This window comes from Somniosus microcephalus, chromosome 29, assembly GCF_052327205.1.
Source record: "Somniosus microcephalus isolate GS21.2 chromosome 29, FLI_Smic_1.0, whole genome shotgun sequence".
NCBI lineage: Eukaryota > Metazoa > Chordata > Chondrichthyes > Squaliformes > Somniosidae > Somniosus > Somniosus microcephalus.
The window spans coordinates 36,770,412-36,842,500 of record NC_141015.1 but is presented as its reverse complement, the minus strand read 5'-3'; the positions used below and the strand labels follow the sequence as shown (position 1 = coordinate 36,842,500).

At 48.2% G+C, this 72,089-nt stretch overlaps 1 long non-coding RNA gene across 1 annotated transcript; it reads left to right on the top strand.

Annotated features, from left to right (window-relative positions):
- Nucleotides 1-18,678: 18,678 nt before the first annotated feature.
- LOC147098646 (uncharacterized) lies at nt 18,679-33,723 on the top strand. Its single transcript, XR_015074209.1, has 3 exons — nt 18,679-18,765; nt 28,719-28,974; nt 31,404-33,723. It is a non-coding gene; the product is annotated as an uncharacterized LOC147098646 (long non-coding RNA).
- The last annotated feature ends 38,366 nt before the right edge of the window (nt 33,724-72,089 follow it).

The following is a 72,089-nucleotide window of genomic DNA, read 5'->3' as shown; positions in this document are numbered from 1 at the left end:
GAACAGGTAGTCTGACGAGCATCTTGGTTGTAGGCGGTGCAGGGAAATAAAGAGAAAAATACAGTTTCATACACACAAAGAAATTAGTGCTGAGGAACAATCGGAAAAGCGTGTTCAAATCTAAAGGATATCTCTCACTGTGGTACTTTTAACAAACACACTGATGTAATAGACTACTGAGTGCTTGGTTTGAGTATAAAACAAGGCTTTAATCAACTATTTCACAACCATGAGATTCTAGTTACATCACTAGTTCCTGGTTACAGAAACATCCTGAGCAAGCTGGGCCCACGCCCGAGTATTTATACTCCTTGGACAGCGCCACCAGCTGGCCACCCAGTGTTACTTCATGAGTCATGATAAGATTCATGACACACACCATGAAAGATACAGTGCCAGTTGATAGCACTTTCTCACCTCTGAGTCAGAAGGTTGTGGGTTCAAGTCTCACCCCAGAGATGTGAGCACAAATATCTAATCTGACGCTCCCAGTGCAGTGCTGAGGGAGTGCTGCACTGTCAGAGGGGCCGTATTTCAGATGAGACGTTATACCGAGGCCCCGTCTGCTCTCTCAGGTGGACGTAAAAGATCCCATGGCACTATTTCGAAGAAGAGCTGGGGAATTCTCCCCGGTGTCCTGGCTTATATTTATCCCTCAATCATCATCACTAAAACAGATTAGATTATCCGGTCATTATCACATTGCTGTTTGTGGGACCTTGCTGTGCGTAAATTGGCTGCCGTGTTTCCCACATTACAACAGTGACTACACTTCAAAAAGTACTTCATTGGCTGTAAAGCGCTTTGGGACATCTGGTGGTCGTGAAAGGCGCTATAGAAATGCAAGTCTTTCTTTTCTTTATAAAAAGAAAGACTCCATGTTGTGTTAGGTTATGGTATTTGAGACTGTACAATAGGAGCTGTGGAGAGGGAAGAGTCTTCAGCTCTTAGCTAAGTTGGGACTTTTAATAAGAAAAATTATTATTTTAAGACAATTGCTTTGGTCAATTGACCAACAAAACAATCTGCACTTTTATGGCACCTTCAACATCATAAAACATCCCAAGGGGAGACTAGACATTGGGGAGGACTTGTGAGAAGAACCAGGGGAGGTGACAAAAGGCGTGGACAAAAATGTAGGTTTTGAGGATGCTTCGGCAGGTGGGAAGAGACGGAGTGATGGGGGGAAAGGAATTAGGGAAAGAGTTCCAGAGTGCAAGGGGCAAGGTGGCTGAAGACTATGCCACCAACGGGGGAGTGTAGAGTCGGAGGATTCACAGCGGGCAGGAGATGTGAGCGGGGATGCCGGGCTGGAGCAGGCTGCAGAGACAGAGAAGGTTGAGGCCATGGAGGGACTTGAAAGTGAGATGAGGATTTTGATATGGCAGGGGAGCAAGTCATAATCATAATCATAATCATAATCAACTTTATTGTCATTGTTAGTGCACAAGTGCAGTACAACGAAATGTAGGCTTGCGGCTCCCGAGAGTGTACACTTAGATTAAGACATTTAAACATTCAACATTCATTTGGCTTGTAATACATTAACATAACCATAATAAAGTGCATTGGCAGATGTGCAGGCTTTAGAGTTTATTTGTGGAGTTCAGTAGGATGACAGCCCTGGGAAAGAAGCTGTTCCTAAATCTGGTCGTTTGGGTGCGAATGCATCTGTAGCGTCTCCCAGATGGCAGGGGGTCGAACAGACTATGGCTGGGGTGGGTAGGGTCTTTGATGATGGTCCGTGACCTCTGTAAACAGCGTTTCTGGTATATGTGCTCTATGGTCGGTAGCCGGGTGCCGGTAATGCGTTGGGCAGTTTTGACTACCCGCTGCAGGGCTTTCCGGTCATAGTAGCTACAGCTGCCATACCATACTGTGATACAGTTCGTCAGGATGCTCTCTATTGTGCAGCAGTAAAAGTTAGAGAGGATCAGGGGTGACAGGTTACATCCCTTCAGCCTCCTTAAGAAATATAGGCGCTGCTGGGCCTTCTTCACCAGAGAGGAGGTATTGAGGGACCAGGAGAGGTCTTCCGTGATGTGGACTCCGAGGAACTTAAAGCTGTCCACCCTTTCCACCACAGCCCCATGGATGTGGATGGGGGTGTGACTTCTGCCTTTAGACTTCCTGAAGTCCACAATGATTTCTTTGGTTTTCTTGATGTTAAGGACCAGGTTGTTATCGGCATGAGTGTTGGCGAGGACAGGAGTGATGGGTGCGTGAGGACTGTGCGAATTTGGATGACTTTGGAGATTGTTAAGGGGCTGGGGTGCAATGAGGAAAGCATTGGAGGAATAGAACCTAGAGGTAACGAGCATGGATGAGAACTAAGATGGTCAGTAATACATCCAATAGAGAATTCAGGAGAAACTTCTTTACCCAGAGAGTGGTTAGAATGTGGAACTCGCTACTACAAGGTGTAGTCGAGCCGACTAGCATAGAAGCATTTAAGGAGAAGCTAGATAAACACATGAGGGAGAAAGGAATAGAAGGATATGTTGATGGGGTGAGATGAAGAGGGGTGGGAGGAGACTGGTGTGGAGCATAAACACCAACATGGACCAGTTACTTTGCTGTACACACTGAGGCAGAATTTGCAGTTGGTATGACAGTGTGCTGCCTTTGAAATTGACTGCAAGTTTGGGATTTCCGCATGCACTTGCAGGTGCGCCAAATCCCGAAATTGCGATCTGTCAAGTTCTGTCAAGATCCGACTAGACAGAGCATCCGCTGCGACTGTCTAATGCTCATTGCTGGCAAAAAGTTGGGCTAATTGCCCGCCTACTGCGCAGCAATTATGCTGGAAAAGTTTACTGCTGGTGCAAACAGGCGCAGGAGCCTGTTTGCACAGTGTAAGAGGAGGGGGGGATGAGAAAAATGTATAAATAATTAAAAACGAATACATAAAAGTGCCGTGTATCAACCTACCAGGCAGCTGTAAAGTCTCAGTTTGAGGAATGAGATGTTTTAATCTTTTTTTTTAACCTTGCAGAGTCTTCCAGTAAATAACAAGTATTCCCAGTGCTTTTTAAAACCAAGTACCACACCTGTCAGATAAATATTCACACCGTTTAATTTAAAATTTGATTGATGTCGGGCATCGGAGATTTCTGTTTCCTGATTGGCTAGTGAAAGGAGCAGCGCCTCACGTGATCTCAGGTACACTTACGCACGACGGTGCGCCCCGGGATCCGCACGCTCACAACAGGTAACTGCGGATTTTGTTCGGAGGTCGGTGATGCATTGGTGTGTAAGCTAATGGTTTAACGATGCTTTTTTTGTTGTCGTATCTGTTTGCCCGTCATGGCAGAGGATTACTGGCACCTTGGCCATACCACCAATTAAGCCACTGCCATCAAACCACACCACTCGTTCATTGAGCTTTCTCGCAGAGTCTTTCTCGGATGTCTTACTACAGTTATACAGGGCTTGGTGAGACTACACCTGGAGTACTATGTGCAGTTTTGGTCTCCTTACCTAAGAAAGAATATACTTGCCATAGAGGGAGTGCAGTGAAGGTTCACCAGACTGATTCCTGGGATGGCAGGACTGTCGTATGAGGAGAGATTGGGTCGACTAGGCCTGTATTCACTAGAGTTTAGAAGAATGAGAGGGGATCTCAATGAAACGTATAAAATTCTGACAGGGTTAGACAGACTGGATGCAGGGAGGATGTTTCCCCTGGCTGGCGGGGTCTAGAACGAGGGGTCACAGTCTCCGGATATGGCGTAGGACATTTAGGACTGAGATGAGGAGAAATTTCTTCACTCAGTGGGTGGTGAAGCTTTGGAATTCTCTACCACAGAAGGCAGTGGAGGCCAAGTCACTGAATATATTTAAGAAGGAGATAGATAGATTTCTAGACACAAAAGGCATCAAAGGATATGGGGAGAGAGCAGGAATATAGTATTGAGATAGAGGATCAGCCATGATCGTATTGAATGGTGGAGCAGGCTCGAAGGGCCGAATGGCCGACTCCTGCTCCTATGTTTCTGTGCTTCTATGAGGTTGACCGTGACTTACCCTTCCTTCACTTGTTCGCAGAAAGAATGCCAGATGGTTTAATAAAAACTTCAGATGGTTTAGTTTAACTCAAGTGTAATAAACTTTAAGCATTGCTGAGAATGTGCTTGCATAATGAACACAACATTTACAGAATGCGAATTCAAAGTTGTTTTGACTTCCCGAAGGGAAAATAGATGCCAAAAAAATTTGAGTGAAATATGTACACAAAACTGTGCCAACTCCCGCCAGCAACTCACTGATAGATTACCCATCCCCCGCCCGAACCAACAAACCCAAATACAGACACAAGAAAACACGCCAAGGACACAAAAGCTATTTGTGTTAAACGGGAATCATGGTAATTACTGCCTAAAATATGTATTATTTTAAATCCTGGATAAGGATGTTGCGGACATGGCTGTAAGATTTCAATCGATGAAAGATTTTGTAATCCCCTTAGCCTCCCCGCCCCAAAGGCCAATGCAAAACGTAGGTGGAAAACCAACAGCTGTAAAGCTATCCACCTTCACCGATTAAGAGGGAAAGACGGGAACTTTTAGGGTGAAAATATTGCAAGGCTCTGCGCTCAGTACGGAGAATTACTGGGTGTAAAAATAGGGATTGCCGCGAATCGTGCAAGCTCATTGCCATGGCCCCATTCTCCGATCTGCACTCAAGACGAACAAAATGCCCCATTATTTACAGGGCCTTGGCTTGGATCGATTGGTAGCATGCTTGCCTCTGAGCCAGAAAGTACTGGGGGGAAAAAAAGACTTGCATGCAATGTCCCCTTTAATTTTTTTATTGGGTGCGTGGCCCCTTTAACGGGCTGCGCAGCCCATTCAAATTCCCGTTGTAAAGACGGTAAGCGGCCTGCGCGGGACCTCCAGACCACTGCAGGGCTTAATGGGAACATTGCTTGCATTTACCTAGCGCCTTTCACAACCTCAGGACGTCCCAATGCGCTTCACAGCCATGAAGTACTTTTTTTGAAGTGTAGTCATTGTGGTAACGTAGGAAACACAGCAGCCAATTTTGCGCACAGCAAGCTCCCACAAACAGCAATGTGATAATGACCAGATAATCTTTTTTTTACATAGGAACATAGAAGATAGGAGCAGGAGTAGGCCATTTGGCCCCTCGAGCCTGCTCCGCCATTTAATGAGATCATGGCTGATCATCCAAATTCAGTACCCTGTCCCTGCTTTCTCCCCATATCCCTTGATCCCTTTAGCCATAAGAAATATATCCAACTCCTTCTTGAATATATTTAATGAATTTGCCTCTACTGCCTTCTTTGGCAGAGAATTCCACAGGTTCACCACTCTCTGGGTGAAGAAATTCCTCCTCATCTCTGTCCTAAACTCCAGCGAGTACAAGCCCAATCGACCCAATCTCTCCTCATACGTCATTCCTGCCATCCCAGGTATCAGCCTGGTGAACCTTCGCTGCACTCCTTCCATGGCAAGAACATCCTTCCTCAGATAGGGCGACTAAAACTGCACACAATACTCAAGATGTGGCCTCACCAAGGCCCTGTACAACTGCAGCAAGACATCCTTGTTCCTGTACTCAAGCCCTCTCGCTACGAAGGCCAACATTCCTTCTGAAAGTCCAAATACACCACATCCACTGGTTCTCCCTTATCTATTTTACCAGTTACATCCTCAAAAAATTCCAGTAGATTAGTCAAGCACGATTTACCTTTTGTAAAGCCATGTTGACTTTGTCCGATCCGGTCACTTTTTTCCAAGTGCTCAGCTATTACATCCTTTATAATGGACTCTAGCATTTTCCCCACTACCGATGTCAGGCTTACCGGTCTGTAATTCCCCGTTTTCTCTCTACCACCCTTTTTGAACAGTGGGGTAACATTAGCTACCCGCCAATCCATGGGTACTGTTCCAGAGTCTATCGAATTTTGGAAGATGATCAGCAATGCATCTACTATTTCTAGGGCCACTTCCTTAAGTACCCTAGGATGTAGATTATCAGGCCCTGGGGATTTATCGGCCCTCAATCCCATCAATTTCCCTAACACCATTTCCCTACAAATACTGATTTCTATCAGTTCCTCCCTTTCATTAGACCCTATGTTCCCCGGCATCTTTGGGAGGTTATTTGTGTCCTCCTTTGTGAAGACAGAACCAAAGTATGTATTTAAGTGATGTTGGATGTGGGATAAATATTGGCCAGGACACCAGGGGAAACTCCCCCTGCTCTTCTTCGAAATAGTGCTGTGGGACCTTTTACGTTCCATCTGAGAGGGCGGACGGGGCCTCGGTTTAACGTCTCATCCGAAAGACGAGGCGAGTGTGCAGCACTCCCTCAGCACTGCACTGGGAGTGTCCGCCGAGATTTTGTGCTCAAGTCACTGAAGGGGTGCTGCACTATCAGGTGTGCCGCCTTTAATGAGGTGTTAAACCGAGACCCTGTTTGTTCAGGTGAATGCTATTAAAGATCCCATGGATTGAAGAAGGGTAGGGAATTCTCCTGGTGTCCTGGCAAACACTCCTCCCTCAGTCAACACCACTGGAAGCTGATTAACTGATTGTTCGTCTTATTGCTGTTTGTGGGATCTTTCTGTGTGCAAAATGAGCAGTCGGAGATGTGATAAGGCACTAAATAAATACAAGTTTTTACTTCTTTATCGCTTCTCTCAGAAATGTCTCCAAGCGGTTCATTTAGAATGAATTACTTTGAATTCTAGTGACCCTCGCGGTGACACATAAAACCAACAGGCAGATTCAGTTCACACTAAAAGGCTACCGTAGGAGGAAAAATTTGGTTGGTTAGCGCCTCCCTTTAGCGCCTCTGGGGGTCGCTAACGGGGCGCTAGGAACTTAACGCCCGAGCACGATGATTTTAGCGCCACTTGCGAAATTGACCATTCGTTTTGCGGCGGCGCTAAACACTACCGCCACGATCTCCTGCGCCGGCAGATCGTGACGTCAGTCAAGCGTGCAGCACCCTGGTAGCGCCCCGGACCGGATATTGAGTTGCGCCCCCTGCCTTAGCGCCTGCCGCTAGGGTCAACAGGTAGAGGGGAACGTTTTCAAGTCGGGAAGGGGCTGGGGGAGTGCTATTTAAAGGCGGGCGCTTCCTGCCTTTTCTTGTTGGCAAAATTTTTGGTTTTAACGCTGTCCTAAGGAGTTTTGGCTCTCAGCACCACTTTTGAGGTTCCTAAGCGCCGAGCTCTTTCCCTGGGCCTATCCATTAGTGCTTCCAACACAATTACTTTCGAGGTCTCTCCAGGCTGAGATTCAAGGCTGCAATGAGCAGGGAGTGGCTGGCCAGCAAGATGGCCCCTCCCCTTTAAGAACTGGCCGGCGCCAGTCTGTCTGGCTTCCATGGTAACGGACATCGCCTGAGCTTCACCAGTGTTCTGAGGTAGCGCCTCGCTCCCCGACATTAGCGCCTTAAGAGAGATGTGTAGCGCCTGATTTAGTGCTCAAATCACCTCCAGGGGGGGCGATAGAGACGAATTTTGCAGTCGGAGGTGATAATTAGCACCGGGCGCTAAACTTTGCGCCCGGCCGATATTAGCGCCCCAAAATGGGCGATACCGAATTCTTCCCCCTTCTACATCTCTCTCATTCCGCAAAACAAGTCGTGGCCACGAGATGCGGCAAGAAGTCAATTTTTTTCCAATTGATTAAAAAAATGTCAAACCAATTACCGAGCGGGGGACAGCACAGCCACGATGAGCCGAATGGTCTCCTGCTGGGCTGTATTTACTTTCTACATGGTAAAAGGCTGAAAACAGTGGAGGTCCAAAGAGACTTGGGTTGGGGGGGGATTTCAGGTACGTAGATCATTAAAATGTCATGAACAGGTACAGAAAATAATCAAAAAGGCTCATGGAATGCTGGCCTTTATATCTAGAGGACTAGAGTACAAGGGGGTAGAAGTTATGCTGCAGCTGTACAAACCCTGGTTAGACCACACCTGGAGCACTGGGAGCAGTTCTGGGCACCACACCTTAGGAAGGATATATTGGCCTTGGAGGGAGTGCAGCGTAGGTTTACCAGAACGATACCCGGACTTCGAGGGTTAAGTTACGAGGAGAGGTTACACAAACTAGGGTTGTATTCCCTAGAATTTAGAAGGTTAAGGGGTGATCTGATTGAAGTTTTCAAGATATTAAGGGGAACTAGATAGAGAGAAACTATTCCTGCTGGTTGGGGATTCTAGGACTAGGGGGCATCGTCTAAAAATTAGAGCCAGACCTTTCGGGAGTGAAATTAGGAAACACTCCACACACAAATTGGTAAACGTTTGGAACTCTCTTCCACAAACAGCAATTGATGCTAGATCAATTGTTAATTTTAAATTGGAGATCGATAGCTTTCTATTAACCAAAGGTATTAAGGGATATGGGCCAAAGGCGGGTATATGGAGTTAGGTCGCAGATCAGTCATGATCTCATTGAATGGCGGAACAGACTCGAGGGGCTCAATGGCCTCCTCCTGTTCCTGTGTTCCTACTGTATCATTGTATGATTCCAATAGTGACAAGATAAGAGAAGTGACTGACTGGCGCAAGAGTAAAGGGACAAAGCAAATGAACACAGAGATCCAATTATCCAGAGTGAATCGAGTAGGCCATTCAATCATTTTTCTTTCTTCTTAAAAGGAGTAGGAGCAGACAGAGGCAGGAGAGAGTGCACGGCACAGAATGGATAAAGGGCCATTTGGTGAGTGAGTCCTTTCAGTTAATGGAGTATTATTTGATGACTGCCACCATTAGGCCAGTGGGATTGTTTGATTAGTGGAATTACTCTCAATCCGATTGTCGCATGAACTTCCTTTATGTGGTTCCATGACCTGTTCAATTTACTTTGGATAATTGGATCTCTGTGTGAATTCTCTTTCTGGTGATTCTCGACTTGTGGCCGTTTGAAGGGGCTTTTTTTTTAAAAAGGTCTTTGCTGATTGCCAACATCGAAGCAGAGCGATCCCGGAGTGTTAATATGGCAGCAGCGGCCATTGGTGCACGTGTATTTCACGAATTTGAGTTTGTGTGACCCTATTCACGGTGGTGTTTACAGGAAGCAGCAACACATGTGTGCATGTTTACATAGAAATTGCAACGCGGAAGTCGGCCATTCGGCCCAGCCAGTCTGTGTTTGCCCTCCAAGTGAGAAAATAATTCTAATCGTATTTGCCCATATTGGGCCTGTTTTAGTTAATTTTATAACCCCAAACTGGGCTGTGTGAGGGTCAGCACAATAAAAAGGGGGCAAATCCCTCTTGTCGGTGATTTGGCATAAATAGCAGGAAGAATTTGCTCTTTATATGACTTCTGCTGTACGGGGCAAACTGACCACCTTCAACTGGGTTCAAACGTTCAGCACTGCCCTGAAGCACAGGAGGACTTCATCTGTTGTTTATTGATCCTGCCTTTAGCTACACGGCACTGACTGGAGCTTAAACAACAACAACCATAACTTGGGTCGATTGGGCTTGTACTCGCTGGAGTTTGGAAGGATGAGAGGGGATCTCATTGAAACTTATGAAATTCTAACAGGACTAGACAGACTAGATGCAGGAAGGGTGTTCCCGATGGCAGGGGGGTCCGGAACCAGGGGTCACAGTTTAAAGATGGGGGGTGGGCCATTTGGGACAGAGATGAGGAGGAATTTCTTCACCCAGAGAGTGGTGAACCTGTGGAATTCTCTTACCACAGAAGGCAGTTGAGGCCAATTCATTAAATATATTCAAGAAGGAGTTAGATATATTTCTTAAGGCTAAAGGGATCAAGGGATGTGGGGAGAAAGCAGGGACAGGGTACTTTGTTTGGATGATCAGCCATGATCTCATTAAATGGCGGAGCAGGCTCGAGGGGCCGAATAGCCTACTCCTGCTCCTATCTTCTATGTTTCTATGTATTTATACAGCGCCTTTAAAGTAGTAAAACGTCCCAAGGCGCTTCACAGAAGCGATTATCAAACAAGATTTGACTCCGAGCCACATAATGAGATATTAGGACAGGTGACCAAAAACTTGTTCAAAGAAGTAGGTTTTAAGGAGCGTCTTAAATGAGGAGAGGTAGAGAGGCGGAGAGGTGGAGAGGTTTAGGGAGGGAATTCCAGAGCTTAGGGCCCAGGCAGCTGAAGGCACGGCCGCCAATGGTGGAGCAATGGAATTCGGGGATGCACAAGAGGCCAGAATTGGAGGAGCGTAGCGATCTCGGGGGGGGTTGTAGGGCTGGAGGAAGTTACAGAGATAGGGAGGAGGTGAGGCCATGGAGGGATTTGAAAACAAGGATAAGAATTTTCAAATCGAGGCATTGCCGGACCGGGAGCCAATGTAGGAAGGAGCTCCCGACTGGCCAGAAGAGGCCAAGGTAAGTTTAAAAAAAAACTTTTCCGTGAAATTCTTGCGGGCTAGGAGGAGCAGGAGCACTCCCCTCCCCACAGGCCCCCACAAGGAGTCCTTGGGCCTCCCCAGCTCTTGCCTCACCTTCTCGGCACTGGCATTGGCTGACGAAGCCCTTGCCCAACACTGATGTTATGCCAAGGACCGTTCCCTTGGGTTCCCGGCACCCTGGGGTTCCAGACCCGATTTCCCTTTCCCGCCAGCCAGCCCTGATGTCACTCCTGCCGATCCTGGGTTGTTAAAATTGCCCCAGGCCTGATCGCTGCCAAACCTCCCACCTCAGTTAAAATCGACCCCAGTGTAATGCAGGGCTGCCTGCTGTTCTCCCCTTACTAAGATAAGAAACCCCTGGAGCGTTAGTGCGTACAAAGGACAGAAAGCCAAGAGTAAATGTTCTCTTCTCCTTGTCATTCTGACAGGACTAGACAGACTGAATGCAGGGAGGATGTTTCCCCTGGCTGGGGGGTCTAGAACCAGGGGTCACAGTCTCAGGATACGGGGTAGGACATTTAGGACTGAGATGAGGAGAAATTTCTTCACTCAGAGGGTGGTGAACCTGTGGAATTCTCTACCACAGAAGGCTGTGGAGGCCAAGTCACTGAATATATTTAAAAAGGAGGTAGATAGATTTCTAGACACAAAAGGCATCAAGGGGTATGGGGAGAGAGCAGGAATATGGTATTGAGATAGAGGATCAGCCATGATCATATTGAATGGCGGAGCAAGCTCGAAGGGCCGAATGGTCGACTCCTGCTCCTATTTTTCTGTCTTTATGTCCCCCTACCAACTCAGTCTTTGGCCACCAGATGGTGGAAGTGAGTAAAGGTTGGCTAGAATGCAGTTCGTATTATTAAGACGCGTTGGTTTGATATTTGTTTGTTCCTGTCCTGGGACGAGTGACCTCAATGTGCCATTCCCCGCTCCCTTTCATTTTCTCCGTGGGTGCTGGGCTCCAAGCTCTCGGGACTGACTTGCTGTAACGAGGAGCTGTCGTCTGACACGCAGGTTTGTAGAGGCACTCTCGTGTGTCTGCAATGCTGCGATTCCTGAAAGAAAGAACTTGCATTGCTATAGCGCCTTTCACGACCTCAGGATGTCCCAAAGCGCTTTACAGCCAATTAAGTACTTTTTGAAGTGTAGTCACTGTTGTAATGTAGGAAACGCGGCAGCCAATTTGCGCACAGCAAGGTCCCACAAGCAGCAATGTGATAATCTGTTTTAGTGATGTTGATTGAGGGATAAATATTGGCCCAGGGCACTGGGGAGAACTCCCGCTGCTCTTCTTCAAAATAGTGACCATTGCAAATCAGAAACTACTTCACAGTGACACAAGCAGCGGTGCCATGGGATCTTTTACGTCCAGCTGAGAGGGCAGACGGGGCCTCGGTTTAATGTCTCATCCGAAAGACGGCACCTCCGACAGTGCCAGCACTCCCTCAGTACTGCACTGGAGTGTCAGCCTGGATTGATGTGCTCAAGTCTCTGGAGTGGGACTTGAACCCACAACTTTCTAACTCAGGGGTGAGTGTGCTGCCCACTCAGCCACGGCTGACACCTGGCCAGATCACTCGTACCTCCCTGTTGACTGCGCTCCTTCTATGTAGTGACAACTTTGGCTCCTTCTGGTATCGGTCTGGTGATCGGTGATCACTGTATTGCAAAATCAGCAATGTGCCCCATAAGACATCCTCCCCGCACTTCTGTGAAAACTAGTTTTCTGCTGTTGGAGGGCCTGCATTTGTTGATCGGAACTCCATTTCACATCGTTTCATTCCATGCACAACCGTTCTTCAATTATACAGCGTTAGTGTGAAAGGAGCATCAGGGAGCGTGCACTGTGTTTGGCCATTTTACTGTCCTTCCTGCTAGACCAGTGTTACATTAGCCACAGGTGGCCAATTGGGAAACCAGATGTGGCGAATTGCATTTCTGATTAGTTAAATGGAAATGAGTAACAGACACCGTCATTGGGCACCGTGATCTCAATACTCATTCGCAGCCTGTCTGCATGTGAACTTTAACCTTTTCTACATTTGTTGGGTAAAATGGTCAAACAAAAAACATAATGTGCGAGTGTGTCTTGATCGTAGTGAGTGCTTTACTTCCTTGGTTACTGAACGGTGGTCGATGTTTGTAAATATACACGTGTGACGTACATTTACCTGTCGTGTGTGCAAGGTGTTTTCTACTCAAATGAGAGCATGTGGCTAAAACAGTGTCACCGTTTCCGCAACTGTAGCTAGCCAGCGATTTCTATTGGCCAACACTGCGCCAATGAATTTATGTTTCACAAAATCGCATCAAGCTGCCACTTTGATTGGTGCCGGTTAAAATGTACAAAGAAAACAGAGTTATTAACTTCCTGACCAGTGTACCTCAGTAGCACAGCTGGAAGTGAACTTCCTGACCAGTGTGGCTCAATAGCACATCTGGCAGTACACTTCCTGACCAGTGTGGCTCAGTAGCACACCTGGCAGTACACTTCCTGACCAGTGTGGCTCAATAGCACATCTGGCAGTGCACTTCCTGACCAGTGTGGCTCAATAGCACATCTGCCAGTGCACTTCCTGACCAGTGTGGCTCAATAGCACATCTGTCAGTACACCTCCTGACCAGTGTGGCTCAGTAGCACAACTGCCAGTACACTTCCTGACCAGTGTGGCTCAATAGCACAGCTGGAAGTGAACTTCCTGACCGGTGTGGCTCAGTAACATATTTGGCAGTGAACTTAGTAAGAACTATAAGGCGAGTCATTCTAGTTTTTGAAGGACTAAAATTAAATTGGTGAACCTCGCGCGCACGGAGAGACGGAGCCTCCATTGGACGAGTGCCACGATTGTGCTAATTAAATGTCTAGTACAGGTGGCAGGGGCTTAATTTTTTTTTAATGCATCTATTTTCCCTGTCACACCAGCAGATGGTATCTGATTCCCTTAGCAGGGCCTGTCTCCATTTTCCAGCAGACACGGCTTCACAAATAATTCAATTGAAGGATCCGAGTGCAGAAGGCGTGCGAATTACCGCCCCAGTTATACAATCTGCCATTCATCTGGACTTCAGCCCCGCGGCGGAGGAAGGAGAGTACCGTATTGTCATGCAATATAGGCCGCATCCCAAATGCGAGCTTTCTCTTCCCGGGCGACAAACCACTCTGATATAGATTGCAACCCCAACTGAAACTGGACTTTTGCTTTTAAAGAGCCTATAAATGATTCAATACAGTAAATTTCAGCTTCTTCTCCTATACAAGCAAACTCTTTCTCTTTCTCTCTCTTTCTATCTCTCTTGCTCAGAAATCCACAGTGTCTTTTCCATACTGTTTTACTGCCTTATAAACCTCTGGAAGATCCCTCTCAGGAATCTCCTTTTTAGGATGAGAATCTCCGGTCTTTATTCGTAACTCAGACCTCCCACCCACCCGACACTAAGAATCAACCCCGTGGCTCCTCTCTGTACTGCCCCTCCAGCGCTTGAATGCCTCAATGACCTAGAGCTGGACAGAGGGCTCACGGTTCCACCCATGGGTACTGTACGCCTCTAAAATCTTTCAATTCATTTTCTCTTGTCCCGCAGTACCTCTGAGTGCCTGCTGGTGACGATGTTTAACCTGGAGAGACTGCCATTCTGTGATAATGGTGTGGTGTATGTAACCGTTCCACCTTTAAGAGAACTATTTTAAGAGATGCACTACTTTATCTTGGCTGCTGTATACTGTAATACCGGTGGTGACCACACCGGTATATAAGTGCTGTGTAATGATTTATTGGGCAGTTCAGCCCTGACCTTTGACTAGTAAAGACCTGTTAAAGTTATTCTTGTGGTCTGTGTGCAGTGATTCATATTAACCATAACTGGAACACACAGACTTAACAAATGGTGTGGAGATGCCGGTGTTGGACTGGGGTGGACAAATGTAAGAAGTCACACAACACCAGGTTATAGTCCAACAGTTTTATTTGAAACGGGCAGGGCATTTCTCAACTTTCCAGAGGCATCTCTGCATCTCTCCACTTCACCTGACGAAGGAGCAGCGCTCCGAAAGCTTGAGATTTCAAATAAAACTGTTGGACTATAACCTGGTGTTGTGTGACTTCTTACATTCTGTGATAACCGTTGGGAAGTAGCTGCAGGGACCTCCAGCCTCCAATAGGGTGGCCAACACTCCAGGAATTGCCCTGGAGTCTCCAGGAACTGAAGATTAATCTCCAGGACACTGGAGCGAGCAAAAACCCGGGAGAAAAAAATCATTCAAAAATTTGTTTTTTTTTGCATTTTCATTTATTAGTTATAAAAATATAGAAGTTAGGGGGTGGGGGGTGTGGGGAAGGCTGTTTGACAGTCAAGAATCATCCAATTGTGTCTTGAAGAGTCTGTTTGCTCTGCGATTGACGTCGGGAGATGGCGTGCCGCGAGGATGGACGTGTTGGGGACCAATGGCGGGAGCATGGGGGCGGGGCGTTGGGAGGCGAGAGGTCACGTGACGAAACCTACAGGAATGCATCCAACCAGAGTGGGCGACCCCAGCCGCCAACCCATAACCTCAGCCCTTAACTTAATTCATTGCAACGACACTTAATGCAGGAGAATAATAAAAATCTTAATGCGTTTGTTTCCCACATTACAACAGTGACTACGCTCCAAAAGTGCCTCATTGGCTGTAAAGCGCTTTGAGATGTCTGGTGGTCGTGAAAGGCGCTATAGAAATGCAAGTCTTTCTTTTTATTTTGATTGATGCGAAAAACATTAAAGGGACCCTGTTTTGGTGAGAGAGTCTTTGGTGTGCCTTTTGTGTGGGAAGAGAGAACATAGTCGAGTGAAAATCAGCGGAACTCGTACCTAAACCTGCACTGCACAGTGCTCTGGTCGGACCGCACCTTTAGCAATGTTCCCTTTAATTTTATTTTGGGTGCGCAGCTCATTCAATATGCCACGCACGGCGGTTCTTCCTATTTAAATGCCGGCGAGCATTGACCTTGAGCCCTCTGTCCAGTTCTGGTCACAGAGACATTCAAGCGCTGGAGGGGCAGTGCAGAGAGGAGCCATGGGCTTGATTCCCAGTGTCGGGGGTGGTCTGTGTTCCGAATAAGGATCGGAGAGACTCGGGATTGAGATTCCCGAGAGGTGATCCTCCAGAGGTTTATAAGGCAGTGAACCGGTACGGAAAAGGTAAATCGGGAACGTGACTTCAAGCTCAACCGGTGACGTCAGGGAAACCGACTCAAACCGGGTACGGACAAAGTTAGGATTGACATCAGGAATCTTCTTCTTCTTAGGCAGTCCCTCGGAACTGAGGATGACTTGCTCCCACACTAAAAATGAGTTCTCAGGTGGCTGATGAGCCCAATACGGGACCTACAGTCTCTGTCACAGGTGGGGCAGACGGTGGTTGAAGGGCCGGGTGGGTGGGGTGCTTGGGTTGACGTGCGCTCCTTGCGCTGTTTGCGCTTGGCTTCTGCTTGCTCCCGGCGAAGAGCCTCGAGATGTTCGGCGCCTTCCCGGATGCTTCTCCTCCACTTTGAGCGGTCTTGGGCCAGGGATTCCGTCAGGAATCACAGAGCGATCGACAGGTGGAATGGAAGGCAGATTATTATCTGAATGGCAATAGATTGGGAGAAGGGGAAGTGCAACGAGATCTGGGCGTCCTTGTGCACCAGTCGCTGAAGGTAAGCATGCAGGTGCAGCAGGCGGTTAAGAAGGCAAATGGTATGTTGGCCTTTGTAGCGAGAGGATTTGAGTACAGGAACAAGGATGTCTTGCTGCAGCTGTACAGGGCCTTGGTGAGACCACATCTTGAGTATTGTGTGCAGTTTTGGTTGCCTTATCTGAGGAAGGATGTTCTTGCCATGGAGGGAGTGCAGCGAAGATTCACCAGGCTGATACCTGGGATGGCAGGAATGACGTATGAGGAGAGATTGGGTCGATTGGGCTTATACTCGCTGGAGTTTAGAAGAATGAGAGGGGATCTCATTGAAACTTATAAAATTCTAACAGGACTAGACAGACTAGATGCAGGAAGGATGTTCCCGATGGCGGGGGAGTCCAGAACCAGGGGTCACAGTCTAAAGATAAGGGGTAAGCCATTTAGGACAGAGATGAGGAGGAATTTCTTCACCCAGAGCGTGGTGAACCTGTGGAATTCTCTACCACAGAAGGCAGTTGAGGACAATTCATTAAATATATTCAAGAAGGAGTTAGATTTATTTCTTAAGGCTAAAGGGATCAAGGGGTATGGGGAGAAGGCAGGGACAGGGTACTGAGTTTGGATGATCAGCCATGATCACATTGAATGGCGGAGCAGGCTCGAGGGGCCGAATGGCCTACTCCTGCTCCTATCTTCTATGTTTCTTCTTCTATGACTCTAGGTGGGAGGGGAGTGAAGGCAAAAAAAACTGGGATTGTTTAAGTAACAGTTGGATGCATTGATGAGAAGGCTGTAAAGGCCAATCATGGGTTCGCACGAGCAGAATGGCTCATTTTTTTTTCTAATTGGTAGTGACAAAGATTAGAGGAGGCATCTGGCATTTCTACTGCAGTGATGTTTCTGTGGAAATGGGTCAGCGATTAATTTTGTATGATTTTATGTGGTTGCATTGGGCATATATAAATAAACAGTTGTCGGTTGGCCCAACACATCTTTCCATGGAGATCGTGCCTGTTTAAATCAGGAATATCATTTACAAAACACTAAATCTAGAGTTTGCACACAAACAAAGCCTCCCTGAAAGAAAAGAAAAGATTTGCCTTTCTCCAGCGCCTTTCACAAACACCGGACGACTCAAAGCGCTTTACAGCCAATGAAGTACTTTTTGAAGTGTGGTCACTGTTGTAATGTGGGAAACGCGGCAGCCAATTTGTGCACAGCAAGCTCCCACAAACAGCAATGTGATCATGACCAGATAATCGGTTTTAGTGATGTTGATTGAGGGATAAATATTGGCCACAGGACACTGGGGAGAACTCCCCTGCTCCTCTTCGAAATAGTGGCCGTGGGATCTTTTGTGTCCACCTGAGAGAGCAGACCGGGGCCTGGGTTCAACGTCTCATCCGAAAGGCGGCCAATTGAGTACTTTTGACGTGGGTAGGCTGCGGTTGTTTTCTTTGGAACAGAGGAGGCTGAGGGGAGACCTAATTGAGGTGTGTAAAATTATGAGCGGCCTAGATAGAGTGGATAGGAAGGACCTACTTCCCTTAGCAGAGAGGGTCGATAACCAGGGGGCAGAGATTTAATATAATTGGTCGGAGGTTTAGAGGGGAGTTGAGGAGAAATTTTTTCACCTAGAGGGTGGTGGGGGTCTGGAACTCACTGCCTGAAAGGATGGTAGAGGCAGAGACCCTCATCACATTTAAAAAGTACTTGGATATTCACTTGAAGTGCCGTAACCTACAGGGCTATGGACCAAGAGCTGGAAAGTGGGATTTGGCTGGATGCTCTTTCTCGGCCGGCACAGACACGACGGGCCGAATGGCCTCCTTCTGTGCTATAACTTTCTATGATTTCTACGATTTTATGTGGCCACTGTTGTAACGTAGGAAAAACCCAGCAGCCAATTTACGTGCACCAAGCTCCCACAAACAGCAAAGTTTTGAGGCCAGCTGGTAAGCGAGTATTTTCTCAGCCCCACGAGGTGCCAGTCCCTCTTCCTGTGTGGGTGCTGGATTGGACGGCAGTTCTGTAACCAGCACATGATCGGGAGCTTGCTTTCCCCAATATTCTCACACCTAGCACCTTTACGTGTGCGTGTGTGCGTGGATGCATGCATACGTACTTCACCCTCCCCCTTCTAAATAACAGCTTTTGCAATTATATTGCAGACAATTAATCACTGGAATCTTCCCTTTAAAGTCTATAAATGGCCTTGTGTGATATTACTGTAGGGACATTTAATATGTTCGTACAAAATTACTTTATTTCACATTACAACGGCAGATGTATTTCATTCATTTTAAACGAGTTAATATGTCCATTAAATTAACAATAACTTGATAGACCTGTGTTGTGTCTGTATGGTACTACAGTCCCCACCACTTATCGCGGGCCCCGTTGATGTTGATGCGATTAGCCCACTATAAGCGTTGGACGTTGTATCATCTTTTAGAGACACTGGGAGAGAACGGGACACTGGAAATGTCCAAGGCCGGGATTGAAAGGCCTGTCATTACGGAGGCGTTATCATCGTGTCCCGGGTTAATAAGGTGAGGATTTAGAGCACGAAGACCGTCCTAGCTAACAGAGCACAGAGAGCTGTGAACGGGGCGCGCGCACGCACTCACTCTCGCCGTTGGCCGTTGCTCCACGCCCACTGTGGTCTGTGCCGCCATGTTTAAGCCTTGCGCGCTAAAACGGAGAACACGTTTCGCTGGTTTCTATGTACAGCCGGTATGTTTCAAAAGCTGCAGCCAGTGGCGTACACTCGCTGTCGAGGAGCTGTCCGCAATAACTGTCCGATCTACCTTGTTCCGGTGGCAGTGGGGCTCCCTCTTTCCAGCTTGCTTCGGATTTTCCGCCCTGGTGTCTGAGGGAGAACGGCGCTGGGTGGGAATGTGAGCGGGGAGATTGGCCCTCTGTGTAACCCTCTCTTTAATCTCCCGCAGCCCTGACAGTACATGATAAGCACATGAGGGAGAAAAGAATAGAAGGATATGCTGCTGGGATTAGATGATATAAACAGTGGGAGGAGGCTCGTGTGGAACATAAACACCAGCATAGACCAGTTGGGCCGAATGGCCTGTTTCTGTGCTGTAAATATCTATGTAAATCTTGATTGGCACCCCATCCACCACCTTAAACATTCACTCCCTCCACCACCGGCGTACCGTGGCTGCAGTGTGTACCATCTACAAGAGTCACTGCAGCAACTCGCCAAGGCTTCTTCGGCAACACCTCCCAAACCCGCGACCTCTTCCACCTAGAAGGACAAGGGCAGCAGGCGCACGGGAACACCACCATCTCCAAGTTCCCCTCCAAGTCACGCACCATCCTGACTTGGAAATATATCGGCCGTTCCTTCATCGTCGCTGGGTCAAAATCCTGGAACTCCCTCCCTAACAGCACTGTGGGAGCACCTTCACCACACGGACTGCAGCGGTTCAAGAAGGCGGCTCACCACCACCTTCTCGAGGGCAATTAGGGATGGGCAATAAATGCTGGCCTTTCCAGTGACGCCCAGATCCCAGGAACTGATAAAAAAAGTCGTTTTAAATTTCATCCTTGTTTTCCAACCCTCCATGGCTTCACCCCCTCTATCTCTGTAATCTCCCCACAAACCCCTGAGATATCTGCGCTCCTCCAATTCTGGCCTCTTCGCATCCCAGGTTGAGAAAGCAGTTAAAAAAGTTTACGGGATCCTGGCCCTCATGAATAGAGGCATAGGGCTGGATTTTCATTCAGAAGTCGGGTTGGAGGCGGGTCTACAACTTTCGGGGTTGTAGTCCCGCCTCCATCGAGATGCGGCCAATCCACGCGACTTTAACTTGATTGACTTTGTTGAGCCCGCCCAGCGGGCTCAGCAGGCCAATTAAGGGCCACCCGGCAACAGGTGACATCACAGACTGAAATTTCATCTGTCAAGATGTTTCACAGCTGTTTGAAGCTGTCAAACACTGACAGTCTTACTTCTAACCTGAGTCCTTCTCCACAGACTCCGTTAGAAATCTCTCCTGCACAGAAAGCTGCAGGCTGTCACTTTTGACAGTTTGTAGCCATTCTGCTTTCTGTGCCGGTGAGATGAGGGACTCCCAAGACCAAAAGGAAGGAAGGCTGAAAAGGTAAGAAAAGGTAATTTAAACTTCTTTAATCACTTTAGACACACCGAACACACTTACCTTTGCACTCATGCACGCATCACTCACCTGAACACTGACATCTCGACCCCTCCAAGTCCTTCAACCCGACGGCCCGCCTCCTCTAACTTGGCGTGGTTTGGAGCCGTCGGGAATCCCACAATTCAAGCTTTAAAATAGGGATTAGGCTAAAAACTGCCTGTTAGCTACCTGTTAACAGGCAGTTAATTGGCACTAATCCCTTCCCGCCTCGGGTAGGCGGGTCCCAGTGCGAGGCGGGTACCCGCCTCCTTTGAAACTGGCATGGAGGCGGGTTGGGGGCGGGATGGGGTCGGGACCCCTTATTTTGGGAATTTAACCCCCTGCACGCCTCCAAACCCAACTCCACGGCACACTGAAAATCGAGCCCATAGAGTACAAAAGCGTGGAAATTATGATGAACCTGTATAAAACACTGGTTCGGCCTCAACTGGAGTATTGTGCCCAATTCTGAGCACCGCACTTTAGGAAGGATATGAAGGCCTTAGAGAGGGTGCAGAAAAGATTTACGAGACTGGTCCTAGGGATGAGGGACTTCAGTTATGCTGATAGACTGGAGAAGCTGGGGTTGTTCTCCTTGGAGCAGAGAAGATTGAGAAGAGATTTGATAGAGTTGTTCAAAATCATGAGGGGTCTAGACAGAGTAGATAGAGAGAAACTGTTCCCATTGGCGGAAGGGTCGAGAACCAAAGGACACAGATTTAAGGTGATTGGCAAAAGAGCCAAAGGCGGTGTAAGAAAAAGCTTTTTTACTCAGCGAGCGGTTCGGATCTGGAATTCACTGCCTGAAAGGGTGATGGAGGCAGACTCAATCGTGGCTTTCAAAAGGGCATTGGATAAGTACTTGAAAGAAAAACATTTGCAGGGCTACGGTGAAAGGGCGGGAGAGTGCTCTTGCAGAGAGCCGGCACGGGCTCGACGGGCCGAATGGCCTCCTTCCGTGCTGTAACCATTCTATGATTCTATGATCCCTTATTTTATTCGCTCCACCATTGGCGGCCGTGCCTTCAGCTGCCGAGGCCCTAAGCTCCGGAATTCCCTCTCTAAACCTCTCCGCCCTCTCTCTCTCTCCTCCTTTAAGACACTCCTTAAAACCTACCTCTCAGGCCAAGCTTTTGGTCACCTGTCCTAATATATCCTGTGGCTCGGTGTCAGATGTTCCTGTGAAGCGCCTTGGGACATTTTACTATGTTAAAGGCGCTCTATAAATACAAGGTGTTGTTGTTGTAGTTACCCAATCACATTAGTTCCCATTTATTTGAGCAATGCGTGGACAGATATTCAGACTGTCACTAATTTTATCTGCTAATTTCTGCCAGACAGGATATTGCAATCGAACGGTAGTGTGACCATTTTAGCAGCAGTCGCAGATTCTGATCTCTCAACTTTATCAACAGGAAAACATCCTCAAAAGGAACAAAGCATGTTTAGTATTGAGAAGCAGTTGGTGAGCAGGGTCGGTAGATCCAGCAACAAGTCATTAACGATCAGTAAGAGAATTCCCGGGTCTTGATGTCACTCAGTCTGTGTGTCCCTGGGTTCTGATGTCACTCAATCTGGGGGTTCCTGGGTGCTGATGTCACTCAGTCTGTGTGTCCCCGTCTGGTGATGTCGCTCAGTCTGTGTGTCCCTGGGTGCTGATGTCACTCAGCCTGTGGGTACCCGGGTTCTGATGTCACTCAGTCTGTGTGTCCCTGGGTTCTGATGTCACTCTGTCTGCTCCTGGGTTCTGATGTTGCTCAGTCTGTGTGTCTCCGTGTGGTGATGTTGCTCAGTCTGTGTGTCCCCGTCTGGTGATGTCGCTCAGTCTATGTGTCCCTGGGTGCTGATGTCACTCAGCCTGTGGGTACCCGGGTTCTGATGTCACTCAGTCTGTGTGTCCCTGGGCTCTGATGTCACTCTGTGTGCTCCTGGGTTCTGATGTTGCTCAGTCTGTGTGTCTCCGTGTGGTGATGTTGCTCAGTCTGTGTGTCCCTGGGTGCTGATGTCACTCAGTCTGTGGGTACCCAGGTTCTGATGTCACTCAGTCTGTGGGTACCCGGGTTCTGATGTCACTCAGTCTGTGGGTACCCGGGTTCTGATGTCACTCAGTCTGTGTGTCCCTGGGTTCTGATGTCACTCTGTGTGCTCCTGGGTTCTGATGTTGCTCAGTCTGTGTATCTCCGTGTGGTGATGTCACTCAGTCTGTGGGTACCCGGGTTCTGATGTCACTCAGTCTGTGGGTACCCGGTTTCCCTTGTCCTTATTTTGCTGGCTGTATTGGGCTGCAAAATATACTATTATATTTTGATAGACCAACAATTAAAACCCCCTGTTATTTCGCATTCCAGAATGTGATTGTTTTGGTCTTTTTGACATTACCTTCATAGTTGGATGAAGGGAGCACTGCGCAGTATTGATTTGCACTGTATGTTCAGTTCAGTGTAATACACGGAACAATAATTGCCTCTCACAAACTTACAACCCTTCTGTTGAATGGGGACTTGTCGAATCTCATTCACACCACTTCTATTTTAAAAAATTTAGCTGCAGGAGAACCTAACAGGAAGAGGGTGAACATTTCCAAGGCAAAAGCATTCCCTCCTCCAACTGTTCAATAGGAATAATCCTCCAATATCTGGTGGCAATTCAATGTGACAGGTTGAGAGGACCGTGGTGTAACACTCCAATGATGACCAACCAAAATACCAGTTGGTGAGCATCTCCGTTGACTGGCATCCTTATCATTTTTTGGATGGCAATCTGACGTTGTTGGTCATATTCTGACCCAGTACCTACCCTAAGTGAAACAATGATTGCTCTCTCCCGCAGGACAATCACCCCTTGTGGTAAACCACTGTCATACCTGTCTGTGTCTGTATGTGTATTCCACTAGGTACAGGTCTGGACATGCCTCGGCTGACTCCTCCCACTATTCCAGGTATATAAGTGACTACCTCCCAGTCCCTTAGTATTCTGGACGGGTCGACCACTCGAGACAAGACCTTCATTCTTTAGTTAATAAAAGCCTGATTGTTACTCGCTCAACTTCAGTCTTTTGAGTAATTGATGGCGCATCAATTTTATTAACTAAATTTTTTATAATGGAGAAGATCCTCACACCAGCATGCCTGGACCTGGACAGTCGGGAAGCGGACGCTTCCACCAAGTTTGCTCACTGGCTCACGTGCTTCGAGACATTCCTGACTGCCTCCACTGCGGTCGAAACGGATGCGGACAAACTGTCTGTCCTGTTCTCCAAGGTGAACCACCGAGTGTACTCAGTCATCCGGGATGCGACCTCGTACACAGCCGCCCTCCAGCTCCTCAAGACCCAGTACACGCGCCCTGTGAACGAAGTATACGCTAGGCACCTTCTGGGGAGTCGCAAGCAACAACCTGGGGAATCGACAGAGGAATACCTCCAAGCACTGTCCGTGCTTGGCCGGGCCTGTGGGTGTAAGGCGGTAACGCCCACTAAGTACACGGAGGAACTGATCCGGGATGCCTTCGTAGCGGGCCACAGGTCCAACTACACCAGACAGCGACTGCTGGAGCAGAGTGACCTCACCCTCGACAAAGCCTCCGACATCGCACTAACGCTGGACGCAGCCTTCCGGGGCATGGATGCCTACTCCTCTGCACCGTGGACGCCGCGGGGAACGACAACCTGGGACACGGTAGGACAGCCCCATAGCACCGTGCCACCCCAGCCACAGCCCAACAACGGCCCAACTACCGCAGCAGTGTCCCAAAGCCAGACAGCAGTATCCCAAGGCCAGAAATGCTACTTCTGTGGCCAGGCCAAACACCCCAGAGCGCGCTGCCCGGCGAAGAATGCAACCTGCTCGGGCTGCGGGAAAAAGGGACACTACGCCAGCGTCTGCAAGGCCAAAGCCACCCCGAACGCCAGCAGCGCCGCGTGTGGGCCGTGCGAGCCGCCATCTTGGGCCTCCCCAGCCATGTGCGAACCACCGCAGCAGCAGCCATCTTGGACGACTCCAGCCACATGGGAATCATGGGCGCCGCCATCTTGGACACCAGCCGGGATGCAGCAGACCGCCAACCCCCCCCCATCTGATACTCGCAGCGACACACCGACCCCTACGCTGGCCTCTGTGACGCTGGACCAAACGAGACCGCACCAGCTAGCTCGGTCCAAAATGGACGTTAAGGTAAACGGCCATGCAATAAACTGCCTTTTTGACTCCGGGAGCACAGAGAGCTTCATCCACCCCGACACGGTGCGGCGTTGCTCTCTCCCAGTCCTGCCTGCGCACCAGCGGATTTCTATGGCCTCCGAGTCCCAGTCAGCGGACATTGGCGGCTACTGCGTGGTGACACTAGTAGTAGACGGGACTGTGTTCAATAATTTTAAACTCCTGGTCCTGCCCGACCTCTGCGCTGCCGTTCTACTGGGGTTGGATTTCCAGTGCCACCTCAAAAGCGTTACGATGGCGTACGGTGGCCCCCTCCCCCCACTCACAGTCCGCAGCCAGCAGCCTCCAAATTGCCCGCCGCGCACTAGATGCAACCTCTCCACACTCAGAGTCCCACCCCCCCCACTGTTTGCTAACCTCACCCCCGACTGTAAGCCCATCGCCACAAAGAGCAGGCGATACAGTGCCGGGGACAGGGTTTTCATCAAAACCGAAGTGGAACGGCTCCTGAAGGAGGGGATTATTGAGGGCAGCTCCAGCCCCTGGCGAGCCCAGGTTGTGGTCGTTAAGACCGGCGAGAAACAACGCCTGGTCATCGACTACAGCCAAACAATAAACCGCTACACCCTGCTGGACGCCTACCCACTCCCCCGCATAGCTGACATGGTCAACCAGATCGCGCAGTACCGCGTCTTTTCGACCATTGACCTGAAATCAGCGTACCACCAGCTCCCCATCAGCCCTGAAGACCGCCAGTATGCTGCTTTTGAGGCAAACGGCCGCCTCTATCACTTCCTTAGGGTTCCCTTCGGCGTTACCAACGGGGTCTCCGTCTTCCAAAGGGAGATGGACCGGATGGTCGATCAAAACGAGCTGCAGGCCACTTTCCCTTACCTAGATAATGTGACCATCTGCGGCCATGACTTGCAGGACCATGACGCAAACCTCGAGAAATTCCTCCGCACCGCCCAACTCCTGAACCTGACATATAACAAGGAGAAGTGCATATTCCGCACAGACCGCCTCGCCATCCTTGGCTGTGTTGTAGAACACGGGGTCATCGGTCCCGACCCGGACCGGATGCGTCCCCTTATGGAACTCCCACTGCCCCACTGCCTAAAAGCTCTGAAGAGGTGCCTAGGGTTTTTTTCCTACTACGCTCAGTGGGTCCCCTACTATGCAGACAAAGCCCGTCCGCTGATCAAGTCCACCTCTTTTCCCGTGACGGCAGAGGCCCGCTTAGCCTTCCACCGTATCAAGGAAGACATTGCCAAAGCCACCATGCACGCAGTGGACGAATCCATCCCCTTCCAGGTGGAAAGCGATGCGTCCGACTTCGCTCTGGCCGCCACCCTTAATCAGGCGGGGAGACCTGTGGCATTCTTCTCACGAACCCTCCAGGGCCCGGAGACCAGACACTCCGCGGTCGAGAAGGAGGCCCAGGCTATCGTGGAGGCTGTGCGTCATTGGAGGCACTACCTGGCCGGAAAACGATTTACCCTGCTCACTGACCAGCGTTCAGTTGCTTTTATGTTCAACAACAAGCAGAGGGGCAAAATCAAAAATGACAAGATCTTGAGGTGGAGAATCGAACTTTCCACCTACAATTACGAGATCTTGTACCGGCCTGGGAAGCTCAATGAACCCCCAGATGCCCTATCGCGTGGCACCTGCGCCAGCGCGCAGATCGATAGGCTGAGGGCCCTCCACAATGACCTCTGCCACCCGGGGGTCACCAGGTTCTTCCACTTCATCAAGGCCCGCAACCTGCCTTACTCCATTGAGGAGGTCAGGACCATGACCAAGAACTGCCAAGTCTGCGCTGAGTGCAAACCGCACTTTTATAGACCAGACAGAGCCCACCTGATAAAAGCCACTCGCCCTTTCGAACGCCTGAGCGTCGATTTTAAAGGGCCTCTCCCCTCCTCCGACCGCAATGTGTACTTCCTCAACATCATTGACGAGTACTCCCGGTTCCCGTTCGCTATCCCCTGCCCGGACATGACCAGTGCCACGGTCATTAAATGTCTGAACAGCCTCTTCACCCTGTTCGGTTTCCCCAGCTATATCCATAGCGACCGGGGCTCATCGTTTATGAGCGACGAACTCCGCCAGTACCTGCTCGCTAGGGGTATAGCCACAAGCAGGACCACCAGTTACAACCCCCGGGGGAACGGACAGGTGGAAAGAGAGAATGCAACTGTTTGGAAGGCTGCCCTACTAGCCTTAAAGTCTAGGGGCCTTCCGACCTCCCGCTGGCAGGAGGTGCTCCCCGATGCGCTCCACTCGATTCGGTCACTTCTCTGCACTGCCACCAATGCCACCCCTCACGAGAAAATGTTTGTCTTCCCAAGGAAGTCCACATCGGGGACATCGTTACCGCCATGGCTGACGTCCCCAGGGCCGGTACTACTGAGAAGACACGTGAGGGCCAATAAAACGGACCCCCTGGTCGAGAGGGTCGACCTCCTCCACGCCAACCCCCAGTACGCTTACATTGCGTACCCGGACGGGCGGGAGGACACAGTCTCCATACGAGACCTCGCACCCTCGGGGACCGCTGTAACCCACTACCCATTACCACCCCCCCCCACGACCCGATATCCAACCCCAGCAGCCGGCTCGCCTTGGACCGTCACCCATGAGGACTACACTCCAGGGCCCCAGCCTACACGGGACGCGACGCCGGAAGCTCCACCACCCCTGCCGTCGCCACGTCGATCACAGCGGCAGACAAGACCTCCGGAGAGACTCCAATACACGAACTTTTAAATACACTTCACCCCGCCGGACTCATTTTTAAACAAGGGGTGAATGTGGTAAACCACTGTCATACCTGTCTGTGTCTGTATGTGTATTCCACTAGGTACAGGTCTGGACATGCCTCGGCTGACTCCTCCCACTATTCCAGGTATATAAGTGACTACCTCCCAGTCCCTTAGTATTCTGGACGGGTCGACCACTCGAGACAAGACCTTCATTCTTTAGTTAATAAAAGCCTGATTGTTACTCGCTCAACTTCAGTCTTTTGAGTAATTGATGGCGCATCACCCCTATTGTTGTGTTACCATCGCTTCCTCGCGCCGGCAATAATCACCTCCTTTACACCTCGATAATCAGCTCCTTTCTCACCTCTGCATAGGCACTATTTCCCTTTGCTTTCCCCACACTGACTGGTGGCATCCACTGCCAAGAAATTCTGTCACTTTAATTCTCCGACCCACTCTGACCTCTCCGTCCTCGGCCTCCTCCACTGTTCCAATGAAGCTCAACGTAAACTCGAGGAACAGCACCTCATCTTTCGATTAGGCACTTTACAGCCTTCTGGACTCAACATTGAGTTCAACAATTTCAGGTCATAACCTTTGCCCCCATTTTTACAGATGACAGCTGTTGATGATTCTGCCATTCCCATTTACACCACTTCTAGACCCATCTTTTGTTTCTTTACTTGTCCCATTAACCATCTAGAGTCATAGAGTTATACAGCACCGAAAGAGGCCCTTCGGCCCATCGTGTCCGCGCCGGCCATCAAGCCCTGTCTATTCTAATCCCATTTTCCAGCACTTGGTCCGTAGCCTTGTATGCTATGGTGTTTCAAGTGCTCATCTAAATGCTTCTTGAATGTTGTGAGGGTTCCTGCCTCTACCACCCTTTCAGGCAGTGAGTTCCAGATTCCAACCACCCTCTGGATGAAAAAGTTTTTCCTCAAATCCCCTCTAAACCTCCTGCCCCTTACCTTGAAACTATGCCCCCTGGGTATTGACCCCTCTACTAAGGGGAAAAGTTCCTTTCTATCTACCCTATCTATGCCCTTCATAATTTTATACACCTCAATCAGGTCCCCCCTCAGCCTTCTCTGCTCTAAGGAAAACAAACCCAGCCTGTCCAGTCTCTCTTCATAGCTGAAGCGCTCCAGCCCAGGTAACATCCTGGTGAATCTCCTCTGCACCCTCTCCAATGCAATCACATCCTTCCTATAGTGTGGTGACCAGAACTGCACACAGTATTCCAGCTGTGGCCTAACTAGCATTTTGTACAGCTCCATCATAACCTCCCTGCTCTTATATTCTATGCCTCGGCTTTGAAGGCAAGTATCCCATATGCCTTTTTAACCACCTTATCTACCTGTCCTACTGCCTTCAGAGATCTATGTACATGCACATCTCTTTTTTGCCTCGCTCCATCATCCCTTTTGTCATTTAATCTCTCCTGCCTTCCACCCAATCACAGCCCTTCCCTTTTGTTCTTTCCTCCCCTCCCCCCTTTCCCCGCTCCTGCACTTGCTTAAAACCTGTTACATCTCTAACTTTCTCCAGTTATGACAATAGGTCTTCGACCTGAAACGTTAACTCTGTTTCTCTCTCTACAGATGCTGCCTGACCTGCTGAGAACTTCCAGCATTTTCCAGTTTTTGTTAGCCAAGAATTTCTTCCCTCTCCTCAGCAGTGTGCTAGCCAATGCGCGCAGACAACTCCCTGCCAAAGAAAAACAGAGATAAGCAGAAAGATTTGAAAAAATATTAATAACCGTGCCATTTTAATCACACTCTATAAAAAGTCCACCATCCTACAATCCTCGTTTGTGCTGATCTAGGCTGAGACAGCAGGAGCACTGGGCTAAGAAAGGTGAGAAAGAACCAGGGTTCCTGTTCCCGATTGCTAGTCAGTCATCCTATCTGGAAGTGCGCACTATTTGAAGAGGAGCAGGGACTCCTCCCAATGTCCTGGACAACATTCCTCCCTTCAGGGGTGATGTCAGGAAGCACTTCTTCACACAAAGGGTAGAGGAAATCTGGAACACTCTCCCCCAAAAAGCTGTTGAGGCTTGGTGGGGGTGGGGGGGGGGGGTGGTGGAGGGGGGAAATCAATTGAAAATGTCAAAACTGAGATTGATAGATTTTTTGTTAGGCGAGGGTATTAAGGGTTACGGAACCAAGACGGGTAAGATGGAGTTGAGATACAGATCATCCATGATCTAATTGAATGGTGGAGCAGGCCCGAGGGGCTGAATGGGCCTCCTCCTGTTCCTATGAGAGAGGGTAGAGTTAAACAGCACCACTTAAAAAAAAAACCAGATTAGCTGGACTTTCATCTCATTGATGTTGGTGCAAAATGGCTACTGCGTTCGACTATGCAACCACATTCACTGCATCCCGAGGTAATTCAATGGCCCGGAATTTGCGGTGGGTAATAGCAGCAAATGAACAGTGGTAATACGGTAATATCGGTGATATGGATCAAGGGATGAATCCCCAGGACACCAGGGGATCTCACTGCTCTTTGAATAGTTCCATGGGATGTTTAATGGCCATCTGAACATAAGGAATAGGAGCAGGAGTCGGCCATTTAGCCCCTTGAGCCTGCTCCGCCATTCAATGAGATCATGGCTGATCTTCTACCTCAACTCCACTTTCCTGCACTATCCCCATATCCTTTGATTCCCTTAATATTCAAAAATCTATCGATCTCTGTCTTGAATATACTCAACGACTGAGCCTCCACAGCCCTCTGGGGCAGAGAATTCCAAAGATTCACTCACCACTGAGTGAAGAAATTTCTCCTCATCTCAGTCCTAAATGGCCGACCCCTTATTCTGAGACTGTGACTCCTGGTTCTAGACTCCCCAGCCAGGGGAAACATCCTCCCTGCATTTACCCTGTCGAGCCCACAGCTACCCTGAACGGGCAGACAAGATCACATTTCAGCACCTCATCCGAAAGGTGACTTCTCTGACAGCGTAGCACTAACTCGAGCCCCAGCCTGGATTAAGTGTTTCATTTCTGGTGTAGGTCTGAGCGGGACAACTTGCTCGCTCAGACAGGCAATAGTTCCACCAACTGAGCCAAGCTGTTACCGAATTGTTGTTCTTTGTTGCAGCTTAATATTTGTAAAGGATGAGTCTGATGGTGAGAAGGTTAAGAAAGCGTATGGGGTACTTGGCTTTACATAGAACTACACAGACTATACAGCACAGAAACAGGTCATTCAGCTCAACTAGTCTGTGCTGGTGTTTATGCTCCACACGAGCCTCCTTTCATTCCATCTACCTCATCTCAGCCTTTCAGCATATCTTTCTATTCCCTTTTCTCTCCTGTACTCATCTAGTTTCCTTTTGAAAGCATCTAAGCTATTTACCTCAACCACTTCCTGTGGTAGCGAGTTCCACATTCTAACCACTCTCTAGGTAAAGAAATTTCTCCTTATTTCCCTCTTGGATTTATTAGTAACTATCTTATATCTATGGTTTCTTGCTTTCAACCCTTGCGGTCCACTATGGCTTTGTAAATGGAGCCGTTGAATACAAAAACAAGGAAGTCATGGAAACATTTACAAATGTCTGGTTAGGCCTCAGCTGGAGTATTGCGCACAATTCTGGGCACTATACTTCAGGAAGGATGTCAAGGCCTTGGAGAGGTTACAGAGGAGGTTTACCAGGATGATACCAGGGATGAGGGAATTCAGTTATGTGGCGAGATTGGAGAAGCTGGGATTGTTCTCCTCAGAGCAGAGAAGGTTAAGGGGAGACCTAATAAAGGCATCCAAAATGATGAGGGGTTTTTGATTGAGCAAGTAGGGAGAAAGTACTTCCTCTGGCAAGGGGGTCGGTAACCAGAGGCCACAGATTTAAAATAATTGGTAAAAGAACTAGAGGGGAAAGTTTTTCACACAGAGGGTTAAGATCTGGAATGCACTACCTGAAAGGGTGGTGAAAGCAGATTCAAGCTTTTAAAAGGCAATTGGACATGTACTTGAAGAGGATTACTTTACAGGGCTATGGGGAAAAAGCTGGGGTGTGGGACTAAATCAGACAGCTCTTTCAAAGAGCCGGCACAGGCACGACTTCTGTGCTCTAAGGTTCTATGCTCTTCATCAATTGGTGCGTTGGTGGAGTTACTAAGGGAGTTGAATTAAGACATCCATTATCCAAGTTATTTCAGCTTTGAGTGTCTATGTTCAATCAGCTTAACTGAAAGACAGAAATTATTAAAATGGTATTAACTTTAATAGCAATACTTTATACAATGATTTTAATTGGGGACCTTTTGTGACGGCAGCTTTCTAACGCAATAAAGTGAAGATTTCCATTTCAACTCGGTGGCAACTTCAATGAAAAAGTCTTCAGGCTTTGGGGCCCAGAAGGAATCTCATGTTTAGTGTCAAGTGTGGGGTCAGTGTGTTCAATTCCCCACTGTTAATCATATGAGGGGAGTGTTGTATCAGATTATATTGCCAGTCAGAGTCCATACTTTTCACATCTGTCAAAATTGAGTCAATAAATCTCCCTGACATTCTCACTGAGCAGATCTTCAAAAGTAAATCTAATTCCTTGGCTAAAGAGTTTCTTGAACAAAGGTGACAGTTGGATTCCTGAGTTGACTTTTTCCAAGGTACTATTCCCTCACCTAGTAGGCTAGATAGCTTTTGCTTATAAATCTGGCCTTTTATTTTGCATGATCCTTCCCGTTTTTCTGTGAACAAGCTGCTACCAGAGAGCCCCACAGGTGGCCCGAGTGTATGGAGGTTCCATCTAATAAAATGGCCAGATTTGGATTGATTGTCCTTGACCATTTCTACGCTGTAAACTGTGCTGTAAATTGAGAAAGTTGACCTATGTGCTTGCTGCTAATAAAATACCACAAGAGGACATCAGTTATGGTGTTTACAGTGAATCAATCCATAATCTAAGCATAATATTCAACTCCAAGGCAGTTCCTATTTGCTGCCATTGTCTATAATTTCAATGGCCCACACACCTTTTCATTCACTCCTATTACAGGAAACTTTGTGCTATCCGGAGGTGAGCTATCCGGCAATCTGGAGCCACCGGCAAAAATCAGCAGCCATTTTTTATTCTTTTTGTTTGTTTTTTTTGCTTTGTTTGAACAGTCAAGCTGTGCAAGGTCTGTAGCTATAGCAACAGCTTCATATACAGAGCTTGCAGGCCACACCCGAGTGTTTAGAAGCTGTTGCTAAGCAACAGTGTTTGTTGTCAAATACAGAGGTAAGAATCTCCGTATCTCTCAACATTAACTCTGGAGAGTACGGCAGTTTTGAGGCAACGGCAGCAGCTCGGTCCCGTGGGTGCCGGATAGCACAAAGTTTCCTGTATATAGACTCCCAATGGATTAAACACCTTCCCTTTCATTCCCATTGTATAGATTCCCAACGGCCCAAACACTTTCCCATTCATTCCCATTGGCCAAACCACTTCCAAGTGCCCAAGCCATAGGCATCTTGATTTTTGCCATGGGAGGCAAAAATCAAGGGAAAGTAAGGTGGTTTGTACACCGGACCGATCCACATATTTGCCAGATTATCAAGACATTGGAGTATCACCATCCATGTGTGTTTTAGGGAGCTTGAAAAAACCTTTGACCAAAGTGAGTTGCCAAAATATTCTGGCAAGGAGCATGAGATGAATAGTAGATTTCTATGAGCCATCCAGTCCCTGGATAATAACTGCAGGAGCTGTATGCTTTGGGATCATTCCATTGTAAGCATGGAGTCCTTTAAATGTTATTGGTATTGTCAGGATTCCTGTTTATAATTGAATGGTTGAGGTTGGCAGGACATAGTTAGAAGTGGAAATGGGAGTTGTGAGGATCCTGGTAAACCTTGAAACACCAGAGTATTTGGACCCGATGTGACCTTCACTTCTTCCAAAGCAGATCTTTGCCACTTCCTTGACTGACTCACAGATGAATGCAAGATGGTGCGTATTTAAATGTGTGACTCTGAGCCTTAAATACTGTTCATCTCTCATAGGAACAGGAGTAGGCCATTCAGCCCCTCCAACCTGCTCCGCCATTCGATTAGATCATGGCTGATCTGCATTCCTGTATCCCTTGGAACCCATACCTAACAAAAATCGATTGATCTGTGTCTTGAGAGCTCTAATTGTCCCTCAGCACCACCAGCCTTTTGGGGGAGTGGTTTCCAAATTTCTGCTGCCCTGATATGAGAGACCGGCCTGTGGTGTGTCCACCATGACATTACCAAGACCCAATGGGGTAGGAAGGGAAGGTGAAATACAAAATCGAAGTGCTTGAGCACGTGAGCAAATCTCGCACTCGTGTATAGCTGTCTTTCCCTGCTTTTCCTCACTCGTGTGCAAGTAGTTGGCTTGCTTTGTGATTAAATGTGACCGTGGCCAAGTGGAAACCGTGTGAACTATCTTGACCTGAACATGCGAACCGCGGCTCACTAACACTGGTACCTCTGACGCAAATCTGCAGCAACATATCCTTTTGGGCTGCAATTAAAATCCGTACAAAAATAAAGCCTTTCGTTTTTTTTGTTGATTTCTATTCATTGATATGAGATTTATCTATTTGCTCAAGGGTTGTTCTCAATCGATTCAGTAACACAATGCTTCAGTTTGTCAAAATAAATTATGTTCAGTTTCTGAATTTAGTCCTTTTTGTTACTGACAGGCAATTCGGTTGCACTGAATCAATGTAATGTCACGGGTTTGACAGTAAATTACTCTGACTAACATCAAAGCTGCCAGGTCAAACTATTGAAAACTGGTACTTATTGCATGCTATGCAGTTCAAATGGATTGTAAGAATCTCTCTCCCCACTATCAAACAATGTGGAGGACTCTCACAACAGCTACTTGGCTGGGGAAAAAAAAGTGAAAATATTGCAATATTTGAGTTGCACAATTGGCATAGTCAAGAATAGAATCATAGAATCATGGGGGGAGAAATTCGGTATCGCCCCATTTGGGGCGCAATTATCGGCCGGGCGCTAAATTTAGTGCCTGGCGCTAATTATCACCTCCAACTGCAAACTTGGCTTCTATCGCCCCCGGAGGTGATTGGAGCGCTAAATCAGGCGCTGCACACCTCTCCTAAGGCGCTAACGCCGAGGAGCGAGGCGTTACCTCAGCTCGCTGGCGAAGCTCATGTGATATCAGTCAGCAATGGAACACAGACACACTGGCGCCGGCCAGTTCTTAAAGGGGCGGGTCGATCTTGCTCTCCATCCACACCCTGCTCATCGCAGCCTTGAATCTTGGCCTGGAGAGACCTGTACATCAATTCTGCTGGAAAGAACAATGGAGAGGCCCAGGGAAAGTGCTCAGAATGCAGCCCCCACAGTCTCTTCTAAATCGATGCAAGGAAGATCAAATCAAAATGAACCTGCAAAGTGCTGCTCAGTACCCAAAACTCCTTCACACAGCGTTGAATCTCTCCAGAAGTCTCTCTCTCTCTCTCTCTCTCAGAATGCATGCTGCAAAAATGTTGCCGACAAAAAAAAGCAGGAAGCGGCCACCTTTAAATAACGCTCCCCCGTCCCTTCCCGACTGCAAAACGTTCCTCTATACCTGTCATTGCTAGCGGCAGGCTGAAAGGCAGGGGGCGCCACTCAATATCCAGTCTGAGGTGTTACCTGTGAAGCTGTCAAACACTGACATTCTGTGTAGTTTGATGCATCCTTGTGTTCAGGACTCCTCAAACCTTTCAACTTTGTAGATTTCAGATGACTGTTGGTTCGGAGGATCCAACAGCCAGTCTGTGAAATCTACAAGGAAGATGTCGGGACTCCTGATCCTGAGCGGATGAAGGCTGTAGGAAGAAAATAAGGTAAGTAAACATTTTCTAACACTTTACGCTCACCTTTCATACTTACCACGCCACACTTGCACCCATCACTCACCTCTACATCACACTTTCAGACCTCTCCGACCCCTGCAGACCTCCTACTCGACTCCTCCAACCCAGCGGGGTTCTCCGAGGTTGGGAAGCCTTCACCTGAAAAGGTAAAATGGGACTAATCCTTTTTTTTCTGCCTGTTAACTACCTGTTAACAGGCAGTTAAAAGGATTTCATCCCTTTCCCGCCTCGAGGAGACGGGACCCGGAGCAGGATGGCTTCCCGCCTCCTGGCAAAAGGGCACGGAGGCGGGATGGGGACAGGTTTGCCATCCGTCTCCACTTCCTGCAACTTTACCGGCAGTCCCGCCTCCATACCTGCCTCCTCGGGGCTGAGAAAATCCAGCCCCAAAAATCTATCGACCTCAGCCTTGAATATACTCAACGACACGGCACACTGGAGGTAGAGAATTCCAGAGATTCACAACCCTCTGAGTGAAGAAATTCATCCTCATTTCAGTCTTAAATGAGAGAAAAGAGGCGGAGAGACTAGGGCACATATTCTGGGGGGATAAGGGAGAGAGCGTCTTTCCCTGGTTGCCTTTTTTTTCCTGCAACCAGCACATGAACTTGAGCGTAAGAGCAACACAAACATAAAAAGGAGAAAGGGAAATGCAGGGACTGAGCCAGAGAGGGAGCAGTATCTTGGTGTGGGTGTTACCACACAAGCTGATCATGCGTGTTTTAAATTGTTACTGTGGAGGTGAAGCTTCTTGAGTGGAGCTTGGAAGATTAGAGAGAGCCGTAACTCCCTTTCCTGATCGTGGGGTCTGCCACAATCGCAATCACACTTACTGCCACCAGCCTCCTCACCAAAGGGTACATTCCAGTTACCATGGCAGCCAATTCCCCATTCATAAACAAATGAAGATGTGCTGTGGCTATGGCAACAGTTGGTTTTGATTTTGCTTGCGTACCGTTTTGTTCCATGACGTAAGAGAACTACTAGGCACTTGGTCTAAGCGTTAAACAAAGCTTTAATCAACTGTTTTACAACATGGAGGTCTATTTGTGTCCTTCACTAGTTCCTGTTAAAAATGTCCTGCGCAAGCTGGGCCTGTGCCCGAGTATTTATACTCTCCCTGGACAGCGCCACCCGCAGGCCGCCCAGTATTATTTCATAAGCCTTTCTTTCATGAATGATTGATTCATGTCAGTTCCTGTGGATTTTTTCCCCCCCTCTTCCTCATTATCATTCCAAATGGAATAATTCCTTTATCTACAGGATGCATTACAAAGCTAATTTCTGACCGCCCTTTGCTCCGTGGACTTGGCCTTTCCGCCTGGCCGAGCAGGACAAGGGTTTTCACTTGCTCTGTACTGGTTGCATTTCCAGCACCTCCGAAAACAGATCCTCAGCTTCTCTCTTCATATTTCACAGCTCGAATGGAACAGTCCCAACTTCTGAATATTGTTAAGGATGAAACGGAGGCGCACAACTGTCAAAGCTGCTCATCAAAAAAACCCAGGCAGAACGGACCTGCGGGAAGGAGGGAGGAGGACAGTAGGAGTATGTTTGTGTTTGTGTGTGTGCTAGGCCGATGTAGCAAAGCCTGGTCTCCAATTGTCTTGGATCCTCTTGCCGTTGGACCAAGACCTTGCTCTGTCAAGCCCGTGTGGTAGCTGGTGTGCAACAGCCACCCCACGTTAAAAGAATTCATGCACAGGCATCTTCCACCCTTTAAAATGAAGCTCGGGACCTGGAACGTTAGGACCCTCACGGACAACCCCAACAGCGACAAACCGGAACGCCGTACTGCTCCGCCCCTTCAACCACCGTCTGCCCCACCTGTGACAGAGACTGTAGGTCCCGCATTGGACTCATCAGTCACCTGAGAACTCACTTTTAGTGTGGAAGCAAGTTATCCTCAACTCCGAGGGACTGCCTAAGAAGAGAAGACTTTAGTTTTAGAAAATTGCTGATGCTGCACAATATGCTAATTACAAAGACTCGTGTTTATCCAATGCCTTATCAGATCTCAGAAACATCTCGAAGCGCTTCACGTACAATTAGTTTCTTTGAAGTACTGTGACACGCTGCAGGCAAAAGCGGCAGCCATTTTGTGTATAGCAAGATTACACAAACAGCGATGAGATAAAATGGCCATATCATCTCTTTTTGGTGGCATTGGTTAAGGGAGGTATGGACATTGGCAGAACACCCTTCAAATAGTATCCGTGGATTTTTAACATCTACTGGTACAGGTGGCCAGGACCTCAGTTTAATGTCTCAGCTGAGGGGCACCATCCTCAACAATGCACCACTCACTCAGCAATGGGCTGGAGTGCCCCCCCATGGATTGTGTGCTCAAGTCTTGGAGTAGGCTCTGATCCCACAACCATCTGACTCAGAGGTGAGAGTGCTACTGACATGAATCAGTCATTCATGAAAGAAAGACTTACGAAATAATACTGAGCGGCCTGCTGGTGGCGCTGTCCAGGGAGAGTATAAATACTCGGGCACGGGCCCAGCTTGCGCAGGACATTCTTGACAGGAACTAGTGAAGGACACAACTAGTCCTCCATGTTGTAAAACAGTTGATTAAAGCTTTGTTTAACGCTTAGACCAAGTGACGAGTAGTTTTCTGACATCAGCTACCATCTGAGCTAAGCTTCCATTAAATAAATAATTCAAGTGCAGAAGCAACTATGCTCGTGCATATGGTTCCAGGGGTATATCCAATAGTTTATACACCTTCTGAGTAATGACTGGAACGACTTTAGCAATCGACGTTGACAAGCCAAATGGATGGCTGTAGTCTATCCGGCCCTGTGTGGCTGAGGCAGAAGGTTGTGGGATCTAGTGCGGTGCTGACGGAGTGCTGCACAGTCAGAGGTGCCGTCTTTCAGATGAGGCGTTAAACCGAGGCCCCGTCTGCCCTCTCAGGTGGATGTAAAAGAACCCATGGCACTATTTCGAAGAAGAGCAGGGGAGTTCTCTCTGGTGTCCTGGGCCAATATTTTTCCTTCAACCAACACCGCTAATTAATCCTCAGGATATCCCAAAGCGTTTTACAGAAGATGAAGTACTTTCCTCTGCCAACATTCAGATATTGGTTAGGTAGAGGAATCTTTGGAGTACTGTGTGAAAGGAGGTTTGTGCAGCATCAGCATTAGATGGAAATAAATAAATATGTTTACCTATTGTGGCACAATGTTGTGAATAAGGTTGGTGAGCTACAAGCACAATTAGCTGTGTGGCAATATGATCTTGTGGCAATAATGGAAATGTGGCTTAAAAACAGTGAGGACTGGGCACTTAATATTCAAGGGTACAAGGTGTTCAGAAAAGATAGGGAAGGAAAAAAGGGAGGCGGGGTGGCAGTGCTGATTAAGGAAGACATTGTAGTGTTGGAAAGGGAGGATGTTCTTGAGGGGACAAGGACAGAATCCATTTGGTTAGAGTTGAGGAGCAAAAAGGGTATGATCACGCTATTGGGGGTATTCTACAGACCTCCAAATAGTGAGAGGGAGGTAGAGGAGCAAATCTGTAGAGAAATCGCAGAGATATGCAAGAGCTAGAGTGGTGATATTGGGGGACTTTAATTACCCAAATATCGATTGGGATAATGCTAGGGTAAGGGGAAAGGAGGGGGAGGAATTTCTGATATGTGTTCAGGAGAATTTCCTTGACCAGTATGTTCTTAGCCCAACTAGGAAGGAGGCATTGCTGGATCTGGTGCTGGTGAATGAGGTGGGCCAGGTCGACCAAGTGTCTGTGGGAGAACACTTGGGTACGAATGATCATCGTATCATAAGATTTAGATTAGCAATGGAGAAGAGCAAGGAACAATCTCGAGTGGAACTTCTAAACTGGAATGGGGCTAACTTCAATGGGATGCAAAAGGGTCTAGCCGGGGTAAAATGGAACCAAAGACTGACAGGAAAAACTGTAATGGAACAATGGGCGATCTTTAAGGAGGAGATGTTCCAAGTACAGACTAGGTACATTCCAACAAGAGGGAAGGGTAAGGGAACCAAAGCCAGGGCTCCTTGGATGACGAGGGAGATAGAGAAGATGATGAAACAAAAAAAGAGGGTGTATGATGAATGTCAGGTGAATTCTTCAAGGGAGAACCAGACCAAATACATTAAGTTGAGAGGGGAAGTGAAGATGAAAATAAGATTGGCAAAGAGAGAATATGAGAGTAGAATGGCAGTTAACATAAAAGGGAACCCAAAAATCTTCTACCGGCATGTAAACAGTAAGCGGGTAGTAAGAGGCGGGGTGGGGCCCATTAGGGACAAAGAAGGTGATAAATGCTTCGAGGCGCAGGGCAAGGCTAGATTACTCAATGAGTACTTTGTATCGGTGTTTACTAAGGAGGTGGATGCTGACAAAATATCGGTAGAAGTGGAAAAGGTAGAAGCAATGGAAGGGGTGAAAATTGATAGACAGAATGTACTAGAAAGGCTAGGTACGCTTAGAGTGGAAAAGTTGCCTGGTCCAGATGGCTTGCATCCAGGTTGCTAAGGGAATTGGGGGAGGAGATAGCGGAAGGGCTTGACATAATTTTCCAATCTTCCCTAGATGCGGGGGAGGTGCCTGAGGATTGGAAAGTGGCAAATGTGACACCATTGTTCAAGAAAGGGTGTAAGGACAATCCTAGAAACTACAGGCCGGTCAGTTTAACATCAGTGTTAGGTAAAGTTTTAGAAACAATAATCAGGGAGAGGTTTAAACTAATTAAGGAGAGCCAACACAGATTTGTAAAAGGCAGATCGTGTTTGACTAATCTAACAGGGAGGATTGATGAAGGGAATGCAATGGATGTTGTCTACATGGATTTTAGGAAGGCATTTGACAAAGTACCACATAGAAGGCTGGTTAACAAAATTGAGGCTCATGGAATAGGTGGGTCAGTGGCAGCTTGGATAAGGGATTGGCTTAAGGATAGAAAACAGCGAGTTGTGGTAAATGGCTGTTTTTCAGACTGGAGGATGGTAGACAGTGGTGTTCCCCAAGGGTCAGTGCCGGGGCCACTGCTTTTTTGATATATATAAATGACCTGGATATTGGAATACAGAGTAGAATTTCTAAATTTGCCAATGACACCAAACTTGGGGGTGTGGCAAACAGTGAGGATGATACTAATCGACTGCAACAGGACATGGAAAGGCTAGCAGAATGGGCAGACAAGTGGTAGATGAAATTTAATAGAGAGAAGTGTGAGGTGATGCATTTTGGCAGAAGGAACAGGGAGAGGCAATATACACTTAATGGCACAGTTTTAAAGAGTGTGCAGGGACAGAGGGACCTGGGAGTTAATGTGAATAGGTCCCTGAAGGTGATGGGACATATTGAGAGAGTGGGGGGGAGAAATTGAGTCGCGCCCCCTTTGGGGCGCTAACTTTTAGTGCCCCGTAAAAATTAGCACCCCCCCACGGCCGAAATTGAGTGGTAGCGCCCCTAGAGGGAAGCGGGGTGATACTTAAAGCACCCCGCCTCCCTCTTGGGGCGCTGCAAGGGAATATCGCGGCGCTACGTGCCGTGGTATTGCAGGCCTTCCTCCCCTTCTTAAAGGGGAGGGGCCTTGCGCAGCGCAACCCGGGGCCCAGCTGGGCCACCGGGGATCGGAGTGCCGGCAAAAGAGCCCGGCACTCAAGAGAAGTGCCGGGCTCACAGAGTGCAGCCGGCACTCCGCAGGGGGGGGGGGGGCGGAGGTGGGTCAGGAGGCCGGGGACTGGAGCTGAGGCAGGTGCTGGCAGGCAGCCAGCAACAAAAATGGCCGCCTGGCACCTCGCGTTTAAATAGCTCCGCCCCGGCCGCAGGTAGGCCCCCCGACCCAGTTGGATATAGCGTCCGGCGGTAAGTCGGGGCGCTACCGAAGATCGCGGCCGGGGCGCGAGCGGGGCGCTGCGCACGGCGATGACGTCATCGCCGGCGGTGCAGTACTGCGGGGCGCTAACAGTTAACACCACCACTAACCTCCTGCTGAATTTGGCGTTGGCGGCGCCGCGCCCGAGCGCTAGTTGCTCTGTGCCCCGTTAACGCCCTCTTAGGGTGCTAACAGGAGGCGCAAAGCAACCGAATTTTTCCCCCATGGGATCTTGGGATTCATAAATAGAGGTATTGAGTACAAAGTAGAAAAATTATGCTGAAATTTTATAAAGCGCTGGTTAGTCCACAACTGGAGTATTGCGTCCAGTTCTGGCCACCACACTTTAGGAAGGATGTGAAGGCCCTTGAGAGGGTGCAGAGGAGATTTACCAGAATGGTTCCGGGGATGGGGGATCTTAGCTACAAGGACAGGTTGGAGAAGCTGGATTTGTTTTCACTGGAGCAAAGGAGGTTGAGGGGTGACTTGATCGAGGTGTACAGGATTATGACGGGTTTGGATAGGCTAGACGGGGAAAGGCTGTTCCCACTAATTGATGGTACAAGGACTAGGGGACACAAATTTAAGGTTTTGGGTGAGAGATACAGGGGGGGATGTGGGGAAAAACTTTTTTACGCAGCGAGTGGTGAGGACCTGGAACTCGCTGCCGACGGAAGTGGTGGAAGTGGAGACACTCAGTGTTTTCAAGGGGAGACTGGATAGGCACTGGAGGGAAATAAACTTGCAGGGCTACGGGGATAGAGCGGGGGAATGGGACTGACTGGATTGCTCTACAGAGAGCTGGCATGGACTCGATGGGCCGAATGGCCTCCTTCTGTGCCGTTATGACTCTATTGCTTCATAGGAGTGATTATCAAACCTCTCTCTCCTCCTTTAGTCGCTCCTTAAAACCGACCTCTTTGACCAAGCTTTAGGTCACCTGTCCTAATATCTCCACACATGGCTCGCTGTCAAATTTTGTTTGATTATCTGTCCATCATTAATTCCACCTGCTCTACCAGGTTCCCTCTCGTTCACTTCCTTTCAAGACTGAAGATCCGTTAGAATTTAGAGTTTTTCTAATCTAGCCCACTGTAATTACTCAGTCCTGTAACACTGGTGATCAGCTCTGCGATTGTTCGCTGCACTGTCCTCAGGATTTGGATATCTCCGTTCAAGCATTCTTCATCAAATTAAATTATACTCTGCATGAGAAAAGGCCTTTGTTTGCTCGCACTGCAGTTTCACTAGGGGTAGGAAGCAGTCCCTGAAGGTTACTAAATTAATTATCTGTGCTCCTGAATAGAATCAGCTTTGCTATTAATGCTCAGATTGGACTGCTGTGTCTTTTGTACTCGCCTCTCCATATGTGTTAGAAACTCTGATCGATGTTAACTTTCAGTGATTATGTTTGGCTATAGTTCGCAGATGTTGTTGTTGTTTTCGTACCTTCACGAGCTTCCCTTGGAGAATAGTGTGAATTAGTGGACGGATTCGCAGACTGATTAACCGCCTGACAGGCCACAACATGAATGTTCCTTCCATGGCTGTAACCATCTTTATACCAGCCGATGGGGTGGTTAGTCCTATACGGCGAGAGGGTTTTATGCGCTCCCGCAATCCATAGGACGAAGGGCTGACAGCACTCAGTATACAGCGTCTTCCATCCCGCATCTACTATACCACACCTACCATACTGCGGCAAGTGTCTCACCCCCTGACTCCCCAAAGCCTTTCCACCATCTACAAGGCACAAGTCAGGAGTGTGATGGAATACTCTCCACTTGCCTGGATGAGTGCAGCTCCAACAACACTCAAGAAGCTCGATGCCATCCAGGACAAAGCAGCCCGCTTGATTGGCACCCCATCCACCATCTTAAACATTCACTCCCTCCACCACCGGCGCACCGTGGCTGCAGTGTGTACCATCTACAAAATGCACTGCAGCAACTCGCCAAGGCTTCTTCAACAGCACCTCTCAAACCCGCGACCTCTACCACCTAGAAGGACAAGGGCAACAGGTGCATGGGAACACCACCACCTCCAAGTTCCTCTCCAAGTCACACACCATCCTGACTTGGAAATATATCGGCCGATCCTTCATCGTCGCTGGTTACAAAATCCTGGAACTCCCTCCCTAACAGCACTGTGGGAACACCTTCACCACACGGACTGCAGCGGTTCAAGAAGGCGGCTCACCACCACCTTCTCAAGGGCGATTAGGGATGGCCAATAAATGCTGGCCTTGCCAGCGACGCCCAAATCCCAGGAAATAATTTTTTAAAATACCGCACCTACTGACGTGAATCAGTCATTCATGAAAGAAAGACTTATAAAATAATACTGAGCGGCCTACGGGTGGCGCTGTCCAGGGAGAGTATAAATACTCAGGTACGGGCCCAGCTTGCGCAGGACATTCTTAACAGGAACTAATGAAGGACACAACTAGACCTCCATGTTGTAAAACAGTTGATTAAAGCTTTGTTTAATGCTTAGACCAAGTGCCTAGTGGTTTTCTTACATCACCTACCATATCATGTCTATCGGAGAGAGGCAGGAAATACGACCATGGTTGGACGGTTAACAGCTCTGAGCTTCTGTTGACATTCTTGATTGCAAAAGAAAATCTTTAAAAGGAATCCAGACATCACACCTTCATTTAGCTTGCTCCCATCGCGGTGAGCATACGACCCCCTCCCTTCAGGGCTATCCTTGTCATGTTACCTGCAAAGGCAGCTCCCCCTGTTACCAGACCGCAGCAATGCACCTGAATGCAATGTGCTAAGATCATTAGAAGTGTCTCCTGGATTGGGCCCCATGGGATCTTCATTGGAAACCTCACCAGGTGACGCTGGGCGGGGTGGGCGGGTGGTGTTAAGATAGAAATGGGCCCCAGTAATGTGCCGTATGGTCTCACTGATAGTCGCCTAGCCTGCAGAAGCCTTTGGGAGATATCAGGTTCCTTCCCACCTACAAACATAGAAACATAGAAGATAGGAGCAGGAGTAGGCCATTCAGCCCCTCGAGCCTGCTCCGCCATTCAATGAGATCATGGCTGATCATCCAAACTCAGTACCCTGTCCCTGCCTTCTCCACATATCCCTTGATCCCTTTAGCCTTAAGAAATATATCTAACTCCTTCTTGAATATATTTAATGAATTGGCCTCAACTGCCCTCTGTGGTAGAGAATTCCACAGGTTTACCACTCTCTGGGTGAAGAAATTCCTCCTCATTTCTGTCCTAAATGGCTTACCCCTTATCCTTAGACTGTGACCCCTGGTTCTGGAATCTACGACCATTGGGAACATCCTTCCTGCATCTAGTCTGTCTAGTCCTGTTAGAATTTTATAAGTTTCAATGAGATCCCCTCTCATTCTTCTAAACTCCAGCGAGTATAAGCCCAATCGACCCAATCTCTCCTCATACGTCAATCCTGCTATCCCAGGTACAAGACCTGGCAGATGTCTATAGAGCATCTTAACGTCGCCCTCCGTGCAAATGGGGACTTGGCACGACTTTAGAAGAGGCGGCAATCATTAATTGCTGGTTCTGGGAAGCCGCGAACGGTTTCTGAAGCTTTTGCTGTTGGGTCTACATTGCAGCGGTGTGCTTAAGTACCTGCGCAGTATTCCGATTCATGCAGGGGGAAGCGGGCGGCGGGAAAGCATGGTGTGGGGGTCAGGATGCTACCTTCGAATCGCAGGGCGGTTGGGTTAATTACAAGAGCCGCAGTTATGTAACGGGTGAAGCATGTTGTAGAGCAATGTGCTGTTTGTCACCTCAAAGGAGCTTTATAAGCATGATTAAAATCAGTAGAAGGTAAGCGATTGCTGGATAAATTGGTGAAATCATCCCATTTACAGCCAAACATGATAAATGTTCAGCAGAAAGTTGGTTATTGAACGTAGAGTCTGCTTTGAACTATCACACGGCTGAATCGTATTTAGTGCTATGAATTATTGCAGACATTAAACATTGCTGGCCAAGTAGAAAATCAGCAATTAAACAAACGATTAAGGGGTAGGATTAACTAAGTTAAGCCCACTAATGATTTTTTTCCAGTTATTTTCTGGGCACTGAGCATTGCACTATTAAAAACATCTGTCATAAATATGGTCAGTCACAAATGTTCTACCTCTGAAAGTGCAGTGATTTTATAGACTTGCATACAGCAATGGTTGGTCTTAGGATTTGTTAACAAGACTTGGTTTATAGAGGAGCTACAATGATTAATGTATTTTGCAATAATACTTACAGGAAACGTGGGGAGTGTTACAAGAGTGAAAATGGTACTTTATCCAACTCCATGTAAATACTGACACACTCCCGGGGACTCCCTGTAAATACTGACACACTCCCGGGGACCTCCTGTAAATACTGACACACTCCCGGGGACCCCCTGTAAGTACTGACACACTCCCGGGGACCCCCTGTAAGTACTGACACACTCCCGGGGACCTCCTGTAAATACTGACACACTCCCAGGGACTCTCTGTAAATACTGACACACTCCCAGGGACTCTCTGTAAATACTGACACACTCCCGGGACCCCCTATAAATACTGACGCACTCCCGGGGACTCCCTGTAAATACTGACACACTCCCGGGGACTCCCTGTAAATACTGACACACTCCCGGGGACCCCCTGTAAATACTGACACTCTCCTGGGGACCCCCTGTAAATACTGACACACTCTCGGGGACCCCCTGTAAATACTGACACACTCCCGGGGAACCCCTGTAAATACTGACACACTCCTGGGGACCCCCTGTAAATACTGACACACTCCCTGGGGCACCCTGTAAATACTGACACACTCCCGGGGACATGCTATAAATACTGACACACTCCCGGGGACCCCCTGTAAATACTGACACACTCCTGGGGACTCCCTATAAATTCTGACACACTCCCTGGGACCCCCTGTAAATGACAGGTAACATTCGCGCCACAGAAGTGCCAGGCAATGACCATCTCCAACAAACGAGGGTCTAAACACCGCCCCATGACATTCAATGGCATTACCATCACTGAACCCCACACCATCAACATCCTCGGAGTCACCATTGACCAGAAACTTAACTGGACCAGCCACATAAATACTATGGCAACAAGAGCAGGTCAGGGGCTGGGAATTCTGCGGCCAGTGTCTCACCTCCTAACTATCCAAAGCCTTTCTACATCTACAAGGCACAAGTCAGGAGTGTGATGGAATACTCTCCACTTGCCTGGATGAGTGCAGCTCCAACAACACTCAAGAAGCTCGACACCATCCAGGACAAAGCAGCCCGCTTGATTGGCACCCCATCCACCACCTTAAACATTCACTCCCTCCACCACCGGCGCACTGTGGCTGCAGTGTGTACCATCTACAAGATGCACTGCAGCAACTCGCCAAGGCTTCTTCGGCAGCACCTCCCAAACCCATGACTTCTTCCACCTAGAAGGACAAGGGCAGCAGGCGCATGGGAACACCACCACCTCCAAGTTCCCCTCCAAATCACACATCATCCTGACTTAGAAGTATATCGCTGATCCTTCATCGTCGCTGGGTCAAAACCCTGGAACTCCCTTCCTAACTGCACTGTGGGAGCACCTTCACCACACGGACTGAAGTGGTTCACAAGGCGGCTCACCACCACCTTCTCAAGGGCAACTAGGGATGGGCAATAAATGCTGGTCTTGCCGGCGATGCCCACATCCCATAAAAATGAATAAATGGCCAGTTTCTCTGTATTGTTGCTGGTGTTGGTCCAGGGAAGAATGTTGGCCGAGGACAGCAGGAGTTGGAAGAACTCCCTCCTCTTTCTTCAGATAGTCCCGTAGGATCTTTAACAGCCAATGAAGACTGACAGATAAAGCCTCAGTTTAACATCTCGTCCTAAAGGACGGCACCACCGACAGTGCGGTGCGCCCTCAGTACTGCGCGGGAGTGTCAGCCTAGATTATGTGCTCAAGTCCCTGGAGTGGGTCTTGAACCCACGAATAGTGTTCCCACAAAGCTGCACGGCCGCGCAGTACTGGGAAATGTCCCGCGCAGGCCGCTCTCCGGCTTTTACACTGTGAATACCCCGGGCGCGCAGAAATTTAAAGGGACCGTGCATGAAAAGAAACAGGCCGCGCCGAACAAAAGCGCAGCTTAGAGAGAACAATGCCCACGACCCTCCAGGCCGAACCACCCACTGAGCCAAATTACTAATAGGAAACTCTTGTTTAAACGGCACCTAAATATCCGGAAATCTCTATTAACCGGCAAAATTCTCACTCCGAAAACAACACCTCAATAACCGGCAATGTTACCGAGTCCGAGTCTCCCATGGTAGCCGAGTTAGTCAGTGGGGGTAGTTCTCCAAACTGCCACTACTCGGCTTCTTGGCGCTGTCGGAAGTTGGAACGCCTCAATCCCCCTGTAACAGGAGTCTGACTCTCCCGCGCTGCTGGTAGTCTCTTCTGATCTGCCATTTTACAGGGGTACTGTGTGTCTCCCACGCTGCTGGTAGTCATTGCATTGCATTACCCTCAACTGGCAGCACTGTACTTAATCAAGCATCTTCCACCATCCATTTAACACAACATTCTGTAGGTGAGTACCCAATTACTCTATACTGCACATTTCTTGATTTTTAAAAATTTTTCTTTGTTAAAAATAGCCTCGGTAGGTAACCCTCTCCGTCATCCGGAATTTTTGATCAACTGGCAACACACCGGTTCCGTCGGTGTCGGATACCAAAGAGTTTCCTGTAGTAATATTCTTGCCTTTACTTTCTTGCCACGGACAAAAACAAAAATCCGACACGTTCCCAAGTGTCAAGCAATTCATTACCTGTTTGAAAGCTCATTCATTTGCAAGATTATCGGAGCAATTCAATTCAACATCACAACTCAATGGCAGTAATAAATCAAGAAGTTAAAAACAAGTGGATAATGCGCCTAATGAAAACTTAAGGTGGCGTTGATAACTTCACCTAATTAAAGCTTTCTTGCTTCGCTCTGTCACATCACCCCATGCTCACTCAGGTAATGAGGCACCCCTGTTGGATGTAACTACGCACACACGGAGATGCCACTACAGTACAAGGTACATAATCCTTGACATGGAATTAAAGAGTGTTTGGGCTGCAAAAACAAATGATCACAAGCTAAGATGCTATTAGATATTATGCTGTGAGAGTTGAGCGCGCTAACCAGCTCTGTCACTGCCACCTGCTGTAATTGGTTTAGATTGAAACAGTTGGCCCGGAATTTGCGGATGTAATGACGGCGAAATTGTCAGCGCTCGCCGTCATTACCGCGTGAAACTGGCAGCAACTTCTGGGGCACGATCTTGAATACAAGGACTCATCAAGCAACAGAGAATGTCAATGTTTGACAGCTTCACAGAGCTGTCAAACGATAACAAATCATCTGTCAAAAACTTTTGACAGATGAAACGTCATACGCTGACATTCTCTGTAACCGGCTTTCCCCTTAATCGGCTTGCTAAGCCCGCTGGGCGAGACTAAACAAGGGAAAATAGCGTGGGTTGGCCACAAGTCGATGGAGGCGGGACTAAAACCCGACAAGCAGCAGTCCCGCCTCCAACGCGCTCACCATTGACAAAATCGCCCCCCCCCCCCGGTGTCCGCACTTGCGCAGTTAAATGCGGAAATCCTGAAGTTGCTGTCAGTGATACCCTGCTGCTCCACAGGGTGCGATCTTGCAGTCCTCGCAGCTGGAAACCAATTCGAAATCGCTGAATTGACATGAACTTCCGTTTTTTGCGCTCTCATCTCGCTGTAAAAATCCTTGAAAAAGTTCATCTTTGTTGAATGAGGTGTAACTGAGTTTTTAATGGCGTACTAAGTCATAATTACTGCTGAGCCACCTCTCTGGCTCTGAAAAACTAATTTTATATTTGTGGAATGTCATTTTCTCCATTCCATGATAAAAATCCCATAGATTCTTAAAATATAAAAAATTAATTTTTATTTTTTTAAAGGTTTCTTTATGCTATTTCAGCTTCTACCTTAATTCCCAGGTGTATGTCCCAATCTTTATTTCACTTTCTGTACAATTATTAAAAAGTGAATGATATAACCTACTTGTTACTTCCTGGTTTGCTGTCTGTAAGAATTCTTCAATGTGATTGGTTGCTTAGCCTGCTTGATGACATCACTGTTGCTGAATGCCAGAGATCCCCTCTAGGTGGCGCCTGAATGAAATTAACGTTGGGAAAGGTGAACACCATGCCACAGAGCCCGCTAAAAGTTTGTAGGTAGCTTTTTTCAAGGTCACTTCGCTGCTGACTGCAAAATCTGGGCCAATAACTCACAGATTCCTGAGTTAAACGGTTACTTCAGTGTGGTACATTTGGCTTATGTTGCTGCTCTTCTCATTGAGCACTGTGAATGGGAGACTTGGCCAGGTTCAGTTCCTTCCTTGGTTCTAGGGATATCTTTGTTTTAGATCCCTCTTTTCACCTCTCCTACTTTTCCATGGGAGTTTTTGTGGTTCCTCATCTTATCCCTTCTCCACTCGGCTTCCTGTCTAGGAGACTTTGCCTTGTTCCCAGGGCATGAGGAGCACCTGCTGGTGTTCACCGAGCAACGTGCTTCGGGAGCCACCCGCTCCCTGACTGTTGCTTCGCCAGCCTGGTTCTCTCCTGGCTCTGTGTCTCACCTTCAATACTTCCTGCTCCCCCTCAAAACAACAACCTTGCATTTACACAGAGCCTTTGTCCCAAGGAACATGACAAGAGGAGTAAAACTGTATGTTGAGCAGAGTGGAGGAGGCGAGCAAGTGTTGGGGGGGATGGGGAGGGAGGGGTTAACTGAAAGCCATGATTGAAATGAGTAGGTTTTGAGTAGGGGAGGCAGAGGGGTTCAGGGAGGTAATTCCAGAGAGTAGGAATGAGACAGCGGAACGTTCTGCCACTGATGGTGGAACATAGAAACATAGAAACATAGAAGATAGGAGCAGGAGTAGGCCATTCGGCCCCTCGAGCCTGCTCCGCCATTCAATGCAATCATGGCTGATCATCCAAATTCAGTACCCTGTCCCTGCTTTCTCCCCATATCCCTTGATCCCTTTAGCCTTAAGAAATATATCTAACTCCTTCTTGAATATATTTAATGGTCAGAGGAGAGGAACAAAATGTTTAAGAGTTGCTCAAGATCTTTTCACGTGGGAACTTTGAATGGGAAATCTGTTCTTTAGTTTTCTAAATACCAATTGTTAGCACGTCAGGAAATCGCTCTCAAGTGGACATCTGAGAGGGACAGGGACGAAGATCTGGAGACAACTGAGCCAGGAAAACAACAACAACAAATTATGTTTATATTGCACCTTTGACATAATAAAACGTCCCAAGGCGCTTCACAGGAGCGATAGCAAAAAAAACCCAGAATTTGTCACCGAGTCATATAAAAGAAAGAAAGACTTGCATTTCTATAGCGCCTTTCACGACCACCGGCCATCTCAAAGTGCTTTACAGCCAATTAAGTACTTTTGAAGTCACTGTTGTAATGTCGAAAACGCAGCAGCCAATTTGCGCACAGCAAGGTCCCACAGCAATGTGATAATGACCAAATAATCTGTTTTTGTTATGTTGGTTGAGGGATAAATATTGGCCAAGACACCTCTCCTGCTCTTCTTCGAAATAGTGCTGTGGGATCTTTTGCATCCACCTGAAAGAGCAGACAGGGCCTCAGTTTAACATCTCATCCGAAAAATGGCACCTCTGACAGTGCAGCACTCCCTCAGCACCGCACTGGAGTGCCAACCTAGCTTTATTTGCACAAGTCCCTGGAGTGGGACTTGAATCTGACTCAGAGGCAAGTGTGCTACCAACTGAGCCACAGCTGACACTATATAAGGAGATATTAGGGCAGAGGCCCAAAAGCTTGGTTGAAGAGTTAGGAATTAAGGAGTGTCTTAAAGGAGGAAAGAGAAGTGGAGAGGCAGAGTGGCTTAGGAAGGGAATTGCAGAGCTTGGGACCTAAGCAGCTGAAGGCACGGCTACCAATGGTGGAGTAATTAAAATCAGGGACGTTCAAAAGGCCAAAATATGCGGAGCGCAGAGGTCTAGGGGGATTATAGGGCTGGAGGAGATTACAGAGCTAAGGAGGGGACGAGGCCATGGGGGGATTTGAAAACAAGGATGAGAATTTTAAAATCAACAACTGACAAATGAGCCAGGAAAAGGTCACCGTTCACCACCATGCACTCTGTGGTGACTCTACCATCTTGGGTATCCAACGGACATTTCTGGGTTTGTCCATGGCTCCAACCCCTAACGCACTGGCGACCAAACTCGCAATCTCATTGGAACGGCTCCCTGGTGCAGAGAAAGGGCTGGTCTTCGCAGTGAGGAATAGACTCAACAGCACTGGTACAAAGCACTCTCTCTTTGCTCGCGGTTTCTCCTTTAACCAGCACAGGCAGCGTACACCCTGTGCTCTATCAGGCTGGACTGGACGCACCATCATTTACATTTGAGTTGGATTCCTTCCAGAAATATTAATCATTCATTTGGAATGAATGGCTGTAAATATGTGTTCAGTGTTAAGTTATCTGAATAAAACATTATCGCTGTCTAGAAAATAAATGATAATGAGCGAGTTGTTCAGAAAATATAGCCATGTTTGGACAGATTTCCTATAAGGGTTTGTTTATAAATCACTAACCAGCAGTTAACACGATCTCAAACTGTGTAAGCGCTAAACAGGATGTTAAATACAGATGGAAGCATTTATTTAAAAAAACCCGCAGTATTTCATTGCGTAAAACCATGATGATTATTTTATGTTGATTGGGCAGTGTAGGATTAACCAGTGAGTTCCAAATGGTCTCTGGGACTATGGCCCAGAGTTAACTGTTGGTGCTAGCAGCAAGTGGATGTTTAATGCCCCTTGAATGTGTATTCGCAGAATTGTAGAAATTCACGGCACAGAAGGAGGCCATTCGGCCTTGCGCGACGGCTGACTTCACGCTCTGCAGACTTTGAATGTCCAGGGCCAGCGCTGCTAACGGCAGCGCTATGGCCCTCACCAAAATGGCGGCCACCGTGTCCCGCGCCAGAGGCGGGCGGAAGTGAGGCGGCCGCCATTTTTTTTTACGCACCTGCCGCGAACGGGTGGCAGTACGTACCAGAATTTTTAGCCCTCTATGTGTAATATGTATGAATGTATAATGTTTCTATATGTTTAATGCACCCACGTGTGCGATGTTTCTATGTTTAATGTCCCTTGAATGTGTAATGTTTCAATAAGTGTCAAGTGATGCATGTTGTTAGGAACAACATGGAGAGGCAGTATAATCCAAATGGTACTATTTTGAGGGGCAGTATAATCCAAATGGTACTATTTTGAGGGGGTGCAAGAGCAGAGGGATCTGGGGGTGTATATTCACAAATATTTGAAGATGGCAGGACAAGTTGATAAGGCGGCTAAGAGAGCCAATGGGATACTTGGATCGTTGGGTACCCAAGATGGTAGAGTCACCACCATCAATATCCTGGGGGGGGGGGGTCACCATTGACCAGAAACTTAACTGGACCAGCCACATAAATACTGTGGCAACAAGAGCAGGTCAGAGGCTGGGTATTCTGCAGCGAGTGTCTCACCTCCTGACTCCCCAAAGCCTTTCCACAAGTCACAAGTCAGGAGTGTGATGGAATACTCTCTGACATGAATCAGTAATTCATGAAAGAGAGACTTATGAAATAATTCTGAGCGGCCTACGGGTGGCGCTGTCCAGGGAGAGTATAAATACTCGGGCTCGGGCCCAGCTTGCACAGGACATTCTTAACAGGAACTAGTGAAGGACACAACTAGACCTCCATGTTGTAAAACAGTTGATTAAAGCTTTGTTTAACGCTTAGACCAAGTGCCTAGTAGTTTTCTTACGTCACTCTCCACTTGCCTGGATGAGTGCAGCTCCAACAACACTCAAGAAGCTCGACACCAGCCAGGACAAAGCAGCCTGCTTGATTGGCACCCCATCTACCACCTTAAACATTCACTCCCTCCACCACCGGCGCACCGTGGCTGCAGTGTGTACCATCTACAAGATGCACTGCAGCAACTCGCCAAGGCTTCTTCGGCAGCACCTCCCAAACCCACGACCTCTACCACCTAGAAGGACAAGGGCAGCAGGTGCATGGGAACACCATCACCTCCAAGTTCCCCTCCAAGTTACACACCATCCTGACTTGGAAATATATCGGCCGTTCCTTCATCGTCGCTGGGTCAAAATCCTGGAACTCCCTCCCTAACAGCACTGTGGGAGCACCTTCACCACACGGACTGCAGTGGTTCAAGGCGGCGGCTCACCACCACCTTCTCAAGGGCAGCTAGGGATGGGCAATAAATGCTGGCCTTGCCGGCGATGCCCACATCTCATGAACGGATAAAAAAAATTGTAAATACGGGCATTGAATACAAAAATAAGGAAATCACGCTAAACCTTTACAAATCACTGGTTAGCTGGAGTATTGTGTACAATTCTGGACACCACACTTTAGGAAGGATGTCAAGGCTTTGGAGAGGGTGCAGAGGAGATTTACTAAGATGATACCAGGGTTGAGAAACTTAGTTCTGTGGAGAAGCTGAGAGCAGAGAAGGTTAAGGGGTGATTTAACAGAGGTATTCAAAGCGATGAGGGGTTTTGATTGAGCCAGTAGGGAGAAATTGTTTCCTCTGGCAAGTTGGTCGGTAACCAGAGATCATAGATTTAAAATAATTGGCAAAAGAGCTAGAGGGGAAATGAGAATATTTTTCACACACACAGGGTTGTTAAGATCTGGAACGCACTGCCTGAAAAGGGCGGTGGAATCAGATTCCATGGGAACTTGCAAAAGGCAATTCGACATGTACAGGAAACTTTCGATTTACCGGCACCTAAATAACCGGAAATCTCGGTTAACCGGCAAAATTCAGGAGTAGGTTTTACTTCATATTTTTTTGCCTTCTTCCATCTGTGCTATGCAAGGGTGTGGCTGCAGCTGTTGCTAAGCTACAGAGACGCTTGAAACTTGTGTTCATTGTTCTACAGTTGTTGCTAAGCAACAGGGTTTGTTGCTTTATACGGAGCTGTCAGCTCTCCCTATCTTTTACTATAGCGTTTGGTTATCCGGAATTTTTGATGAACCGGCACCACGTCGGTCCCGTCCGTGCCAGATAAAAAAAAGTTTCCTGTACTTGAAGAGGACTAATTTGCAGGGTTACGGGGAAAAATCTGGGGTGTGGGACTATATTGGAGAGCTCTTTCAAAGAGCTGGCACAGGCATGACGGGCTGAATGGCCTCCTTCTGTGCTGTAATAATCTATGATTCTATGTTTAATGCCACTGAATGTATAATGTTTCTCTATTTTTAAATCGCCTATATGACATTCTTCTGTCCAATATATTGACACAGATGTTAACTTATATTAAATGTGTTATCGCCTCTCCTAAAACCACACACAGAGGAATGTCACTCAAGCACATTAAACATTTGCCTCTTAATATCACCAGTATTCATTTCTAGACTCATAAGTTCAATGATTGATCTAGGTGATAGGCTTAGCCAGCAAACCAAAGGTTTATAAAAGAACTTTCCAGAAGCAATGATTAATATTGAGGTAGGCAGAATTGCTACCCTCTCCCTTGTTTCTCTTCCCTCTCTCTATCACTTTCTCTCTCTCTGCTGCTGAAACCCTCTTGGTTACTTCAGTGATTGTCGCTGCCCCAGTGATCTCTCCCAGTCGCTGTCCCCGATCCCAGTAATCTCTCCCAATCGCTGTCCCCGACCCCAGTAATCTCTCCCAATCGCTGTCTCCGATCCCAGTAATCTCTCCCAATCGCTGTCTCCGATCCCAGTAATCTCTCCCAATCGCTGTCTCCGATCCCAGTAATCTCTCCCAATCGCTGTCTCCGATCCCAGTAATCTCTCCCAATCGCTGTCTCCGATCCCAGTAATCTCTCCCAATCGCTGTCTCCGATCCCAGTAATCTCTCCCAATCGCTGTCTCCAATCCCAGTAATCTCTCCCAATTGCTGTCTCCGATCCCAGTAATCTCTCCCAGTCGCTGTCCCCGATCCCAGTAATCTCTCCCAATCGCTGTCCCCGATCCCAGTAATCTCTCCCAATCGCTGTCCTTGACCCCAGTAATCTCTCCCAATCGCTGTCCCCGATCCCAGTAATCTCTCCCAGTCGCTGTCCCCGATCCCAGTAATCTCTCCCAATCGCTGTCCCCGATCCCAGTAATCTCTCCCAATCGCTGTCCCCGACCCCAGTAATCTCTCCCAATCGCTGTCCCCGATCCCAGTAATCTCTCCCAATCGCTGTCCTTGACCCCAGTAATCTCTCCCAATCGCTGTCCCCGATCCCAGTAATCTCTCCCAATCGCTGTCCCCGATCCCAGTAATCTCTCCCAATCGCTATCCCCAATCCCAGTAATCTCTCCCAATCGCTGTCTTTGATCCCAGTAATCTCTCCCAATCGCTATCCCCAATCCCAGTAATCTCTCCCAATCGCTGTCTTTGATCCCAGTAATCTCTCCCAATCATTGCCCCTGATCCCAGTAATCTCTCCCAATCACTGTCTCCGATCCCAGTATTCTCTCCCAATCGCTGTCCCCGATCCCAGTATTCTCTCCCAATCATTGTCCCTGATCCCAGTAATCTCTCCCAATCATTGCCCGCGATCCCAGTAATCTCTCCCAATCGCTGTCCCCGATCCCAGTAATCTCTCCCAATCACTGTCCTTGATCCCAGTAATCTCTCCCAATCACTGTCCCCGATCCCGGTAATCTCTCCCAATCACTGTCTTTGATCCCAGTAATCTCTCCCAATCGCTGCCCCCGATCCCAGTAATCTCTCCCAATCACTGCCCCGATCCCAGTAATCTCTCCCAATCACTGCCCCAATCCCAGTAATCTCTCCCAATCAATGCCCCAATCCCAGTAATCTCTCTCAATCACTGCCCCAATCCCAGTAATCTCTCCCAATCAATGCCCCAATCCCAGTAATCTCTCTCAATCACTGCCCCAATCCCAGTAATCTCTCCCAATCGCTGTCCCTGATCCCATTGACCTCTCCTAACTGCACACATCAGTTTACATTAGTTTCACACGCCGTTTTTCTTATATTCAATCTCTTTGCAAATCGTCCGTCAGCTCAAGATTAACTCAATCACAAATTTGAAGGGACAGAATTTAAGAAACCAGAATCTATGTAAAGTGGCCCTCCCCACAGGAATCGATTCATGTGCTCTTTCCCAACAGCTGTTTGGTGTGTCCCTCCCTGAACAGCTGTTCCTTTTCCCCTAACAACTCATCAAAAAAAATACCATTACAATCTAGAAGCAGACTTTGATGTGTAACTTAAGAATCCCCTCGCCATCACTCCTGCTGCACAGTAAGATCCAAAGACAGTGACAAGCACCTATACGGCAGTCACATGGTTAACGTTCTACCTTGTCAACTGGATCCATTGGTGTTGTCTATTACTTGAGGTCAATAATGTCTAGCCATTAAACGGGTAGATAAAGGTAGCAACAGGTCTCCACAGACTTCTCCCGGAATGACCGTACAAACCAGACTGTTCACATCCTTCACGTCCTATTCAGCCCCGAGCTGAGCTTCCAATCCCATATCCTTTCCATCACAAAGAAGGTTTGATCAGCCATGATCTCATTGAATGGCGGAGCAGGCTCAAGGGGCCGAATGGCCTACTGCTGCTCCTATCTTCTATGTCTCCGTAAAATCACCAACGTCTTCCCCTGTCTCAGCCAACTTGCTGCTGACACCCTCCTCCATGCCTTTGTCACCGCCAGACACGACTATTCCAATGCTCTCCTGGCCAACCTCCCAGCCTCCACCCTCCATAACCTTCAGCTCAACCAAAGCTCTGCTGCCCATACCCTATCCCTCACCAAGTCACCTTTCACCCCTGTCCTTGCTGGCTCGCGGATCCCCAACAACTCCAATTTAAAATTCTCTTGGCTTTGTCCCTCCTTATCTCTATAACCTCCTCCATCATGACAAACCCTCCCCCCCCAGAGGAACATGTGCCTCTGACTATGACCTCTTGTGCAGCCTCCCTTTACCCCTCCATTGGCGGCCATGGCTTTCAGCCGTCTAGACCCTATGCTCTGGAATTCCCTTCCTAAACCTCACCGCCACTCCTCTTTTAAGACCCTCCTTAAAACCCACCTACTTTGACCCAGCCTTTGATCACCCCTCCTAATATTTCCTTCTTTGGCTCGATGTCTATTGTTGTCTGTGCCTCTGTGAAGCGCCTTGGGACTTTTTTCTACATTCAAGGCGCTATATAAAGGCAAGCTGTTGTTGGGATGCAATAGTCAGTGAATTTTGCGATTATTTAATTGCACACTAGTTAATAATAGACCCAATTAGCCATCTGGAGACTACCCATACATCACAGCAGCTGTTTAGTTCTGATATTAACAGTCCCACTTGGCTTCTCTCATTAGATTTAAAAATCATAGAATGATACAGCACAGAAGGAGGCCATTCGGCCCATCGTGCCTGTGCCGGCTCTTTGAAAGAGCTCTCCAATTAGTCCCACTTCCCAACTCTTTCCCCATCGCCCTGCAATTTTCTTCCCTTCGAGTATTTATCCAATTCCCTTTTGAAAGTTATTATTGAATCTGCTTCCACCGCCCTTTCAGGCAGCGCATTCCAGATCACAACAACTCGCTGCGTTAAAAAAAATGTTTCCTCGTCTCCCCTCTGGTTCTTTTGCCAATCACCTTAAATCTGTGTCCTCTGGTTACCGACCCTCCTGCCACTGGAAACAGTTTCTCCTTATTTACTCCCGCAAAACCCTTCGTGATTTTGAACATCTCTATCAAATCTCCCCTTAACCTTCTCTGCTCCAAGGAGAACAACCCCAGCTTCTCCAGTCTCACCACATCACAGAAGTCCCTCATCCCTGGTACCATTCCATGAAATCTCTTCTGCACCCTCGCCAAGGCTTTGATATCCTTCCTGAAGTGTGGTGTATATTTGAAAAAAAATGGCCCATAAATTCGGGTCGGAGGCTTCCCGCGGGTGCAAGCCTCCGACCTGCACTTACCTAGCGCGCCGGCCGTTGAGCTGTGGGCCCGCGTGGGATTCTGATCCTGGCGGAGCCGGCGACGGTGAAGAGGAGGCCGCATTGGAGCATTAACATCCCGACGATGTGTTCGGCGAATCGGGCAGAGGAGCGCAGCGCAATGAGCAGCAGCAGCAGACTCACGACACGCTGCAGCATGTCGGCCGGCAGCTCCATTTCGGGTAACTCGCAGTCCGGCTGGGAGGAGGGGAGCCGGGCATGGTGGTCAGAGCGGGAGAAGCAGGCCACCACACGTGGAGCCGGCAACGGTGAGGAGGAGGAGGCCGCGGTGAAGAGGAGGACGGAGCGGCTGAGGGACATCGTGCTCCCACTGCCACAGGAAGCCATTGTATTGACTCTGAACACGGCGCTGTATGTATAGCTGACGCGTCCCCACGGGGAACAAGCATTCCATTGTACTTGTTACATATGGCAAATAAATCTAATCTGAATCTAAATCTGAATCTGAGCCTCCCCCAACTGCCGGCGCGCAGTGCTTGCGTATCCCAGGGGCGCAGTTAGTTCGATGCGTCCCCTGGGATCACGTGGGCCGTGGAGAGCCAATGGTAGCAGGGAATGCTTCATTCATAAGTTTGACAGGAAGAGCTGTCAAACCTATAAATAGCCTCAAAACATCACTAAAACTTCAAATAATTTTTTTTTTAAATCACATTTTTAAAATAACTATAAATTACATGAAATAACTATTTTAAACAATAATTAAAATTTTTGAAAAAATTAATTACATTTTCCAACGGGGCTAAAAATAAACTTATCTTTCTTTAAAGTATTTAAAAATAATAAACCTGTGGAAAAAATGTTTTAATTTTAATTAATTCACCACTTACCTTGTTAAAAGCAGGCCTTGCGCCTGCTTTTTAAAAGTGTAACTCCTGGAGACTTACCCTCCCGGAGAAACCTGCAAAAAAAACGTACGTTCAATGCGCACGCGCTGCCTCTCCCGCGCACACGTTCGGCCTGTCAACCCCTTCTTTCAGGGGAACGGGAGTGTCGGTTTCCCGCACATGCGCAGTGCATGCACGGAACCGGCACTTTCGCTGGGCTTACGGGTGAGTACCCAGCGCGTACTCGCCCGTGGGGACCCGAATTTCTGGGCCAATATTGCACTTTCAAATCACCCCAGTTTGAAAATGTTGTTTCTTTTAAAGTGAGGGTCGGCCATTCTGTAAAAAGAAAGATTTGCATTTATACAGCGCCTTTCATGGCCTCAGGACGTCCCAAAGCGTTTTACAGCCAATGAAGTACTTTTTGAAGTGGAGTCGCTGTTGTAATGTAGGAAACGCGGCAGCCAATTTGCGCACAGCAAGCTCCCACAAACAGCAATGTGGTAATGCCCAGATAATCTGCTTTAGTGATGTTGTTTGAGGAATAAATATTGGCCCAGGACACCGGGGAGAACTCAACGGTGATTTTTCTCAATCTCTTGGCGTGATGGCCACTTCGGTTCATCATTACAAGGCAACGTAACAATGAAGGGTCCAAATGATATCAGAATCATGAGGGCAAAATCACAGTTGAGCTGTACTAATTGTTATTGGGCGGGGTAGCATTCTGCCCTTTCACCTCTGGGCCCTGGGTTGAGAGTTAGCTTAGACTGATGGGACAAGAGTCTCGCACATCCCCCCGATTTTAATCGCTCCACCATTGGCGGCCGTGCCTTCAGCTGCCGAGGCCACAAGCTCTGGAATTCCCTCCCTAAACCTCTCCGCACCTCTCTCTCCTCCTTTAAGACACTCCTTAAAACCTGCCTCTTTGACCAAGCCTGCCCTAAATATCTCCTTATGTGGTTCGGTGTCAAATTTTGTTGGCTAACGCTCCTGCGAAACGCCTTGGGATGTTTTACTATGTTAAAGGCGCTATATAAATGTACATTATTGTTGTTTATTGGTTCGAAGGGGTCTTACATGTTGCTGCAAATACAGAAAATGCCAGAAATATACAAAATGTCAGTTAACTTTTCTCTTTAGATGCAGTTTGCAGATCATTGAAGCCAATGATTGGTAAATCTGCTGCCCACCCACTTTGTCTGATTCTACTAATACTTTGGTTTATTTGTGAAGAAGGACTCTGGCCAAAATTTAAAAATTCGACCCGCCGCTTCTTCCCACTGGTGCTGTGCGTTTCCAACATTTTCTGTTTTAGTTTCAGATTTCCCCCTTTAAAAAAAAATTATTCCCAAGTGTCGGTTGGGAAATCTCCTCGTGGGTTTGGAACTGCAGAAAAAAATAGGCCGTCGTCAAAAATAACAAACCCTTAAGTTGTCAGTCGGACCCGAAGGCCAGTTAGGGTTGCCATCGCCCACCCTCCAGGATTGACCTGGTGTCTCCAGGAATTGGATGGTCGATTTCTTGGACACTCCTGTGAGCAAGAAAACCCAAGAGAAAGATCATAGGGGCATTGTAAGAAATTGTGGGGGGGGGTTTTCATTTTCTTTGAGCACTTTCGTTTGGCCGGGTAGGACGGTCGGTCATGTGATGAATCCTCCAGGAATATGTCCAATCAGAGTTGGCACCCCTCTGTGCAGCAGCAGCCATGGCTCAGTGGGCAGCACACTCGCCTCTGAGTCAGAAGGTTGTGGGTTCAAGTCCCACTCCAGAGACTTGAGCACATAAAGCTAGCCTGACACTCCCAGTGCAGTGCTGCGGGAGTGCTGCACTGTCGGAGGTGCCGTCTTTCAGATGAGACATTAAACTGAGGCCCGTCTGCCCTCTCAGGTGGATATAAAAGATCCAACGGCGCTGTTTCAAAGGAGAGCAGGGGAGGTGTCCTGGGACCAATATTTATCACTCAATCCACATAACAAAAAACAGATTGGCCCAGAAATTCGGGTCGGGGGCTTCCCGCGGGTGCAAGCCCCCGACCTGCACTTACCTAGCGTGCCGGCCGTTGAGCTGTGGGCCTGCGTGGGATTCCGATCCTGGGCCTGCTCCAACTGCTGGCGCGCAGAGCTTGCGTATCCCAGGGGCGCAGTTAGTTCGATGCGTCCCCTGGGATCACGTGGGCCATGGCGAGCCAATGGTAGCAGGGAATGCTTCATTCATAAGTTTGACAGGAAGAGCTGTCAAACCTATAAATACTATAAGCCCTAAATCTTCAAATAAATTTTTTTTTAAATCACATTTTTAAAATAAACTGTAAATTACATGAAATAACTATTTTAAACAATAATTTAAATTTTTGAAAAAATTAATTATATTTTCTAATGGGGCTAAAAATAAACTTACCTTTCTTTTAAAGTATTTAAAAATAATAAACCCGTGGAAAAAATGTTTTAATTTTAATTAATTCACCACTTACCTTGTATAAAGCAGGCCTTGTGCCTGCTTTTCAAAAGTGTAACTCCTGGAGACTTACCCTCCCGGGAAAATCTGCAAAAAAAACATAAGTTCAATGCGCACGCGCTGCCTCTCCTGCGAACGTGTTCCACCTCTGAACCCCTGCTTTCAGGGGAACGGAAGTGCCGGTTTCCCGCGCATGCGCAGTGCATGAACGAAACCGGCACTTCCATTGGGCTTACGGGTGAGCACCCCGTGCGTACTCAACCGTGGAGACCCGAATTTCTGGGCCATTATATGGGTCATGAAAGGATTCGCAAATTTCATGTCTCTCCTGAAGATTTACTTCTGGCTTATTCGAGAAACCCTGGCTGGACTGAGTTTAAAATCCAGGGCTCCAGGGCCCAACAAGATGGCTACGGTCAACCTCATGGCCAAGGCCTGCAAAGTTCAGGTTTGGACTGACAAAGAAGGAATGTTCCAGAAATTGGAAGGCAGACAGGCCTTCTGCATTTATGTATGAGAAGCAACCAGTGACATTCGGGCCTCTGATTAAAACCCATCAAGGCCGTTTGCACAGATAATCAACGGGTAATAGCTGCACTCAGACCTTCGTTAGCTGACATCAACACTGTTTGGAAACGATCAACGGGGCATTAAAACTGGAATGGCCCCATCACAAGACCAGTTACACAAAGGAAAACATTTATGGGACGTTTAAAGACCGATTAACCGGCCATCCAGGTCGATGGGCCCAGATCGATTTCCTTTGCATCACCTTCAACACGTCCAGGTCAGACAAAGAAACAGGCTGATCTGGCGAGAGATAAGGGCTCCCAGGAGGGGTATAACTAGTCCCTCGGGAAGCCATCCATCTCTCTCTCTCTCTCTCTTGCCTGGACTCCGGTGCCCTGCCTTACCATCAAGAAGATCGACGACGAAGAGCCCGTCCAGGGAAGCAGGCTACCGACAGTTACCTTTGAATCACTGGGGTATCTCTGCTCTGGGCGGTGAAAACCCTAAAGACATCGGCAGGCAACGGGGCATGGAGCAGGCGTTCTAACATCCGAGACTGGTGAGCATAAGTTTTCTGGCCCATCACAAGACAACTTAGATAGGTGTAAAGGGTGGGAGTTAAGGGGATTGCTAAAATTGTCATTTTAGTCATTTTCCCTCGATGTGTCCATTTCTCCTTCCCCGCTAAGTGTAATTGTGTTACATACATGGTGATTTTCTCTGTATAGTGTTTATTTTTCTCTATTTTTAATAAACATTGGTTTTCTTTGCACCAAACCACTGGTCTCGTTTTGTTTATATCGCTGCTTGTAATAAATCCGGTGGTCAGAACCAGAGGGGAAGCGATTCGAACCGCACGGGCTGGAGCAGCTCAGATACGCCTGACTGGCCAGACACAAACTCCAAACCAAACCCCCTACAGTCATCATCACATTACTGTTTGTGGGAGCTTGCTGTGCGCAAATTGGCTGCAGCGTTTCCCACATTACAACAGTGACTACGCTCCAAAAGTACTTCATTGGCTGTAAAGCACTCTGAGACATCCGGTGGTCGTGAAAGGCGCTATATAAATGCAAGTCAGTCTTTCTTTCTTCTTTCTCAGGCCAGCGGGGAGTAGAAAAATTCACACTGGCTGGGCCTTTGTTCGGAACTGTTTATAAAGGGGACGTGCCAGACTACAGGGAGTGAGTCTGAATTGTATAGTGGATTTTGTCAAGGGCAGTTTAATTTGCAGGGGGTCTGGGAACTTTATTTAAGTGGCAAACCTTTTCAAATATACATAAATATTTTATTACAAGCAGACTACTTCTCACGCCGGTGTAGTAGAACATATGGGCGTAGTGGTTGGTTATATTTCTGGACAAGGAAACCAGAGGCCTGGACTAATCATCGAGAGAACCCCACCACGTCAGTTTGAGAATTTGAATTCAGTTTGAAAAGGAAATCTGAAATTAAAAAATGCTGGAGTCAGTAAACGTGACCATGAAGTTGTCCTAAAAACCCACAGGAAGGATGTTCCCGATGGCTGGGGAGTCCAGAACCAGGGGTCACAGTCTAAGGATAAGGGGTAAGCCATTTAGGACAGAGATGAGGAGGAATTTCTTCACCCAGAGAGTGGTGAACCTGTGGAATTCTCTACCACAGAAGTCAGTTGAGGCCAATTCATTAAATATATTCAAGAAGGAGTTAGATATATTTCTTAAGACTAAAGGGATCAAGCGATATGGGGAGAAGGCAGGGACAGGGTACTGAATTTGGATGATCAGCCATGATCGCATTGAATGGCGGGGCAGGCTCGAGGGGCCGAATGGCCTACTCCTGCTCCTATCTTCTATGTTTCTATGTGCCCTTCAGGGAAGTTTACCTGCCGTCCTTACCCGGTCTGGGCCTCTATGTGACTCCAGTCCCACACCAATGTGGTTGACTCTTAACTATCCTCTGAAGTGGCCCAGCGAGACACTCAGTCGTACCAAACCGTTATCAGTGGTTCAAGAAGAAGGCCCGGCACCGATCGCCTTCTCGGGGCAACTATGGACGGGCAATAAATGCCCACCTTGCCAGCGACGCCCACATCCTGAGAATGAATTTTTTTTTAAAATGTACCTCAGTTGGCTGAGCAGCACTTTAATACGCTATAAGTAATCAGATTATTTTATGGCCATTTTAAAAATTGTAATTCTGAATTTAAGAACGTAAGAATTAGGAGCAGGAGTCGGCCATTCGGCCCCTCGAGCCTGCTCCGCCATTCAATGAGATCCTGGCTGATCTTCGACATCAACTCCACTTTTCCATCCGATCCCTTGATTCCCTTAATATCCAAAAATCTATCGATCTCAGCCTTGAATGTACTCAACGACTGAGCATCCACAGCACTCTGGGGTAGAGAATTCCAAAGATTCACCACCCTCTGAGTGAAGGAATCTCTCCTCATCTCAGTCCTAAATGGCCGACCCCTTATCCTGAGTTCTAGACTCTCCAGCCAGGAGAAACAGCCTCTCAGCAGTTGAGTTAGGTGCGAGTGATGCTGGATCGTTTAGCTGGTTTCTTCTCTTCTTCTTAGGCAGTCCCTCGGAACCGAGGATGACTTGCTTCCACATTAAAAATGAGTTCTCAGGTGACTGATGAGTCCAATGCGGGACCTACAGTCTCTGTCACAGGTGGGGCAGACGGTGGTTGAAGGGGCGGGTGGGTGGGGTGCTTGGGTTGACGTGCGCTCCTTCCGCTGTTTGCGCTTGGCTTCCGCTTGCTCCCGGCGAAGAGACTCGAGGTGTTCGGCGCCTTCCCGGATGCTTCTCCTCCACTTTGTGCGGTCTTGGGCCAGGGATTCCCAGGTGTCGGTGGGGGATGTTGCACTTTTTCAAGGAGGCTTTGAGGGTGTCCTTGAAGCATTTCCTCTGCCCACCTGGGGCTCTCTTGCCATGCCGGAGCTCCGAGTAGAGCGCTTGTTTTGGGAGCCTCGTATCGGGCATGTGGACAATGTGACCCGTCTATCGAAGCTGATTGAGCGTGGTCAAAGCTTCGATGCTGGGGATGTTGGCCTGAGCGAGAACACTGACATTGGTGCGCCTATCCTGCCAATGGATTTGCAGGTTCTTGCAGAGGATTAGCTGGTTTACTCTTGTTGCTACAGACGTGATTCCTTGTGTTTTCTGCCTCGTGTTTCTGCTTTCACGGTTTGAGGTTACAAAACTTCAGCCACTTCGCCAATACTCTGGGCTTTTTTTTTTGCTATTTTGGACTGCAAGACTGAACAGAGCAGTAGAATTACCCTGGGGATTTTTTAAAAATGGGAACGAACTGCTACAAACTCGGCTTTTAAATTCAACTAAGACTTCTATTTGTATATATAAAAGCCTTTCGTGACCTCGGGACATCCCAAAGTGTTCTGTGCAGCCAACAAAGTACTTTTTGAAGTGGAGTCACTGTTGTAATGTGGGAAACGCGGCAGCCAATTTGCGCACAGCAAGCTCCCACAAACAGCAATGTGATAAATGACCAGACATGCCCATTTAAAGGGCAGTGTCCCAGGCAAACCTTTTATTGTTTGGGACTATGGGTGAATCAGGCATCATTTTTATGGTGGGTCACGGCCAGCGGTTGTTTTATTAAACGTCTTTCGAATGAGACGTTAAACCGAGGCCCCGTCTGTCCTCTCAGGAGGACGTAAAAGATCCCACGGCACTATTTTGAAGAAGAGCAGGGGAGTTCTCCCCAGTGTCCTGGCCAATATTTATCCCTCAACCAACATCACTAAAAACAGATTATCTGGTCATTATCACATTGCTGTTTGTGGGAGCTTGCTGTGCGCAAATTGGCTGCCGCGTTTCCTACATTACAACAGTGACTACACTTCAAAAAGTACTTCACTGGCTGTAAAGCACTTTGGGACGCCCTGAGGTTGTGAAAGGCGCCGTATAAATGCAAGTCTGTCTTTCTTTACATCATCCAATTGCCATTGATCCATTTAGATGGTGCCCCTTTAAGAGAGTCAGTCCCCCCCCATTGTTCCCCAGGACAATAGAATGGAATCAGTTCTTTTAATCCTATTGATTCTCTCGAGAATGTTCTACATCGCACACATTCTGAGCATTGACTTCCTTGATTTGCCTCCTTTCTTACACACATACATTTATTTATTATAATGAAGCACTTTGGCATTTTAGCTGTTTGCACAGCTTTAATCTTCTCCAAAAGCATATCTCCCACAGCGATGAAATCCCTTTTACCCTTATTGCCCCTTCTTTCACTCACTGGATTCTCCAATAAAGCCCTTTGAAGGCACAAATTTGATAAATAACGACCATTACCTCGTTACTTAAAGTGACAGTGACCTCAATTCCTTGCTCTTGAAGGTTGCATTATGATTTTTGTCCTTTCCCTCACTTCCCCCCCATCCTCCATTCATCTCCTACTACAGCTTCGGCACCCCCGCCACCCCGCCCCATTGCTGTGCCCCTTCCCAATGCCTCTGTGGCTGCTGTCAATCCTGTTTTCTCTTAGGCAGTCCCTTGGAACCGAGGATGACTTGCTTCCACATTAAAAATTAGTTCTCAGGTGACTGACGAGTCCAATGCGGGACCTACAGTCTCTGTCACAGGTGGGGCAGACGGTGGTTGAAGGGGCGGGTGGGTGGGGTGCTTGGGTTGATGTGCGCTCCTTGCGCTGCCTGCGCTTGGCTTCCACTTGCTCCCGGCGAAGAGACTCGAGGTGTTCGGCGCCTTCCCGGATGCTTCTCCTCCACTTTGTGCGGTCTTGGGCCAGGGATTCCCAGGTGTCGGTGGGGATGTTACACTTTTTCAAGGAGGCTTTGAGGGTGTCCTTGAAGCGTTTCCTCTGCCCAATCCTCTGTTAATCCTGTTTTATGATCTGCCTCACTGGTGATGGCCGTACGTCGCGAGAAAATTCTATTTCCAACAGTTTTTAGACTTGACGGTGAAGCCTTCTGTAGTTCAATATCCTGTCAAAGCACAATTTTTTTTAAGGGACATGTATGACAATACCAGAGGGCGGAGATAATAATAATTATTATGCTAAGTGATGAGGTAGGAGGTAGAGGTTATTATGCAAAGTGATGAGGTATATAGCCCCTTATCATATCTGTCAGAAACATCCCATAATGATGCAGATACAGTCAATTGCATTGAAGTGACAATTGCTATGCAGTCAAACATGACGGCCATTTTGCACACAGAAGGATCCCACAAATAGCAATGAGATGAGTGACCTGGTTAGTCAGTTTCTTAATTGGTGTGAGTTGAGCGAGGAATATTGACCAAGACCCTGGGAGACCTCCCTGCTCTTCCTCGATGAGTTTCATGGGATCTTTCTAACGTCTGCCTCAACGAGCAGTTGGGGGCCTTGGCCTAACATGACAGCCAAAGCCTAGCCAGGGGCTAAAGATTGCCCTCGAACAACGCCTTGCCCCTGGCTGATGGAGAAAGCGGGAGGAAGGGGATGGGGAGGTGGCAGTCAGATCCAAAATTGAGGAGGGAGAAAAAAAAAATCCTCGAGCAGATTAAGAGAGCTAACGCGAGAAGCAAAAGGTTAAATGAGTGCAGCATGCGAGTCTGGCTGGGATTCAGTACAGCAACACACCCAACTGGGACTCCGTGGTGTGGTACAGTGTGAACAGGAAAGCCAAGGCTTCCGAGACGCTTCCTGAGCGGAAGAGGCCCAAGGGAGTTCCAGCAGCCAGCGACTGGACTATCAGCCCAAACCAGCCTCGGCCTGTGTGTGGGAAGAGCGTCATTAGCCTGTTTCTCATCAGTTATTGTCCTGCCTTGCACAGGGAGAGGCCCCTGTTTCACAGAGTCACCGTCATACCGAAACCCACCCCACTGAGCTGAACCCGATAGCGAGCGCGCAAAAGCAAAAAATGACTAGTCTCTGCGAAAGACTTTGATTTTAACCCTTTCATGGTCTGCAGGAACGATTACCGCACTAAAAGTAAAACTCGGTCGCTGAGATACTCTGACGTACCACACACAGTCTGACATTGTTTACAGCTCCTTTCAATCATCCCATTCCTAAAAATCGGGCCATTTTTGCTGTCGGACTTTGCATTATTCGCTCCTCTAAGTTAACTGTTAACTTAACTTTAACACGGTCCCTGCAAACTCCTCAGGAAAATCAATTTGATGCGAAAATGTTTGCAGCCCCAGCGCGATAAATATTCATAGGAACAGGAGCAGGCGATTTAGCCCCTCGAGCCTGTTCCGCCATTCAATGAGATCATGGCCTGATCTGTGACCTAACTCCATATTCATAAAGCGAATATTTCCTGATTTACAGTGTGTTGTAGGGCTGCCTTCTAGTGGTAGCCCTGCAGTATAAGATGCTTTTATCTTTCATGGCCCAAGAATGGGAGGACTCACAAGAGCCACCTAAGTGCGTCATTCCCCTGCATTTACACCTAAACAGTTGTAGCTCTTCAGTTTAAACCACCGTGAACTTAATTCCGACAACAGGCACAGACTGGCTGCGATGATTAGCCAGTGTCCACGTACTGGCACCATGTTGTCAGCCCCAAGTAACATCACCGTGCTCAAAATGTCCATAAGTCCATGGATTCCTTCATGATGTGTCATAATATAATGGTGAGGACAAACGCCTCAATCTCCACCCCTCCTCACTCCCCACCCCCCTCCTCACTCCCCACCCCCTCCTCAATCTCCACCCCTCCTCACTCCCCACCCCCCTCCTCACTCCCCACCCCCCTCCTCACTCCCCACCCCCCTCCTCAATCCCCACCCCCTCCTCACTCCCCACCCCCCTCCTCACTCTCCACCCCCTCCTCACTCCCCACCCCCTCCTCACTCCCCACCCCCTCCTCACTCCCCACGCCCTCCTCACTCTCCACCCCCCTCCTCACTCCCCACTCCCTCCTCACTCTCCACCCCCTCCTCACTCCCCACCCCCTCCTCAATCTCCACCCCCCCTCAAACTCCACCCCCTCCTCACTCCCCACTCCCTCCTCAATCTCCAATCCCTTCTCACTCCCCCCTCCTCACTCCCCACCCCCTCCTCACTCCCCACTCCCTCCTCAATCTCTGCCCCCTCCTCAATCCCCGTCCCCTCCTCAATCTCCACCCCCTCCTCACTCCTCACTCCCTCCTCAATCTCCACCCCTCCTCAATGCCCCCTCCTCACTCCCCACCCCCTCCTCACTCCCCACCCCCTCCTCAATCTCCACCCCCCTCCTCACTCCCCACTCCCTCCTCAATATCCACCCCTCCTCAATCCCCCCTCCTCAATCTCCACCCCCTCCTCACTCCCCACCCCCTCCTCACTCCCCACCCCCTCCTCAATCTCCACCCCCTCCTCAGTCCCCACCCCCTCCTCACTCCCCACCCCCTCCTCACTCCCCACCCCCTCCTCAGTCCCCACCCCCTCCTCAAACCCCACTCGCTCCTTAAACTCAAAACACGGAGTGCGTTGAAACGTTTCCGAGATGTGGTGCGGGGCTTTGTTAAATGCAAGTCTCTTTCTTTTTGCGCTGTTCTTTTCAAACCACTTGCCAGCAGTGAAGTTATTCAGAGTTAGTCACCACGTTTAAAGTTGGCAAGACTCGGACATGTTTGGAAATCATCTACTGGGACGGAGCATATGTTTGCAGAGTGTTTACATTTCGCAAACGTCACTCCAGAGAACAGGAGAGGAGGAGTACAGCTAAGTTTGTTATCGAGTGATATATAGTCATAGCATTTTACAGCACGGAAGAAGGCCATTCCGCCCTTTGTGCCTGTGCTGGCTCTCTGAAGAGCTATCCACTCAAATCCATTCCCCTGCCCTTTTCCCGATATCCCTTCAATCAATATGCAGGGATTCAATGCTGGTTCCAATTCCTCCTACTCTGCACCAACAATGTGCCTAACCTCTGACCTGAGGGGCAACAAGTCACTGAGACTCCTCCAGCTTTACACCATATGAACTCTCTTGCCTAAGGTCAAATCAGCCGCAGTCAATGCTGCTGACTGCTGTTCAATGACCCCTTGCTCTTGTGTACACGGGTGGATTGACAGCAGAGCCAGGAACGCTGTGCGATGGAGGTAGCTCCCATGGATTCACGTGTGGCTATCAAAAAGAGGGCAAGACTGGGCTCTGCTCCAGGCCCAAGACCCTGTTGGCAATCATAGTCTAGGGTTCCACGTGAAGAATGGCGCCTTTGGTGAGGTACGGCGAAGGGAGTGGTGCTCTTGAAATCAGACTGCCCTGAGAATCTGTGCTTTCAGGGAAGTGTCCATTGTGCTGTGTGTTAAGTAGGAATGTTGGCTCTGGGTAAACAGAGAATCTAATCCCCTCCCCCTGCCACACTTCCCCCCTGCCCCCCCAGGGATACAATCCCCTTGCATTGTCACCGTCCAGGGTTACTCTCATCACTCTGGCATTTCTGCCCCTGCCACATTCCATCAGATCACCCACGGACACAATGGCTAACTTTGACATCAAGAGAATGAGTGAGCTTTAGTGATTGGGAAGGGTGGGTGGGCGAGGGCGGGGGAGGGGGAGGGGGGGGGCGGCGGGTGGGGGGAGGGGAAGCGACCAGAACCAATATCAAAGCGACAAAGAGGGAAAGCAACGAATTAGTAAGGAAGTTCACGCTGGGGTCAGCGGTGGCCATTGTCCTCCTGTCGGGGAAAGGCTGAGCTCCCATCAGTCACTCGATGGTAAATCATGGACTGAATGGGGAATGCATTGCAGGCTAAATGCGCCTTAGTGCTGCTGTAGCATTTCAATGACGGATGTTAGCTTGACCTGTTCACACACAATGCCCAGAATCACGGTGATACAGTCAGCGCCTCTCTCTCATACCTACGACTAACTCTATATTATTTTTGTCCACACTCTCATCGCAGAAGGAGGGGGATATGTACTCAGGCTGACATCATTCAAACCCGTATAGAAATGCCCCATTTGTGTCTTTAGCACAGTTTGGCTGCGTGACATTTACTCCTGTCTCCGCTGTACGATTTACTGGACGAAGAATTTAAGAGAAGAGTTAGAGTGATTGACATTTGAAAAGAAGAGGATTTAGAGACTGTGACAATAGCGTTTGATCGCTAAACGCACTCTTGCGAAGATCCTCTGACGGTGTTTTAAAATAGCCGGGTTAGAGCCCGTGTTAAAATAACAAACGGAGCAATGTGACACCAGGACGCTTAATGTTCGTCTCCTTTTATCACCCGCTGTAGATGCCAGGAATGAAGAGTGGGTCCGTCGCCAATTGGAAAGAGAGACAATGCTTTTTTTTTAAAAACATTTTCTCTTCTTAAGCAAAAGTAAAGTCCTACCTATGTTGATGAAGCAGAGAAGACTGAGAGGAGATTTGGTAGAGGTGTTTAAAATCATGAGTTTAGATAGAGTAAATAAAGAGAAACTGTTTCCAATGGCTGAAGGGTCAATAACCAGAGGGCACAGGTTTAAGGTGATTGACAAAAGAACCAGAGGCGACAGGAGGAAAACTTTTTTACGCCACGAGTGGTTAGGATTTGGAACGCGCTGCCTGATCGGGTGGTGGAGGCAGATTCAATAGTAGCCTTCAAAAGGGAATTAGATAAATAATTGAAGGAGAAAAAATTGCAGGGATATGGGGAAAGAACGGGAGTGGGACTGACTGGATTGCTCTTCGAAAGAGCCGGTGCAGACTCGATGGGCCGAATGGCCTCCTTCTGTGCTGGACTATTCTATGCTTCTAAGTTGCTGCAGAGTTAATCACTTGCTGACTGCAGTGATGCACTCTGACACAGGAGGGAAGTCAGTGATTGGATAGGGTGTGCTGTTTGGGGTTCAGGATGAGTCGATGACAGTGCACGAAACCAGGCTGGGTTGAGGGTGTCGAGGATATAAAGGAAATAAAGAACTTGCATTTATATAGCGCCTTTCACGACAACCGGATGCCCCAAAGCGCTTCACAGCCAATGAAGTACTTTTTGAAGTGTAGTCACTGTTGTAATGTAGGAAATACGGCCGCCAATTTGTGCACAGCAAGCTCCCACAAACAGCAATGTGATAATGACCAGATAGTCTGTTTTTGTTAAGTTGGTTGAGGGATAAATATTGGCCCCAGGACACCGGGAATAACTCCTCTGCTCTTCTTTGAAATAGTGCCATGGGATCTTTTACGTCCACCCGAGAGAGCAGACGGAGCCTTGGTTTAACATCTGATCCAAAAGACGGCACCTCCGACAGTGCGGCACTCCTTCAGCACTGCACTTGGAGCTAGGCACTTGGTCTAAGTATTGGGTGGGGCTTTGGGCGGCTGTTTTGCAGCATGGAGGTCTGGTTGTGTCCTTCACTGGTTCCTGTTGGGAGTGTCCTGCGCGGGCTGGGCCCGTGCCCGAGTGTTTGTGCTCTCCCTGGACGGCGCCGC